This window comes from Gallinula chloropus, assembly GCF_964237585.1.
Source record: "Gallinula chloropus genome assembly, chromosome: 26".
In the NCBI taxonomy this organism is placed as follows: Eukaryota; Metazoa; Chordata; class Aves; order Gruiformes; family Rallidae; genus Gallinula; species Gallinula chloropus.
Genome location: NC_140111.1, coordinates 2925962 through 2993611, shown reverse-complemented (window position 1 = coordinate 2993611; position 67650 = coordinate 2925962). Strand labels below are relative to the sequence as shown.

Sequence of the window (67650 nt, the reverse complement as noted above, 5' to 3'; positions counted from 1 at the left end):
AGGGCACAGTGGTTCTACCCCCTGGGCACCGAGGACACCACCCCGGACCCGGGTACCGGCCCCACAGCCCCCGCCCTGGGATGGGGTGAAGGTAGGTACGGAGGGAGAGGGCACCCCCAGCTCCGGCACCCCCCCAGCAAGGAGGGGGCAGCGCCGGGGGGAGGCTGGAGGACGGGGTGCGGGACTACTGGTGGCACCGCTGCAGCGAGTGCCGGGACCTGGGAGCTCCGGGACACCGGGGCCGTGTCCGGCCCTGCCACCTCCCTCCCCCCCCCCCCCCGCCCTTTGCTCCTTCAGATGAAGACGCTGGCGGCGCGGAGCCCACACGGAAGGTGCTGCTGAGCAAACCGCCGCTGGTGACACCCCCCCGACGCCGGCAGTCCCAGGCCAGGGGGGCTGCCAAGGGCCCGGGCCATGCCCCGCTGCGCACACGAGGCCAGGTGCCTTTCCCCGAGCAGCACCAGCCCCCTGCTCCCCCGCCCCCCTCACCCCCCCAAACTCCCCAGCCACTCTCCTCTCCACGTCCTTGCTCTTATCTGTGCCTCGTCTCCCAGCGGCACCAGCCTGGGCAGGGCAGCGTGTCCCTCCTGGCCCCCTCAGAAAGGAGACGTGGCCATTCCTGGGGTCCCCCTGCATGGTGCAGCCCCTCAGCAGGGCTGGGTCTCGGCTCCCACCCTGGGTTGTGGGCCCCCACGGCAGTGGGAGGGTCTCACGTGCCCCCCAGGATCTCCTCCAGCCTCACACTGAGTTCTCCCCATCTGTCTTAGAAGCAGCGACCCACGGCCACCCCAGAGATCTTCGAGGGGAGTGCGGAGGAAGAGGAGTTCCTGCAGATCAAGGTGGGGGAGGGGGGCTGCGAGGTGCAGCCGGGATGGGCACCCAGGCGAGGGCAGGGTGGGACGGGAATGGTGCTGCGGGCAATGGGTGTGATGCCCGGGGGTCTCACACTCAGCATCACTTCTCCTCCACACAGGCCACAGCAAAGGGGCTGCCCCGGCGGGTGACCCCCGCCCTGGAGACGGACCCTGCCCCCCAGGTGAGAGATGGGTACAGGGCCCCCGTGCTGCACCCTGCAGCCAGTTCCAGGGCTCACATCTCTCTCCCTCTCCAGATGCTCAACGGCTCTGGCTGCGTCTGCCCCGTGCGCCCTGGCCCTCCTGGCCCTCCTGGTCCTCCCGGCCCTCCCGGCCCTTCCGGCCCAAAGGTGTGGTGTCCTCCCCATGGAGGGGCAGGGGGGCATGGGGACTCGTGTGGGAGTGAATCCCACAGCTCTTTTGGCCGTGCAGAACTTTCTCTCCTCGGGATTCCAACTCTTCAGGGTCTGGGTTGGGGGGGGACTCAGGTGTCTTCTGGCAGGGGAGCAGCGTGTGCCCATGGGGGGCACCAGTGGAGGAATGTGCTGGGAGCCAGACTGTTTCCCTGACAGGGAGAGAAAGGCAACCAAGGGTTCCCAGGAGAGAGAGGCCAGCCCGGATTCTCTGGGGAGAAAGGGAAGTCCGGCAACCCAGGACAGCCAGGTCACCAGGGTCCCCGGGGCCCCCCAGGTCCTCCAGGACCACCTGGGCCCCCGGGACCACCAGGCACCTGGGGAGCCAGGAGCCCACCAGCACCTGCCGCCCTTCCTGAGGGATCAGAGAATGAGGTGAGTGCCAGGGTGGGGGGCACAGGCAGGCAATGCTGGGGGGAGCTGGGCAGTGCTGGTGTTGGCTGCGGTGTCTGTCCCTGATGGGGATGGGGAGGGCTGGGGAACGTGGCCGTGGGAGTGGGCAGCCCAGGGGAGGGGGACCAGGGAACAGGATGTGATCGTTCACTGTCTCTGCTCTCTCTCTCCTCTCTCCCTCCAACTTGACAAGCAGCTGGGAGGATCCAGACTGGCAGGAAATCGGGGACCACCAGGCCCCCCCGGGCTGCCCGGACCCCCAGGCTACCCAGGCCACGAAGGCCCCCCGGGGGTCCCTGGGCGGGAGGGACAGCCAGGACCCCCGGGCCCACCGGGGGCTGTGGGACCACCCGGGTTCCCTGGGGCTGAAGGACCTCCAGGGTCTCCGGGCTCAGCTGGGCCAGATGGACCCCCAGGGGCACCAGGGCTCCCAGGGCCACAGGGCCTCCCTGGGGTGCCAGGGCACGAAGGACCCCCCGGTCCCACAGGACCTACGTCACTCCCTGGCAAACCAGGGCTCCGAGGGGAGCCAGGATTCCCTGGCCTGAAGGTAAGGGTGTCCCAACCCAGCCGGCCACGGCTCTGGGGCCAGGACAGAGCCAGTGGGGTGGGGATGGAGCATCCAGGCTCCCTGGCCCCTCACTCTGCCCCGGCAGGGCACAGCCCCCAGCACCAAGCCCATCAGGGGGCTCCAGGGCTGCCCCTGCCTTGCTGCTGTGGGGCCTGGGGTGGGAAAGGGGGTGCTGAGCCCCCACATTCACCTTCCCACCCACCATGTGCTGGCAGGGTGAGAAGGGTGAATACGGACTGCCGGGCATGCCGGGGAGCCCCGGCCGGACCGGAGACACAGGCTCCCCAGGCATGCCCGGTCCCATGGGGCCGCCGGGGCCACCAGGAGATTCCAGGGTGAGTTAGGGGTCCTGGGGCTGTGGGTGCTCAGGGGCAATCCCTGCATCCCCCCAGCATGTCCTCTCGTTCCAGTGTGACCCACGCCACGCAGGGCACCACGTATCAGCTGGGCCGCCCGGTCCCAAGGTGAGCTGGGGGAATGGGCACTGTGGGTGCTGGGGGGGCAGCAGCACCAGGACCAAGCAGCTCCAGGGCACTGGGGGCACACAGGGACCCCCAGAGCCAGGGTGCCAACGGGACCCCTCTGCTTTCTTTACAGGGAGAAAAGGGCGACCCTGGAGAAAGGGTTTGTAGCCGTGGGCACTGGTGTGGGGGGAGGTGGCACTGGGACGTGGGGGGGGTCAGGGAGGCAGCAAGCCTCACCATCCCCTGGGCACATAGGAATGCACACAGACACACCCCCATACACACTGGATTGCACAGCCACGCACACACCCACGCACACACCCACACACACACACATGCAGTCATGCACACACCCATATACAGCCCGGCACACGCCCATGCCAGCGTGCAGTGCACACACACACAGTCATGCGCACACCCATGTGCACACCCGGGCACATACGCAGCGTGAACACACGCCCGTCCCCCACCGCCCAGCACGGGTTCTCATCGTGCCTCTCTCTGGCTCACCCAGGGGTGCTGCTACGGGGAACACGGGTGCAAACCAGGCCACCTCCCCTTCCACGGCACCGACAGCCAGTCCAGATCCTGGGTGCCCATCAGCGGGTACCAAACGGTGAGTCCTCAGGGCTCATGGAGCACTGTCATGCTGAGGGGGTGCCTGGGGACCCCAGCCTGGCTGTGGGGACCCTGCTACTGGAGCCCAGTTGGCTCTATGTGCCCCCTGCCACGTCTCACCCCACTGGCAGCCCAGCCAGGAGGATGGAGAGAGGGAGGGTGGAGATCAGCCTCAACCTTCTCTCTCTTCTTCTGCAGGGTGGCAAAGACGAGGCAGAGATTTATGGAGCGATCATCCCCCATGTGAGATGCTGCCCGTCTCCTCTCCGCAGGCTGATCTGCCCCCAGGGAGACTCAGCCCCAGGATGGGAATGGAGCGGGAGGGATGGGGGACAGCAGTGGGGTGTCTTATAGCTGCCCCCCTCAAAGGCAGCACCCAAGTATCGCAGTCTGATCTCCACACTGCTCTACCACAGGGTCCTCGAGGTCCCCCTGGGAATCCTGGCCCCCCTGGTCCCCCCGGCCCCCCTGGAGCACCAGGTCTCCTCTACCTCAACGTAAGGCCCAGCACAGGCTGTGCACACTTGTGAGTGCGCACGGTGCCAGAGGCATCCCACAAACCCATCTGTCTTTGCTCCCAGAGGGTTTACCCCATCCATGGCCAGCCCCCATGCAAGCAGCCAGCAGCCACCGACTCAGGCTGGCCAGCAGGTACGGGTGTCTCTCGGGTGTTTGGGGGGCTCCAGCCTTCCCAGAAACACCTTCTGTGAAGTCTCACATCCCTTCCCAGGTGCCAGGGCTGTGCCACCCTGCACCACAGCTGGGTGACCCACCCTGCTTGTGTAACCATCTGCGGGGCAGCTCCCCTGGGAGCACCTAGCCCCTCGCCAGGGTGCCTCGTGACCCCCTCTCTGTGCTCTGCAGATGCTGATATCCCACGGACAGAGCCACCAGACACCCGCGCCGATCTCCGGGTGCGTCCTGGCTGCATCAGCGGGCAAGCACCCCCGGCTGCCCGGCTGACCCGCACGCTGCAGCGGGGCCATGAACCTCTCCATCCCCCCCAGCGCCAGACGTGGGTCTTCAGGTCCAAGGAGCTGATGCTGAAGTCAGGCAGCACCGTGCCCGAGGGGAGCCTGGTCTACGTGCGGGAAGGGAGCAGCGCGTTCCTCCGGACCCCCAGGGGCTGGAGCCGCCTCCTGGTACTGTGCACTGAGGGTGCCCCTCGGGGTCCCTCATGGGTAGGGGGGGTCCGGGCTGCAGCTCTGGCAGCCAGCACCGGGCTGGCCCTGGAGCAGCAAAGCCCAGGGAAGCAGCCAGCTCTCCCCTGACCCATCCCCTTGTGTGTTGCATTGAGCAGCTTGAGGACTCAGACTCGCTCTTTGCTGGCGATGACCCCTCCGCCTCCACCCCACAGTACCAGGTGAGGGGCGCAGGCAGTTGGGGGTCCAGCAGAGCCCTCCTTTGGTTGATGAGGGGACAGGCCCCCACTGGACTGTCCTCTCTTTTTGATCCAGGAGGTGAAGCGGGTGCAGACAAGAGGTCCCAACGTGGGGCCACCCGTGCTAGCCCCGACGGACTCGCTGGTGAGTGCCACTGCCGGGTCTGGCGCAGTGGGAGGGATGTGCCATGGGGACCAGCTGTCAGCAGGGCAGCACCAGCCTGGCACACACAGAGCCTGGGGTCATGCTGGGATTGGGGGGGACCCATGGCCCTGGGACAGATGTCCCCAAGTCACATCATTCCAGATTCAGAAGGAGGGGGGACAAGTGCAACCCCAGATCCTGCCAACCACCATCGCCCCACGGATTCCATCGGTAAGCAATACCTGGCCTGGGGGTAGGAGATGGGTGGCCCAGCTCTGGGAGAGGTGTCTGGAGGACCCCTCTGTGCTCGGCTGGCACTGCTGAACACTCACAGGGAAGGGAAGGGAAGGGAAGGGAAGGGAAGGGAAGGGAAGGGAAGGGAAGGGAAGGGAAGGGAAGGGAAGGGAAGGGAAGGGAAGGGAAGGGAAGGGAAGGGAAGGGAAGGGAAGGGAAGGGAAGGGAAGGGAAGGGGCAGACCCCTCGACACCTGGCCGTGCTCGAGCCTCCCCAGTGCCATGCCTCCCTCCCCAGCTCCGCCTGGCTGCCCTGAATGTGCCCCTTGCTGGTGATATGAGCGGGATCCGGGGCGCAGACCTGCAGTGCTACCGGCAGTCCCAGGAGGCTCAGCTCTACGGCACTTTCCGGGCGTTCCTGTCAGCCCCCACCCAGGACCTGGTCTCCATTGTCAAGAGGACGGACAGAACCCTCCCTGTTGTCAACCTGAAGGCAGGTACCCTGGTCCTCTGTGGGGGCTGCCGGTGGCAAAGCCCTGTGGTCGCCAGTGAGCCGTGGTGGTAGGAGCCTTGCCCAGTCCCACGTGAGGGCTGCTGCATCCCAGCTGTGCTCGGCTTTCGTGGTTTGGGGAGCCAGAAGGAACCCAGAGCAAGTTGTTACCCACAAGTAACTGGGACAAGGGCACTGTCCCAGCACCCAGGCCCCTGTCTCAGCACTGTCTCTTTTGCCCACAGGGTCAGCTCCTGGCCAGGTCCTGGAGCTCCCTCTTCGAGGGCCAAGCTGGTGCCACCCCGCAGGGCCCCATCTACTCTTTCAACGGGCGCGACATCCTGACAGATCCTCTCTGGTGAGTCTGGCTGCAGGGCAGGCATTGGCAGGGCATCCCACACCAAATGCACCTGCTCCAGAAACCAGAGTGTGGGTCATGTACCCCCTGCCTGCTGCTGGCACAGATGCAGGAGCTGGGGCAAAGAGCTGGAATTGCCCCGGAGGGTGTCCCCCCCAGCCCCTCTCAACCCCTGTCCCCATCCACAGGCCTCACCGGCTGGCCTGGCATGGATCCACACCACGGGGCGGCCATGCCCGCCGGCGGGACTGCCAGGGCTGGCGCAGCTCCGGCCCTGGGGAGGGTCTGGCTGCCCCCCTGGGCCACAGCAGGCTGCTGGCCGGACAGCGGCACAACTGCTCCGTGGAGCTGGTGGTACTCTGCGTGGAAGTGGCCTTTCCCTACCGGCACATGTGGTGAGCCCCAGCCACATGTCCCAGGCTGTCCCCCCATCCCGTAGGGCCCCATGGACAGCGTGGTGGGGCAGAACTGCAGCACTGGAGCTCCGGGAGGATGCTGACCCCTTGGCCTGGCTGTGCTGTGTGTGTCCCCATGCCTTTGGGGGGCAGGGGGGTACCAGGCTGTGCCTGACAACCCCCCCTGTGCTTCCAAGTGCAGCAAATGCTGCTGCTGCCCAGAAATAAAGCACCAAATGCTGGTGTTTTGGGTGGCGCTTGGTGGTCTCTTAAGGGGTGGGGTGGGCTGATGCAGGACTTTGCCTGCTGCAGCAAGGGGGTGGGAGACGTGTTGCAGCCAGCCTGGGGGGCTACGCACACCAGAGCACACACCAGGGCCTGGGGAAGAGGCAGCGCTGAGCCCCAGTGCCCCCCAGAGCCTGCCCAGTGCGTCCCAGGGTCTGCCCAGTGCATCCCAGTGCCCCCCTGGTATTTGCCCAGTGTGTCCCAGTGTCCCCGGAACCTGCCCAGTGTGTGCTACTGTCTCCCCAAGGTCTGCCCAGAACCCTCATGGCATGCCCAGGGCGTCCCAGTGTCCCCAGCACATCTCCGGGACCCACGTAGTGTGTCCCAGGACCCTCCCAGCGCCCCCCGGTGTAACTCTGGTCCAGGCCAGCGGCCCCAGGCCCGGCCGGGCGGTCCCCACCACCCCCAGCTGCTGCCCGCTCGGCCCAGCGCATCCCACCGCCACCGGGGTGGGCGCCGAGAGCGCCGGGCACCACCCCCACTCTTCTATTGGCCACTGCCGCTGTCCGTTCCGCAGCTTTGCCTTCTGAGTGGCTGATTTGAATGCGCGGAGCGCCTTGTGACTGGCGAGAGAGAGGGGCGCGCGCCGTGTCCCCGCCCTCCCGCTGCGATTGGCCCGGCGCGGGGGACCCGCGGGCGGGGATTGGTGGAGGGTTTCGGCGGGCTGAGCGGAGGTTTGAAATCCGCCGGGCGGTTGGGAGCCGCTATCGCCGCCGCTCAGCAGCAGCCGCCGCCGCAGCCGCCATGGATGTCCTGCAGTCCCCATCGCCGCTCCGAGTGCGTTCGGCGCCCCGCCGCCGCCATCGCCCGCGGTCCCTCGCCCCGCAGGGCTTCGGGTTCCCCCGCCGCGCCCCCGCGCAGCCTCCCGCGCTCCCTCGCGGCCCCTTCCCCCGGCTCCCCTGGGTCTCTCTGGGGTTTCCCTCACCCGCGGCCTCCTTCCCCTCCCGCCTCCCTCCCTCTCCCGGTACCGCGTCGGGATTTACCGCCGCCCGGGCCCGCTCCCAGCTGCCCCTACCCGATCCCCCTGGGGCCCCCAGCTCGGCGCCCGGCCCCCCCAGCCCCTCACCACCGCTCCTCTCCCCCCGGGCAGCCCTCAGACGAGAACGCCCGCCTGCCCAAGGGCGATGGCGCCAAGAAGCAGCTCTCGGTGGAGCACATCTACCAGAAGAAGACGCAGCTGGAGCACATCCTGCTCCGGCCCGACACCTACATCGGCTCCGTGGAACTGGTCACCCAGGTGCGGAGGTGGGAGGGGGGGGGGGTGGGGACCAGGGCTGGGGCTGAGCCGCGTGGGATCGTTCCCAAATACTTTATAAAGCTGCTGCTTCGCAGGCTGGCGGCACGGAAGAGGCGGCGGCCCGGCTGCCTTAACGTATCTCTTGCCTTCTTTTCAGCAAATGTGGGTTTTCGATGAGGACGTGGGCCTCAACTGCAGAGACGTGACCTTCGTGCCGGGCTTATACAAAATCTTCGATGAGATTCTGGGTAAGGGACCCGTGGCGGGAGTCAATGATTGACAAGTTGTTAACGGCTGCCAAGTGTCTTTAAGAAACTGGAACCAAACCGAAGAACTTATCAGGTGTACTTTTATCCCCTTGCGTGTTTGACCGAGTAACATCCACTGTGTAATCTGATGGACGGTGATTGTGGAGTGCCTGTTTGTTGATTGTGCTTGGAAACGCTGGATAGTAATGTCCTTCCATCAGCCCTACTTAATAGGAAGCTATTCACAGGAGGATGGCTTGCTCCATCACAGCACCAGTTTCAATAGCCCCAAATAATTCCTTTTATGTTAGTTTATAGCGCTCATCTTTATTTGTGTGCTGAAATGATGGTTAATAACCCTGTACTGGATTTTTGCATTCATTCTACTGAAGCCACTTCATAGTTAACAGTTTTGTCCAGCTTGAGAATGCCATTTTATAACAACAGTTTTTCTGTTCTAGTCAATGCTGCAGACAACAAGCAGAGGGATAAAAGCATGTCGTGCATTAAAGTTACAATTGATGTGTAAGTTCAATTCCATTTCTGCTCATTCCCTTCCCGATTTAGCTGTGTTAGATTTCCTCCCTCAGATGCTGTTCTGCTAAAGCTGGTGCAGTGTTGGTGGGCTCTGCCACGAGGCCAATCCAAGTTAGGCCAAAAGTAGTTTGCCTGTTGTGAAAGTTTCCTCCTTTGTTCAGTCCCTTGGCCTCTTACAGAGAGCTGACTGGTGAAGTGGCTGCTTTCTGGCTGTTGCTTTCCCTAGTGACCCTGTTCCTATGTTCATCTCACAACCTTTTTATTCTGTCACTGAGCACAGATAGAGGATTTTTATGGGCGGGCAAGGTCCATTTCATAGATGCTCTCTGCAGATCTGGGGTTTCTGTTGACTTGCTCTCCCTCTGCTGGCTGTTCCTGCATTTGCTGAGCAGCGACTTGCTCACGATGAAATGGTGGCTTTTCCCCAGAGCTTTTGGGCAGTGCTCATTTTGCAGCTCAGTCCTTCACAACCTTAAAAACACTTTATTTTTACTTTTTGTTTGGTTTTTTTTTGCACCCCCTCCAGAGAGAATAACACAATCAGTGTATGGAACAATGGGAAAGGTATTCCAGTTGTTGAACATAAAGTGGAGAAGGTCTATGTGCCTGCTCTTATCTTTGGACAGCTACTAACATCCAGCAACTACGATGACAATGAAAAGAAAGTCACAGGTAGGGAAGACTCAAGATGTGCTGATGCTTCTGAGCAGCCTGGTTGGTTTAAATGTGTGAACTGAAAATAAATGGGGGGGGAAAGGGGCTCCTTGGTGCAACACCAAAATGGTGTTGTGAGTCCATCAGAAAAGGCTCCATGGTCTGTTTTCTAGTAACAAACACAGAGAACAGGAAAAATCCCAATTAAATATGCATGTATAGTCGTGTACTGAGTTTGCAGGATATTGTTGCTTATTGAGGATTATACTTTGTGATGAAGTGGCTGGACTTCTGTTAACATTGTGTCCAGTTCTGGGCTCCCTGGTATAAAAAGGTCAGGGATCTCCTTGAGAGAGTCTGAAGAAGGGCTATGAAGATGATGAAGGGCCTGGAGCATCTCCCCTGTGAGGAAAGGCTGAGTGAGCTGGGACTGTTCAGCCTTGAGAAAAGAAGACTAAGGGGGGACCTAATTAATGTTTATAAATATCTGAAGGATGGGATGCAGGGGGAAATGGGCAGCCCCTTTTCAGTGTCTGTGGGGACAGGACAAGGGGCAATGGCTGCAAGTTGGAGCACAGGAAATTCCACACCAACATGGGGAAGAACTTTTACCCAGTGGGGGTGAGGAAGCCCTGGAACAGGCTGCCCAGGGGGTGTGGAGTGTCTATATCTGGAGATATTCCAGTCCCTTCTGGACATCTATCTGCAATATGAGCTGGGGAGCTGCTTTGGCAGGGGGGGTTGGACCTGATGAGCTTTCGAGGTCCCTTCCAACCCCTACAATTCTATGAACTCTGGAGTTCTTTTGGGTGGTTTTGAGCAAAGTTGATAACACAAGTCTGTGTTCCTTCTAATTCCAGGTGGGCGAAATGGTTATGGAGCCAAACTGTGCAACATATTTAGCAAAAAATTCACTGTTGAAACTGCCTGTCGTCAATACAAGAAGTTATTCAAACAGGTATGAACCCTGCTCCTTTCTCAGGGTATCCCTGAGATTTTCAAATAAGTTTTTGCTCCCAAAGTCTAGATGTAACTTACATTCAATGCACTGTGATTAGAATAAATTTGTCCCATGGTTACTGCATGGCCAAATATAATGGAAATATAGTTGAAATGAGTAATGAAATGAGCAGAATTTAGATTTTAACAAGTGTCGTTGTCTTGGTTTTGAATTTGAAAATATTTAAAACTTGTAAATGAACTTAATCCTTTCAAAACCAAAGCTAGTTACTGGTGGGTGTTAGACTTGCAACTCACAAAACTTCCTTTTCTCAGACCTGGACAGACAACATGGGAAAGGCTGGTGAAATGAAGCTGAAACACTTTGATGGAGAAGATTACACGTGTGTCACCTTCCAGCCTGATCTGTCAAAATTCAAAATGACCGTTCTTGATAAAGACATTGTAGCACTAATGTCTCGAAGAGCCTATGATATTGCTGGATCCACAAAGGATGTCAAAGTGTTCCTGAATGGACAGAGGCTGCCTGTAAGTGAGAATTTAAAGGAAACAGGAATATCTCTGTTTTTCATGCCATTTAAGTGATGAGATTTTGTTGAAGCCGTTTATGTCATTACACATAGGAAAGGGGAAATTTGCAGGAGCGATTTCTCTGCCCGTTTTTCAGGAGGATATGAAGTATTTATAGGAGCTGTTGTAAACAAGCTGTCTGCTTTCATCTGTGTGCAGGTGAAAGGATTCCGCAGTTATGTGGACCTCTACCTGAAGGACAAAGTAGATGAAACCGGTAACGCGCTGAAGGTTATCCATGAGGAAGTCAACTCCCGATGGGAAGTGTGTTTGACTTTGAGTGAAAAAGGCTTCCAGCAAGTCAGCTTTGTCAACAGCATTGCCACCACAAAGGTAACCCCTCTTCAGTTTATTTAGTCAAGATAATACCATGTTCTTCATCGTTAATATCCTTAGTTATTTTCAAAATTAGTAAGAAATACTGAGTCGCTTCATGTTGCACAGGTGGAAGTGGTAGAAGTTTCCAATGGATGGGTGTACTGGGGTTTTTAACATGGAATAACCACCAGGTCCCCTCTCCCCTTAGGGTGGCAGGCACGTTGATTATGTAGCTGACCAGATTGTGACTAAACTCATTGATGTTGTGAAAAAGAAGAACAAAAACGGCGTGGGAGTGAAGCCTTTTCAGGTACGACATCAGAATTTCCCCACTGGGAACCACAACTCAAGCATTATTGCAAATTGTAACTACAGCTTACTATGTTAATTAATAACACCTATTTCTGTTGTGCAGACAACATAGATATAAAATCACTAATTATAGAAGTCTAATATTGGCCAGTTTAAGCCCACTAACAACCTTCTCTTATTTGGCTGATGTACTTTTAATCAAAACACTAAGTCAGCGTAAATGTGCTAAGCCTCAGCTCTGATAGGTAACACTTAGCTGGGCTGAGCACTGCTGATTCCTTCACATCCCAAATCATGTGTCATTGCTGTCACAAATTATTTCAAGACCTCTTGGAAATTTCAAAACTATACAGTGATAGCCAGGGGTTTCCCTGCTGTCAGGGTGCACTGCTGGTACTGAGAAGAGCCTGTATAACGTCTGATGCTTGTTGTATTTAACCATAGGTGAAGAACCACATGTGGATTTTTGTGAATTCCTTAATTGAAAACCCAACCTTTGACTCTCAGACTAAGGAGAACATGACTTTGCAGGCAAAGAACTTTGGCTCAGTTTGTAAACTCAGCGAAAAATTTATTAAGGGTGTAAGTATTTACATACACAGATAATTCAGATGTCTGTAAAACTGCATCTTATGTTTCACATGGCAAATAGATACTTTCAAAGTATCTTGACTTAAAATTCTGTCATATTTAAGGCTTTTACCCACAGTTGTTTGGGGTTAATTTCTGTATTGCAGGCAGTTGGCTGTGGCATTGTTGAAAGTATCCTAAACTGGGTAAAATTTAAAGCTCAGAACCAGCTGAATAAGAAGTGCTCGGCTGTGAAACACACCAAGATTAAGGGTGTTCCTAAACTGGATGATGCCAATGATGCTGGTAAGTGCTTTACATCCTTTGTAACCAATTCATTCAAAAGTAGTTAAAACTTGTTCATTAAGCAAATGAAAGAATTTCTTCCTAAGGGAAAATAAAATCTGTAATTATAGTTTATCCCCATTGTATGGTTCTGTTTACTGTGCATAGTGCAACAAAACCTGTACATAGAATCATAGAACATAGAGAGTTGGAAGGATCATGGAGAAGATAGTCTGTGAATCTGCAGGTTTTGATTTCACTTCTGAAACTGACTTGGCTTTTTTTGGCTTCTTTTGGGTTTTAGGCAGCAAGAACTCTTTAGATTGTACACTCATCCTGACCGAGGGAGATTCAGCCAAAACACTGGCTGTCTCTGGCCTAGGAGTGGTTGGAAGAGACAAATATGGAGTATTTCCCCTTCGTGGGAAAATACTCAACGTCAGGGAAGCTTCTCATAAGCAGGTTAGTTGGAAAATCTTTAAAAAATCCCAGGTAACTCCTGGGAGTAGTGTCCTAAAATGCCTGAGTCCAGTCTTATCTTCAGCGTGCCTCACTGGCTAAGGGGGAATATTGATCAAGTCCTGTTATGGAGAACTTTAGGCTGCTTTGAGCTACGTTTTAAGTCTGAAAGCCAAGTTTTTATTCTGTGTGATCTTTTCCAGATTATGGAAAATGCTGAAATCAACAACATCATCAAAATAATGGGTCTGCAATACAAAAAGAACTATGAAGATCAAGAATCTTTAAAGACTCTTCGCTATGGAAAGATTATGATTATGACAGATCAGGTTGGGTTCACTAAAATTCAGAATTGGGGGGCGGGAACCCAACACTGGAGTACAGATGAAGGAGGAAAATGCTGCCTTTCTCCCAGTGCCACTGTTGTACCTAATCCTCTGTATTCATTTCTTTTTATCATTCTGTATTTTAGTGGGTCATAATGTCTTTTCAGTCACAAAACAAACCAGATAAAGTAGAGGGGGGAGCAGCACCACCAAATAGCTGAATGCCATCTTTCCAGCCAGACGATTCAAGGTCTTTCACCAGTCCTTGATGCCTTTTGATTCACCAAGAACGTGCTTTTTCTGTTTCTCTTGATTTTTCAAGAGAAGTTCAACAATGCATGGTCACTTTTTTAGAAATTAAGGTTATTAGGGACAGTCAGCTGGAATTATAGAATCATTTTCTGTTAAGCTCTAACAATCGGCACCTCCATCGTGTCCATAATTAAATATGTCTTTTTTCCTTTCTTTTAAAATCAGGATCAAGATGGATCACACATCAAAGGTTTGCTGATTAACTTCATCCATCACAACTGGCCATCTCTTCTAAAACACAACTTTTTGGAGGAATTTATTACTCCTATCATAAAGGTAAGGGCTGGGTACATGGTAAGGTGAACGAGGAAGGATCCGTTGGCCTAAATCTGCCTTTCATTTCACAGTTAAAATATTTATTCTTCGTAGGTCTCTAAAAACAAAGAAGAAATTGCCTTCTACAGCATTCCTGAATTTGAAGAATGGAAAAGCAATACACAGAACTACAATTCGTGGAAGATCAAGTACTACAAAGGTTTGTAGAAAAAGGGATACGGTGAAATTTAAAGTAACATAAGTTTTCAGTAAGCCATCGCCTTGCTGCACGTTTTTATGATGCATCACAAAGTAGATATAGCAAAACATTTCTTTGAACTATAATTTGACTAAAGGAATAAGTTTTTGGGATTCACTAGTATTGTCTCTGCAGGTTTGGGTACCAGCACATCGAAGGAGGCTAAAGAATACTTTGCAGATATGTCCAGACATCGAATTGGCTTCAAATATTCTGGTCCTGAAGATGATGCTGCGATCACCCTGGTAACTAACACTTGATTTAATTGCTGACTTACTACTTTTGGTATTTTGCTGCTTAGAGTGCTCTGTCTTTTCTCTTAAAATGCTCTTAGAGGCCTTTGAGCTTGAGACAATCTCTTTGTTACCAAGGCTACGGCTTTAGTCTAACCCATAGAAGCAAATCTGTCCACGGACCTCAGGCCAAGAGCACCCTTTTAATGATGGTTTTTAAATATAGCTCGGAACAAACTAATCGCTACAAACCAATTGACATTTTCAGACACAATAGTAAATACTCCTTTTACATTTTTCTGTGTGTTCTGCTGCAATAGTCTCCAAGTTAGACTTTCCCTTTCTCCCCTGATTTTCTTGTGAAACAGTTAACTAGTGGATTAAAACAGTCCTTGCTTCTGTGAACAACTTAACCTTCAGTAGACGTTGACCCTTGAGTCTTCTGAGCTATTAGCCAAGACCAAAAAACCCACCTTTTTCAAAAAAAAAAAAAATTAATAAGGAAATCTGATTAGTTTTCTCTTGAGTTAAAAATACATTTACACCTAACTACCATATGTCTCCTAAAGACTGATGGAAATTATAATCTTAATATATTTAGCTACAAGAACCTTTTATTACACTTTGGCTATTTAGTCAGCCTGTATAGCATGTTACTTTGCTATTTTCCTGGGTAAGCTTCCTGCATGCTCTCTTTCTCAAGTGGTGCAGTAGCTCACACCACGATGTCCTAGAACTGAGTTCCTTTTCATTGTGAAATCCACAGGCCTTTAGCAAGAAGAAGGTAGAAGAGCGAAAGGAGTGGCTGACTAATTTCATGGAGGATAGAAGACAACGGAAGCTGCATGGTCTGCCAGAGGTAAAAGGAAGGAAACCAGTTTCCTCTCTCTCCCTGGGGCTGTTCTCAGCTTCATTCTGGCTTGCTTGAACTGCACACAGCACAGTCAATCACTGGGTTATGGGACAGTTTAAAATGCTTCAGGATTTTGCAGAGCAGCTGCTTCTCTCATCAGTGTAACCTCATTGTCAATTGTCCAAAAGTTAATTCCGTTTTCAAATTACCTCATCAGTAGGGCAACGATAGCTGGAGCAGTGATAACTCACTAAATTAAGGCAATCTCACACCTGTTTTTCCTAGGAATATCTATATGGGAAAAATACTAGTTACCTGACATACAATGACTTCATCAACAAGGAGTTAGTGCTGTTCTCCAACTCAGATAATGAAAGATCAATCCCATCGCTGGTTGATGGTAAGTTATCTCAAGTCAATGATTCTGCACAGTGCATTCCCCAGCACTTGAATGGGTGTTTGTGTTGTAATATCAGACTGAGAGCAACCTGCAGAGGTTCCAGAGCCAGTGTTCTGAGGTCTGTTTTCTGCTGTCCAAGTTTTTAAATCTCTATTAAACATCTTATCCATTTTGTAGTATATTATTCCAAGTACCTTACTCCTGGTACAGATTCTTGAGGTGTGTAAGAAGGAGTGGAAGCCAAGTGAAACACATATGTTCTAATCACAAGGTCTTTCCTTTCTCACACAGGTTTGAAGCCAGGTCAAAGGAAAGTTCTTTTCACATGTTTCAAACGAAATGATAAGCGGGAGGTGAAGGTTGCTCAGCTGGCTGGTTCTGTAGCTGAGATGTCCTCATACCATCACGGTGAAGTAAGAACTGATGTGGTTGTGCAAAATGCTCTTTAAGTGAAATGCAAAAAAGCCCTCTGAGAGTTTAGATGCCTCTAAAGCAGGAGTAGAAAAGCCAAAGCAACATGGCTGTATACTGCTGCTAATACTTGTTTATTTAACGGTCTGTCTGCCTGTCCTACCTGGACTTTGTGGGAGCATATTTCATTCAAAAAGCAGAACAGGGTAGAACACGCTTTGCCTGTGAAAGACTTAGGCAGACATTGATAACCTTCTAACTTGGAAAGGAGAATTGAAGCACTAAATTAAGCTTCTCTTGGGAAATGGATAGATATTTCATTGGAGCTCTCCAAGAACAGGTAGATAGCAGTATACGGTGGTCACTGGAATGTATCTAGTGATCCAGACTAGAGGGTCTCAGGATGCGCTTTCAGTGAGAGCTTCATCCAGTATTTTATTAGCTGAGTTTATCCTCTATATCAATTATATTCTTGGTGTGAATTTTGCTTTTAACTTTGTCCATTCAGTGAAGAACTCTGCAGTTTCAGCTTTGACCCTTCCTTTATTGCAGGCATCGCTGATGATGACTATTATTAACTTGGCTCAGAACTTTGTGGGCAGTAACAACCTCAACTTGCTGCAGCCTATCGGTCAGTTTGGCACAAGGCTGCATGGAGGGAAAGACTCTGCCAGCCCTCGATACATCTTTACAATGCTCAGGTTAGCACTGAAGATTTCTTACTGTCTTAAATGCTCTTGGCATGTTACAGGAGTCAATCTGACAGCATTTCAAATGAAAAATGAATTTATTTTTTCCCTTTAAAACTCTGGACTGCTTGCATACTCGTAGCAGCAACAGTTGAAGTGAGATTTGGATCCTAGATTCAGATACGTAAACTTGGTTATCACCCAGGAGAGCAGAAAGGCATGGCAGGGAATATGGAATGGGTAGGATGACAAAAAAAAGAGCTTAAGTTGAGGGGGTGAAGTTCTGGTATCTGACAGTACAGGGCTGTAGTCTCTGTGGCCAAACAGTCAGGTTGAATCTGATCAAATCTGTCGCTTGAGCACGTGTCTGACTGCACAAAAGCAGAACAGGACCCTTCCCAAGAGTTACACGGCTACAAGAAGTGCTTAAAGTACAAGCTCAGCATCCCACAGAGCCAGGGGACCAGTAGAGACTGGGGACATTGCTCAAGATGCATCTCTTGGAGTGCTGTTCCAGAAGCCTAGTTTCTATCACAGGCACCCAGCCTGTATAGCCAAGGTTGGCAGAGGGGAATATACTCCATTCATGTGGTTTGTTTCCTGGGGGTTGTTTTTGCACAGAGGTCACTGTTCTGTGACAAGAGCTCAGTCTTAAATTCCCTTCTCCATTCTAGCCCGCTGGCACGGCTGCTCTTCCCACCAATGGACGACAATATCCTGAGGTTCCTGTACGACGACAACCAGCGTGTGGAGCCAGAGTGGTATTTGCCTATCATTCCAATGGTGCTGATAAACGGGGCAGAAGGGATTGGTACTGGCTGGTCCTGTAAGATTCCCAACTTTGATATCAGGGAAGTTGTGAATAATATCCGTCGCCTGATGGATGGAGAAGAGCCACTGCCAATGGTAAATAATGTATTTCTAAATCAGTGTCTTGCTCGTTGGTTTGCAGAAGTGCTTAGAACCAGAAGGCTCCACACAAAGCTGACTCCTGTTCTTTTCCACCCAGCTTCCTAGTTACAAGAATTTCAAAGGCACAATAGATGAGCTGGGACCTAATCAGTACGTGATAAGTGGTGAAGTGTCTATCCTTGATTCTACAACCATTGAGATCACTGAGCTGCCTGTCAGGACATGGACACAGGTAATAAACAGTGAATTTGCCCTCAGAACGTACAGTTTGTCCTGTAAAGCAAAACATGATCAGTGGCTTTTGGAGCTTCTCACCTCCGTGGAAAACACGGGTCTGACTTGGATTCTTTCCTCAGACTTACAAAGAGCAAGTTCTGGAGCCAATGTTAAACGGGACCGAGAAGACCCCCCCACTAATCACAGACTACAAAGAGTATCACACAGACACAACAGTGAAGTTCAGAGTGAAGATGGCTGAGGAAAAACTAGCAGAAGCTGAAGCAGTGGGGCTGCATAAGGTCTTCAAACTCCAGACAAGTTTAACGTGCAACTCCATGGTACGTAATAGATTTTGCTGAAGAAAATCCTTGCAGGCTGCAAAGCTGCAGTTGCCACTTGTAACGAAAACACTCTTTTTTTGCAGTAACCTATTCCCTCCCTTTTTAAACCAGCTTTCTAAATATACCTTCCAAAGGTCAAGGGACTGGCTTGGGAATGGGTGAGAGTGGTATGGTTTTGCCTGAAGGAGACAAAGTGATCTGAAATGCCCAGTTCAGAGACCTTTGTTGTGACAACAGCACTGCCATTGAATATCTGGGTGCTGACAACGTGTGAAGCTTGATGTGAGATGTTTATCCTGCAGATAGCTCCAAGATTCAAGTAACCTTAACCCTACTATGTTTTCAAGAACTCTGACATCCTAAAATTGCCTCTGCTGCCACGCTTGCAAGCTGAAGTAATTTCTAAAACGGCACTAAGGTTTTATAATCTGTTGGCTAATTATTCAGTTGTACTGTCACACCTCATTGCAGCTAATTTTCAGTGGGTTTGGAAAACAGCTTTATGATTGTGATGCTTGTGTCTCTTCATCTAGGTTCTTTTCGACCACGTTGGCTTTCTGAAGAAGTACAACTCACCCCAGGATATTCTTAAAGAGTTCTTTGAGCTCAGGCTGCGGTACTACGGTTTGAGGAAAGAATGGCTTATTGGGATGCTGGGTGCTGAGTCTGCCAAGCTGAGCAACCAGGCTCGCTTCATCCTGGAGAAAATAGATGGCAAGATCGTGATCGGTATGTGTTGTTCTGGGTTACTTGGTGGATGAAACTGGGAGAACTAGGTGCTCCCTCGAGTTCTGTCAGCACCCCCTCAGCCCTGGACTGGCTCTTAACAAACTACACCAGCTCTTATCTTTCTGTTCCAGTAGTGTACAAGAGGAAAGTGCTTCAGAGTATCCTTGGTCTGTAGAGCATTAGGCACATGTTAGCTAAAACAGGATGCTTGTACAGCTTTCCTATGCTGTGTTTGATGCTACTTTGAGACTAGAACATTTTTGTTACTAGTTTAGCAGCAACTCCTATCTATTTCTGAATCTGCAGGAATCAGAGTTAAGTACTGGTGGGGTTAGAAAAGGGTAGTGTCTTCTGTTCAAACCCTGTTTCTTAACCCGTGTCTTCCCTCTGAACCTCTGCAAACACACTCCAAATCGCTTCTCACTGGATTGGGGTTTCAAACCTTTCTGAAGATGCTCTTTAGCAGCATCTGAGAATCATGAGCTAGAAAAAGAAACAGATCTTTGTTCCCAGCATTCAGATGTTTCAATCAACTTTTCCACCTCGGTCTAAAAGGCAGTCTGTATTTCACTTGTGTTTGTGGAGGATGCAGCTAGACAAAGCGTCATAAGATGCTTTGTGGTTTGTGTCTCAAGGCAGCCCAATAATCCCAACAGCCTGTGTCTGTTTGACTCGAAGAGAAATAATTCCCTTGAACTGCATTTTCTTGGGTTTTTTGTAATGAGCAGTTCCAAGGCTGACAGAGCCTGGTTTCATTTGTATTTGTGTCTCATGGTTGATTGCTTCTGATATCTTAAAAAGGAACAAATTCCCACTGAAGCATTTCCGTTGGTCGGGGCACTTAGAGCATAAATTTCCCACGTGAAGTCTAATGAGGTGTGAGCTATCCCAGAGCCTTTGTGTGCTAGCAGGGCTGGTTTTCTTCCTTCACCTGCCTGCTTATTATTGTGAAACCTTTTTGATACCATCACACCTTTTCTTTCAAGTTCAGAAGCTGCCTATTGCAGAGGAAATGCATATATAGAAAGGAAGAAGGAAATGTTTCCAGTGCTCTGGCAGGTGTTCTCAACAGGCGTAGAAGCAGTGCTGACCTGACAAATCACCTGTACATAGGAAAGTCTGAGGGGTTATTTCAGGCTCTTCCACATGTCCCACCCTTGATGAGGAAAGGCTGTTCTACAGCCTGATAGGATGCTGAGCTGCTAGAACCACGGGACCCAGAATACCCAGCTCATCTGTCTGTCTCTCCTAGCAGTGTTAGGGGTCACTGACTGACAATCCTGAAATGTCTCTTTACAGAAAACAAGCCCAAGAAAGAGTTGATTCAAGTTCTTATCCAGAGAGGGTACGAATCTGATCCAGTGAAGGCTTGGAAGGAATCACAAACCAAGGTAATGCCTGTTACTCTCTCTGAACAGATCCACACTGGCCCCTATCTCTGTAATCCGTAGGAAGAAGCCCACATTGTTTTTCAGTCTGTACGATTCCAGAGCTTGGTATCCTGTGATAGGAAACAAGGCAAGCCAAAGTTCAGTCCCTCTTTTAGGAGGCACCTGAGACCTAGTCACTCAGGCTGAGTCTGTCAGGTCAAGTTCTCTCACCACAGCAATTTCTCTTCTACATTCAGGGCTTCCCCTTCCCCACAGGACACGGCATTATAAGGGCTGTGAGCAAGGGGACAGGTTTAAGTAGCCTGAAGAGACAACCTGGGCTATCGAGGCAGGGAGGCTGAGTAGACTAAAAGAGATTTAGAGCATTGTTTTTGCAGGTGGATTCCTCTGTGGGATGGCAGCTGAGGGTTTAAGAACCGTAACTTCATCTCTTCATTCCTGAATTGTTCTAGAAGAGTCTAGGACACCACACACATATGGAGGACCTGTGATGCAGTCCAAATTTCAGCACTAGCCCTACCTTTGTGTGTCAAGGTATTTGTTGACAATGTTTGTTTTAAATCCGTGTTCAGGAAGAAGAGGAGGAGGAGGAGGGAGAGGAAAATGAGAGAGAATCAGCTGCAGGTACCGGGCCAGACTTCAACTATCTGCTGAACATGCCCCTTTGGTATCTAACTAAAGAGAAGAAAGATGAGCTCTGTAAGCAGAGAGATACCAAAGTATGTTCCACTCCTTATAAATGCATTATCATATCAGAATTTTTAAACAGCAGATTAAAATACTAATGATCATCAACTGTGATTCCCTTTAGGAAAAGGAGCTGGAAAACCTTAAGTGCAAGAATCCCACTGATCTGTGGAAGGAAGACCTTGCTGTCTTTGTTGAAGAACTTGATGTAAGTCAGTGTTTGGTGCAGATGACCGACTCCCTTGTAGTCTTATCCACCAGCTCTTTATTTTTTGTTATAACAGAGAAACTAAAATTGTAACTCCTATGTCCTGTGCTCGCTGCAGACAGTTGGAAGCATTCTTCACCTTCCTAGCTTGGATAGGAGTAACGCTGCTCTAGGCCAGGGAGTTGTACCACCAAGGCTCCAATTATTGGTCTGAAGAGTGGCAAAGAGTTTTAGGAGGGCCTGAGAGGAACTCAGCACTGGGGTATAGTCTGAGGGGATGTAGATCAAAGGGCTTTTTGACACCAAAAAGGTGAGGGAGGACCTGGACTTTACTGAACTGTGGGCAGGAGTCTGTGTGCCACCTCCCACGTCCCTTCTCACACCTCAAGTAACCAAACTGTAGCTCTGGCTCAAACTATGGCTTGAAAATGTGGATCTGTAGCAGAGTGGAAGCTTAATTTAAGCTGTTGGCAAGAAACCTATCAGCAAGTAGAGAGCATGTTACTGCAAGGGCTGCGTTGTGAGCCTGTTCAGCAGCATGGTGCTGGGTTGGTGTTCTCAGCCTTGTTTAATCTGTGCTCTCCTCTGCAGGCAGTGGAGGCCAAGCAGGCCCAGGATGAGATGGCAGGGTTGGCTGGGAAACCTCTGAAGGTGAAAGGAGGGAAAGTGAAGGTGAAGAAGGCACCAGTGATGGAAGTAATGCCATCACCTCACGGCGTGAGAGTCGTTCCTCGGATAACTGCAGAGATGAAGGCAGAGGCAGAGAAGAAAACTAAGAAGAAAATAAAGGTAAAAAAAAAAAGACCATTCCAAACCTCTATCTGTCTTTACACCCTCTTCAGTACAGCCCTAAAGAAATGCAAGTTCTTGTTAGCTGAACTTGTCCTGATGAAGCAGATGTTCAGGGAGAGGGACAGAACCTTAGGATGTGGGAACGCTGGAAATGGATGTTTCTTAATTTAAAGGAGAACAGAATCCTTAATGTCTCAGGAGATGGCTTGGAGGGAAATCAATTGTCAAGAGTACATGTCACAACGTCAGAGGAGGGTTGGCAGCTCAGGAATGAGAAGGCAGGTGCAAGTAAGGTTGTTCTAGGTGTCTCAAGGATTTCATAAACCCTCTTGTAGGCAGGAAGCACAGCGAGTAAACTCACTTCCCCAGAACATTCTCTGCATTTGCAGTAGTGCTTTCAGCCTCTTAATGCCATTATTGTTCTCAATATCAGGGAGAGAAAGAAGATTTAAGACAGGGCCAGCTGCAGTAATGCTATCTGGCTGTTTGCAGTACAGAAAACAGTGGCCACTTGGCTGTGACCTGTAGCCAGGTTCATTGCTCCTGTCCTACAGATGGTTCTAACAGCTTTACCAAATAACTCGCTCTGTTTTTAACCCTCCCTGTCCAGTTCTGCCCCCTCAGCTCCCAGACCCATCCAGTTCTGCCCCCTCAGCACCCAGTGCTGTGCTGTCAGCACACAGGTGGTGCTGAAGGGGAAAAGTTCTGGGTTTTGAGGTTTTGTTAATGCCAGATTTTGCATTTTAAACCACATGGTCTGGGGACAGATCCTGTCTGATGGATGTGAGGGGGAATGGTTTGAATTGGAAGGGGGGATATTAGAAAGAAATTCTTCACTCTGAGGGTGGTGAGGCACTGGCACAGGGTGTTTAGGGAAGTGGTGGCTGCCCCCTTCCCTGGAGGTGTCCCAGGATGGGTTGGATGAGGCTTGGAGCAGCCTGGGCTGGGGAGAGGTGTCCCTGCCCATGACAGGGGTGGTATTGGGTGGGCTTTGAGGTCCTTTTCAGTCCAAACCAGTCTGGGATTCTGTGACGTGGCTGTGATCAGTTTTACACACAGTTTGTTTCACAAACTCAGCTTTCTTGTCTCGCTAGCTCCCATCCTTCTGAAATAAGGACCTCCTTCCATCCTGCTCTGGGTGCCTCTCCTGACATGTAAGCTGACTCACTGTCTGTCTGTATCTTCAGGTTGAGAACACTGAATTTGATGAGGATCAAGAGAGAAGCACATCAGGAGACAAGGAGTCTGCAGGCCTTAAACAGAGACTGGTGAAGAAGATCAAGGCAGAGCAAGGTAAACGCTTCTATGGGTTATCCCATCAGTGGAATGTGAGGGGAAGGGTTGTAAACGTGGTTATCTGACCTCTTCCTGAAGGTGATGAGTAAAAACAAGGATCAGTATTTTTGGAAAAAACTAGAGAGGAAAAGAGATCCTGGATAACAGCCAAGCAGGATAGATCACTGTTGCTTTTTGATGTCTAAACCAGCATCCTCTGTACTTAGTGATGTGTTTCTGCATTGAGTTTGAACCGCTGAGCCTGAAATACACATGGAAGTGTCCTTGTTCATGCCACCTCCTGGTGTGTTTCAGGTGGCAAGAAACAAACCACGCTGCCGTTTAAGCCAGTGAAGAAAACCAAGAAACGAAACCCTTGGTCTGACTCAGACTCTGATTCAGAGTCTGATTTTGAAGCGCTGCCTCCGAGGGAGAGAGTGGTTCGCAGAGCAGCAGGTGAGTGAGGCCACAAATGCGGAAGAGGAAAGAAGAAATTGAGCAGATTAATTTAGAGATCCTGGACTGTTAACGTCAGCCAGCAGTGTGCTCTTGCAGCTCAGAAGGCCAGTGGTATCCAGGACTCCATCACCAGAGGGGTGGCAGCAGGGACAGGGAGGGGATTGTCTCTTTCTGCTCTGCCCTTGTGAGGCCCCAGCTGGAGTCCTGTGGCCAGAGCTGGGGCCCAACACAAGGAAGATGTGGGACTGTTGGAGAGGGGTCAGAGGAGCCACAGAGATGATCAGAGGGCTGGAGCAGCTCCCCTGTGAAGAGAGGCTGAGAAAGCTGGGCTTGTTCAGCCTGGAGAAGGCAAGGCTGTGGGGGGAACTCATTGCAGCCTTCCAGTCCCTGAAGGGAGCAGAGAAACAGGAGGGGAATCAGCTTTTTAAAAGGGTAGATAATGACAGGACAAGGGGGAATGGATTAAAGCTAAAGGAGGGAAGGTTTAAATTGGATATTAGGAGGAAGTTTTTTACAGAGAGAGTGGTGAGGGGCTGGAACAGGCTGCCCAGAGAGTGGGTGGGTGCCCCATCCCTGGGGGTGTTCAGGGCCACGTTGGATGGGGCCCTGGGCAGCCTTGTGTAGCTTCAGGCCTGGAGGTTGGTGGCCCTGCCTGTGGCAGGGGGTTGGAACTCTGTGATCCTTGGGGTCCCTTCCAACTCATGCCATTCTATGACTCTGAAATGTCAGTCAGAAAGGCTGTTTAAAGAGCCTTATTTATTTTACTGTACAACTAAATACTTCCACTGCTTGAGCAGATCTTCACAGTGCTTTTCAAGAAAGAGCAGGAAAGGGCAGCTAGAGAAACAAGGTTGTTGGTTTTAATTACACAACTGTCTTGGCAAATTCAAGGCATGGTTGGTAAGCCAGCCCAGAATATATTTGTGATTTGGAGTCTCCTCCCTGGCAGCCTCAGTATCTGCTGGTTTTTATTCAGATCTTTATTTCTTCTTTTTTTTTTTTAATAACTGCAGCTAAAATATTGAAAACGAAACTGAGCTGTGTATTGCCAACTGTGTAAAATAACACATCTGTGTCCCTTCATCAGCCAAAGTCAAGGCCACCATCAGCTCAGGCTCGGACACAAATCTCTCCAGCTCAGATGAGGACTTTGAATTCCAGCACAACAGTGAAAGCAACAGCGAGTCGGATACAAGTCCGAAAGAAAAGCCTGCTCCCAAGCCCAGAGAGGCTCCCAAGTGAGTGTTTCTCTGCACAGGCACTGGAAATCAGTTGTGCTTCTAGTGGTAATGCCATATAGAAATGAATATATATTCTATACTCTCTTCAGTGCACCTATTGCAGTGAATTGTAAATATATCCTCTGGGTTTTGTGTTCCAGGGAAACCACCAGAGGAGAAGCAGCTAAAGCTCCCAAGCAGAAGCCAGTGCAAAGCACTATCCCTGGTGAGTATGAGAGCTTCTGAACCTTGTGGAGCTTCCTAAACCCCGGAGAGCACACCAGGCACTGGGATCAGTGCTTAACACTGACAGAGGCCAGGCAGTAGATCTTGCAAAGACACTTTGGCGCTGGGGTACAAGCTGGTTTCAGGGCACCAGCCCCTTTATCTAGCTTGAATTTCTGATTATTCCGGTTTTAATAGTTGTTCTTTTTATAAAGCTGGGTCAAAATTCTTTCCTTCTGCTCCAGTGTTTGTAGCCAGAGCAGATAATTTGACTATTTCAGACTTACCTTCTGCTTTCTTTATTCAGTTCAAACCCAAGATGTTGCTACTGAAAATGAGAGTCAAGAGCCTGCAGCTCCTCCTGTCCCTGTGCCTCGCAGTAAGGCCCTGGCTAAAAAACCTCCTGCTGCTAAGAAGGCCGGTGCCACAAAGGGTAAGGTGATGTTTAGCAAGATCCTTTTTAGATAATGATGATGATTATTCCTGTGGGAAACAAGTCCCAGGGATTTTCACCAGGCACTGAGGCCTGAACAACTCGTTTTCATTCCGGAAAAGATCTAAGGGTAGTGGCAAAGGCTGCCTGGTTGTTGTCATTTATAAAGAACTCTGGTTCCAAACATACCATGTTCTAGTTCATCTCAGACATGCTCGAAGGGAGTGAATTTTAGTTTGGGAACAGGAAAAGTGAATGCTTCCTACAGAGCTATGTAATAGTTGGCAGAAATAATCCGAGAGGAATTTGTCTTGCAGTCAATGTTCTACTTCAAGTCTTTTTGGGAAGAAAGCTGCTTGGTAGCTTGCTTCCCAGGAAGAAGAAAAGCTTCTTTGGGGTAGCATGTTCCATTTAGTGCTAGTTTGACCTCATAAATCTACAGTGTTTGACTCAGGGGGTTTTAAACTTAATTGCCCAGAGTCTTTGTCAAACTTTGAAAGCTGTTTTGCATATTCCATCTCTAGCTGGGTTGGATCCCAGCAGCAATGCAGGGCTGTTACTTTGCAGCAGAATAGCTGTTCCTTCCACTCCTAAATTGAGAAAAAGTCTGTTATGTCTCAGGAATGGGCCCCTCATTTCAGCCCTGTGTGGAGACACGCTGCAAGATCCTGCTAAAACACCTCTAAGCCATAGATAAGAGCGAACTCTGCGAGTAACTGTGTAGTAGAGACAGTAAATTCATTCCTTCCCCATGCAAAAGTTTGGGAGGTTTAAGATTGGTTACACAGCCCTGAGAGTTCAGGACTTTTCAATCCGAAACAGCCTGTCAATTGCTTTGGGTACATTTTAATTTGATCCTCTAAATGTAGTGGAACTAAGCAGATAAACAACCTCGTTTCTCATCATCCTGGTAAGGAGCAATCTTTCTAGCAAAGCCTGCGAGGCGACCCGCGCGCTGACCTCGCGGTGCCGTGCGGAGCCCTGTTTGTCTTGGAAGCCATTCCCAAACTGTGAAGGAGAGGAGAGCAAAACAAGGGGTTTAAACACCGGCTTCTCTTCCAGACAACCAGCCGTCCATCATGGATATTCTAGCCAAGACAAAGGCTGCACCCAAATCCAGGAAGGCAGCGGGGAAGGAGGGATCCCAGGATCCCCAGCCTGATGACAAGAAGCCTGGCCAGACCAAGGGGCGGAAAGTGGCCAAAAGACTGCAGAGCTCTTCGGATTCGGACTCGGATTTTGGCTCAAAACCTTCCAAAACGGTTGCTGCAAAGGTTTGTGCTCTGCCCCCTGTTTGAGCCGAGGGGGAACTGCTGAGCATGGTGTCAGTTATTCTGGCAGAGGCAGAACCTCCTCTGCGACACCCAACTGTTGCTGGGTGTGGGTGAGGAGGGGATCGGGGACACATCCTTGTCCGAGATGGTTTGGTCTCGGTCCAAACCAACCCCCTTACCCCTGACCCAGCAAGTGAGCTTCACGCTCATTGTGCTCCCTGTTCATGCTCCGTGCACCACTCACCTCCCTCTCTTTCCCTCTAGAAATCCAAGCTGGAAGATGAGGAGAGCTTTACTATTGATTTAGTAGCAGACAGCCCCGTGGCAGCCGCGCCCCGCACCAGGCCTGGGCGCCTCAGAAAGCCTGTCCAGTACTTGGAGTCCGATGAGGATGAGGATGATATGTTTTGAATCTTTCTGATGCTTTTTCACTGCTCATCCAAACTGAGCTAGAAACTAGCCTTCAGCAGAGCTCTTGACAAGCTGTCACCAAAGAACATCTCAGACTGGGACATCTTTTCACTGAATTTAAGCCAGTCGACAAGTGTTTGTCACAAGCAAATGCAGTTCTGTTTCCCCCTGGTTTTAAATAACACATTTGTTTAAACTGGATCACACCCCCCTCCCTGTAAGCAGCCTGCTGCTGAGGCACTTCCCTCCTGCCCATTAGCTAGTGGGAATCTTTTGACACTTTGTGATGGTTTTTAATATGAAAGCAGGCTGTAGAATGCATTGGATCCTTTCAGGTAGATACCTTCCTCTTCAGGTATCTTGAATAATGAGATAGGTAAGTTTTTAGCTCTGCAGCCACCAAGCTGTAACACGGGAGGTGGTGTAGGCAGTTTGTTTCCTCTGCACCCCTGTGTGTCTGAGCAGGCCCTGGTTGCTCAACCTCGGCCCTGGTGAGTTTTAGCCTTTGGTTTTTAAACTGGGGTGTAGTAACAGGGGTTGTGCAGACTTGTCTGCGCTCTGCTCGGCGTTGGCAGTTTTATCTTGTGTTCTGGCTGCCAGGAAAACCCATGTTCAGCCAGTTCAGCCCAGAGGTCAGCTCCAGGTAAGAGACACTCCTGACATGCCAGCACCTTGTGCTGGGTTTTGGGCTAAAGGGGCATTTCTGCTGTGCCAGGATGGGCTCTGGCAAGGGCAGGCGGGACAGGTCCCCATCCCAGGAGCTTTGATCTGCTGGTTGATTGGTCCAGGTACTGCTTGGCACTAGAAAAGGCTGTTTTTTGGAGTGGCTGAAGCATCTTTTGCCCCGTTGTTCCTGGGGACAGGAACTTCCCCTTGGCTCCTCTGTGCTCAGCTACGCAGCCAGTGCCGTTCCCTGTGGCATCTGGCCTTCTTGTCACCTCAGTGCCACCCAGCTCCTCAGTAGAAGCGGAGATGTGTCCCCTTCCCCTTAGAAACCTTTCACTGGAGTACTTATCTAGTCATGTTGAGCTTTTCATAGACCCATTTCTGTGGCACTAAGATTCTTGACTGTAAATATTTTCTTGTCCCGAATTTGTCTCTTTTAATGTTTATGTGTAAAAGTGGTTTTACTTGAGTTTTTCCAATAAAAGGCTGTCCTCAGCTGCCTGCTCCTCGTTTCCCTTGTTACCAGGAGCTTGCTCCATGCATGGGGAGTACTTGTGGAGCTTGTGCCAAGTCCTCTAAGCTCTGCCCTGTGTAGGGCTGGTGTAAAGGAGTTGTAGGAGCCTCAGGGTTTGTAAAGATGATCCCTTCTCCTTCCTCCTCGGGTACCTGATGCCATCAGCTGGAAATCCCTTGGATGATCACCCTGAGCTGCCAAGCGCAGTGAAACCCCCCCAGGTGTCCTGAATCCTGGCAGAGGAAATGCCTGCAGCCAGCTCAAGTGCTGCCAGGACTTGTTTCCCCGCCGGTTTCTCAGTGCTGAGCCTGGGGCTTTGGTAGAACCGCTGGTTGGACTCGCTCACCCCTGTTCCTCAGCCCACGTTTCCAAATTCCTGCGAAAGGTCCCTGTGGTACCTGGTGTCTGTCTCAGGTTCTGCTTCTGCAGCTGGAGGGGTGACCGCAGGTGAGCGGTGGCTGCGATCTCGGCCATGCTCAGCACTCCCAGGCTGGAGTGTTTCCCTCCCCAGTGAGGGTTTGGTGCTAAACCACTGCTCCGAGCAGGAGCCACATCCCTGGCTCTGCTCCTGCCAGAAACCGGGTCAGTGTGTGGGGTCCCCACACTGGGAGGGATCAGGTTTACTACTGAAGCCCTGTGCTGTCCTACATCCCCTGAGGTGTGTGCTCAGCCCCCCCAACACCCCCAGAGCATCATGCCCATGGCTGAGCGATGAGGCAGGGTTGGTGCAGTTCTGCAGGGAGCCGGCACTCCTGGGCTGCCAGGACCCACCCGTGTTCCCAGCCTTCCCCAGCGATTCCCAGCACAGCACGGGCTGGCAAAGCCTGGGGCCCCCAAGCTCCCCACCCCCAGCCGTGGCATGGCAGTTGGGCACGGGCGCTATCGGTGCCACCGAGGTGCTTTTGCTGGAACCCAGTCAAGTGTGGAGAGCGCTGTCAGATTTTCCACTGCCGGGCTCTGGAGAGCGTCCCTCGCGCGTCCCCGCCGAAGGGCCGAGCTATTTACGGCTCCCGCTGCGAGCGCGCCCGGAGAAGCAGTTGTCATGACTCACACAGCAAAGGGTGAGGCCACGGAGTGAGGCTGCTGGGGGCTGGCTGGGGAGGGGGTCCTGTCACCCCCCATGTCACCCCCATATACTGGTTGAGCCGGGTGTGCATGCGCGCACACAATGCGCCGCGGTGGCTGTAGCCGGATTTTCCCCGTCAGTAAATGCCCCTGGCCATGGGGCATCACAGCCAACTGACCATGGGCATCATAGGGCCCCTGAGGGGTGAGGAGGACCCCAGGGTTCCCCCCAGGGCTGGGGCCCTGTACCCCTCACCACAAAGGTGCCAGCCAGCAGCATTTACCAGGGGCTGGTTGGAGCCCTGGTCATGCCATGGAGGGTTTCTTGTGGAGCAGCGGGGGGCTTTGAAAAGCGTGACAAAGGTGAGGGCAGCCTGGGACAGTCTGTAGGACTCCCCATGGCCCCCACAGCTTGGTGGGGCTGGTGCCAGTCCCAAGCATCCCCTGCACACAACCCCACAGGGCAGAGCCCGGCCCCAGTAGGGACTGTGGGGCAGGAGCCGTGAGGCCATGGTCAAAGGCAGCCGATGTGCCTGGGCAATGCCAGGTGATAACAGCACTAGGGGAGCTTATGGAGGGGCTGAGTGCTGTAATTTGGCACCCCTGGGCCTGGGGGTTTGGGGAGGAGGCCAGGGATGGGGGTATTTCTCCATGGGGGGCTGCCATTGGCGCTGGGGCAGGGGTAGCGTTTGTCCTTGAGCCCCCTCAAGCAGAGCAGACCCCTCCCTTCCTGGCACCCCTCTGGCTGCTCTGTCCCTTTAAAAGGCCTCCAGGCGTGGCTGTGGGACACTCGTCCCGTCCCAACCGGACAACAGACCGGACAGTCCAGCACAGCCCTGGGCAGTCGCCACCAGCCACACTGGCACGCCGGGGACCACAGCCTCCGCAGGTACCGGGGAGACTTGGGCAGGGGGGCTTGGGACATCTGGTGGGGGCCAAAGAATGGGGAATGTGCCCCAGGTGATGCTCTGCACCCATCTCCAGGGGAGCAAGTCCCAGGGCATGGCAGCGGCACGGGAACACTCGTGAAAGGGGTGACTGGGCTGGCATTGCTGGGTACCCTCCTGTAACAGGGTGATGCGATGCATTTGGGGCTGGGGGTGAGCCATGGTGGGGTCCATCCTTGTGGGCACAGCATGTCCCCCCCTCCCAGCACTGACCCCACTCCCACAGCGTGGCCATGGGCGAGTGGGGCTTCCTGAGCTCGCTGCTGGACGCGGTGCAGGAGCACTCGCCCATGGTGGGGCGGTTCTGGCTGGTGGTGATGCTGCTGTTCCGCATCCTGGTCCTGGCCACGGTGGGCAGCGACGTCTTCGAGGACGAGCAGGAGGAGTTTGTCTGCAACACGCAGCAGCCGGGCTGCAAACCCGTGTGCTACGACGCTGCCTTCCCCATCTCCCACTACCGCTTCCTCGTCTTCCACATCGTCGTGCTCTCGGCTCCCGCCGCCCTCTTCGTCATCTTCGCCGTGCACCAGGCAGCCAAGCCAGGGCCTGGGGGTGCCCCCGGCCAGCGTGCCCGCCGGCTCCAGCCCTTCTACGTGGGCAGCGTGGTGGCACGCATCGCGGCCGAGCTGGGCTTCCTGCTGGGGCAGGCGCTGCTCTACGGCTTCAGGGTGCAGCCGCTCTTCATCTGCCGCCGCCGGCCCTGCCCGCACCGCGTTGACTGCTTCGTCTCCCGCCCCACCGAGAAAACCGTCTTCATCCACTTCTACTTCGTGGTGGGGCTGGTCTCGGCGTTGCTCAGCCTGGCCGAGCTCACCCACCTCCTGCGCAAGGGGCCCCCACCCCGGGGTGGGTGCTGCCACCGGCCGCAGGAGCGGGGACCAGCGCCCGGCCAGCCGGCGGGGGCCGTGGAGGAGCCGTGTCACCCCCACGCCGCCCCCCTGCGCGGGGACCTGACGGTGTAGCCGGGCCCCATCAATGGAACGAGCTGTGGCCGTTCTCAGCCCAGCCGGTGTGCAGCGGGTGGCTGCGGCTCTCCTGACCCCCAGCCCCTGCCGTGCCGGGAAGCCGTCCTGTGGTCCCCCACCCCCGCCACCCCCGGTGCCCCCGGTTCCTGTTGTGGGCGGTGGACAGGCCTCACCCGGCAGCTGCTGGAAAAAAACATGGACAAAAGGAAAACAAACAGGTCCCATCCCTGCACGGCAGCAGGGACGCCCTGAGCCCACCCCCTCCCTCCCCACTCACCCAGTGCTGGAGTGTCACGAGTGCATTGGGGCTCTGCAGGCCAGGGCTGCCCCTGCACAGGGGAACGCAGCTGCAGCATCCAGGCTGGGAAAGGGCAGAGCTTTGGGGGGGTGCTGGGGAGAGGGGAACACCCCAAAGGGCTGTGCCCCAGCCTTTGGGGACACCAGAGCAGGGAGGGCAGCTTGGGGGGCAGTCTGAGGGGGTTCCCTGCAGCAAATAACACCCCTGCTCTGTGCACAACTCCCCCACCCAACCCCCTCCCCTGGTGCCCCCGCCGCAAGAACAAGCCAGGCACTAGAATAAATAAACTTTATTCTGGAGCCAGCCCCCCCACCCCATCCCTGCCCCCCCATCCCCACCCCATCCTCCCCGTGCCGGCAGGGCCAGGCCCCCCCCGCTCCCCGCGAGGCCAGAGCTGGCACCGCCACACGCCCCCCCCAACAGCCCCCACCCCATCTTGGGGGTGGGGAGGGTGGGGGGGGAGGGGAGGGGGCCGGGACAGGGCCCGCCCGGTGCTCCCCCCCCCACCCCCCCCCGACTCTAAAACCACTAAAATCTCAACAACAACAAAAAAAAATTTAATAATAATAAATCGTGTGCCCCAACCCCCCACCCCCAACCCCCCCCACCCCCCGGCAGCACCCGCTGTGCCCCCTCCACCTGCACAGGCCTAAAAACCCCTCCAAACTTTTACAAAGGTTTTAAAACGTATTTATAGATATTTATAGATATTTATATATATATACTTTGCTTTCTTTCTCTTTTAAATGACTCTGCTTCCTCGGCGTGCGGGGTCTGGCCGGGTCCTCCCCAACGGATGGCTGGGCCGGGCCGGGGTGGGGGGGGTGGGGTGGCTCGGTGGTCGCGCTCCCGTGTGTGCTGGTGCTGGTGGGGCCGGGGGGGGGGTCCCCGGGGATGCGGCCGAGGTTCCCCGCGCCCTTGAAATGTGACTCAACCAACGCGCTTCGCCCAGGGCTGGGGGGATGAGGGGGGGGCTGTGGGGCTCCCCGTGGGGTCCGCTCTGGCGGGGATGGGAGGGGCTGTGCCAGCTCGGGGGGGGGGAGCTGCTGAGGAGTCCGCCCCTGGGGGGGTGAGGGGGGCTGCAGCCAGGGCCGAGGCGCAGGGTGGTCCCCCCCACTGCTCCGTGTGCTGGGCTCTGTCCTGGTGCCGGGCTCTGTCCTGGTGCGCGCCAGGCGCGGGTCACGGCGAGTGCGTGGCTGGGCTGCTGCGGTTGGAGCTGGGCGAGAGGCTGGGGCTGCAGCTGCCCGCGCGGGGCCCACCCGGCTGCCCCCCCAATGTGTCCATGCCCTCCGAGTTCTCCAGCATCTCCTGGATGAGGGGCGGCATCGACCCCGGGATCTCCATCTTCAGCGTGATCACCCGCTCGGCGCCTGCGGGAAGGGTGGGAGTTGTCAGTGGGGCTGGGCACACCCTCAAATCAGCACCCCCAAACCGGCACCCCGAGCTCTGCTCGTCAAGGGACACAGCCCTGTCTCCTCCCCAGCAGCCCCTGAAGCCACAGTGCTGTGGGAACCCCCCTCAGAGAACACTGCGCTCTGGGGAAGGATGAATGACCCCCTGCCCCTCCCCAACACTACCCAGCCCAAGGGATGCCCCCTCTGTTCCCCCAACCCCCTCCCCGGGACCCGCAGGAGGGCGGCTGCCCCCTCCCAAGCACTCACCCTTGGCGCTGATGCTGCGGAGATCCGTGATCTTCATGAGCATCTTGGGGAACATGTGGGGCTTGTTGGGCCTCCTCTTCCTCACATAGATCTTCAGCGCCTCCAGCAGCGGCTCCTGCAGCTTGTCCACTTTGTCTGGCTGCTCCAGGTCCTGGCGGTCTTTAGGTGGGGACACAACAGTGCTTAGAGACAGGCAGAGCGTGTCCTGCCCCTCCCAATCCCCCCCATGGGTGTGGATACAGCCCAGCTCCCCATCCCAGGTCCCAGGGAGTCACTGGGGTGGCCGTGCCTTGGCAAAGGGCAGAATTTGGGGGGGTGGGCAGCCCCAGGACCCACCTCCACAGATGAGGCAGATGGCGCTGAGCAGCCCGGTCTCAGCATCGTCCATCTCCAGCGGCAACAGCTGGTTGGCGAAGGCGAAGACCAGGTCTGTGAGGGGCCCAAACCCTGCGTTGTGCATCTGCGTCCGGTTCAGCGTCAGCCCGTCCGAGAACGTCATCGTGTCCTGCTCCGGCGTGTAGCGCGTGCAGATCCGCAGGATCTGGGGGGGTGGGATGAGGGGCTCAGCCTGGCATCCCCTCCCCACCCCATCCCCATTCCCTCTCCATTGCATCCCCATCGCATCCCTATCCCCTTCCCATCCGCATCCCCTCCCCATCCCATCCCCATCCCCATCCCCATCCCCATCCCCATTCCCTCCACACCCCATCCCCATCCCCATTCCCTCTCCATCGCATCCCCTTCCCATCCCCATCCCCTCCACACCCCATCCCCATTCCCTCTCCATCGCATCCCCATTGCATCCCTATCCCCTCCCCATCCCCTCCCCATCCCATCCCCATCCCCATCCCCGTCCCCATCCCCATCCCCTCCCTCACCAAGATGTCGAGGCAGGCGGCTTTGAGGAGGGTGATCTGGTCGGCGATGGTGAGCGTGGTGAAGCCGGGGAGCTGCTTGGCGAACTCCACCGTCTTGATGATGCACTTGGTGGACAACTCACTGAACTTGTCCCACAGGTCGATGTCCAGGGAGACCCGCTGCTCCGAGCTGTTGTTCTGTGGTGGGATGTAGGGGAGGGCAGGGGGGGGGGTGTGAGGATGCTGCAGGGCAGGGGGGGAAGTGACCACACTCCCTCCCAGCCCCCTGGGACCCCTCGGCACTCACCGTAGTGTATTTGCCGAGCTGGCAGAGGGCGGGGAAGGTCTCCTGGTGGGCTTTGCGCACCTTCTCGATGAGCTCCTCCACCTCGGGCGTGATGATGTAGCTCTCCGAGCACTCCGGCTTGGGCACGTCCTTCTTCTTCTTGTTCCGGTCATTGCGGACGGCTGCGGGGGCGGCAGGGTCAGCATCACCCAGCCCCCTGGCTGGGGGGGCTCAGCCCCACTGTGCTCTGTCCCCCCAGGGCAGGATGCTGACCCCACCACAGTATCAGTCGGTCAATAACCACCACCCCCCCCCCCCGAGACATGAGGAGGGAATTAGGGGGTTACACTGCACTGGTTGTTGGGGGCACCCCAGGCATGGGGATGGTGCTCAGCGCTGCAAAGCTGCTACGGCTGGAACAGCAGGGAGAGAAAACAGCAGCTGAGCCATCATGTGGGGGGGTGAGGGGCGGTCCCCACAGGCATCAACCTCGGTGGGACCCCTCTGGGGTGGGGGTGGGCTGCAGCTCCTGGGGTGCCAAACACCCAGCAGCCACCACCCCCCCAAAGCGGGGGTGTCACAGGCCCCTCCACCGTGGGCAGGCAGATGGGGGCAGGAGTGGGGAGGCAGCTGCGCCCCAACTGCCATCGCCCCGGCACCACCCACCCCCAGCAATGCGCGGGGGTACAGCCAGGCACCATGACAACTGGCACGCAGAGCCGGGAGGCCTCGTCAGCGTCATTTATCTCTGACATCATCAATCACGCGTTGCCTGGGCAACGGCCAGGCTGTGACACAAACCCAGGGGGGGGGGGTTCCCCCCTCCCCCCTCAAGGGCCTCACTGATGGGGGCTACTGAGATGTCCCACTGCGCCCAGACCCCCTGGCTGCATCCTGTCCCCAGCCCATCCCCATCACCTCCCCATCCTGATCCCATCCCATCCTGATCCCATCCCCAATCCCACCCCGTCCCATCCCCACTCACACTCCTTGGACATGCCAACTTCGAAGCACTTCTGGAGGCGGCAGTACTGGCACCGGTTGCGCGTCACCTTGTTGATGATGCAGTTCTTGTCCCGGTGACACGTGTACACCATGTTCTTCTGGATGCTGCGCCGGAAGAAGCCCTGGGAACCCCCACACCCCCCCATCAGCACCCAGCCCAGGGACCCCCGGGAGGTGCAGGGGCTGCATCCAGGGCACAGGACTGGGTTGGGGGTGGGGGTGGGTCTCACCTTGCAGCCCTCGCAGGCGCTCACCCCGTAGTGGTACCCTGAGGACTTGTCCTGGCAGACGAAGCAGGGCTTGTAGATCCGGGGCAGGGGTGGGGGCGAGGGGGGGCTGGGCACGATCTCCTCCGAGCTGGTGCTCTGCGTCTCGACCGCTGCAGGGAAGGCGGCAGCGCTCAGGGTATGGAGACCCCCACGCAGGGCTGGCCCCGTGGGGACCCCCCCTCCCTGTACCCTCCCAATAGCGCCCGGGGCTGCTGGTTGCCCCGTGGCCCCCCCAGCCCTGCACGGGGCCAGGGTGCAGGGGGCCGGGGGGGAGGGATGAGGGGGGGCGGATGCGCGCTGGGAAGATGTGGTTTGACATTTCCAGGCCATGGAGCCGGCGCGGAATCCAGGCAGACAAAAAGAGGGAACAGAAGGGAAGAGACAAGAGTCCCCGGAGCCCCCGGAGCCCCCCGTGCGGGCGGCGCTGATGGCGGCTGCGGCGCAGTCCCAGTGCAGGGTTTGGGGGTGCAGGGGAGTGGGGGGAGTTACCACCACACATTCTCTCACACACTTCTCTGGGGAGCACCCACTGCACCCACAGCCCCCAGGAGGGGACGTGCATGGCCACACACAGCCAGCACCCGGGGGTGCTACCTACCCCCACGACCCCCAAAATCCTGTGGGATGTGCCACCTCCCTCCTGCCCCCCCCACCGCCACCCCTGTCCCTCACAGCCCCCCAGGACCACCCGGGGGGTGTCTGAGCCCCCTGCCTCGGAGGGGCAGCGCGGTGCGGTGGGGGGGATGCGGGGTGCAGGCAGGGGGGGCACGGGGTGCAGCCAGGCAGGGGTTAAGCGCTCCCCAGCTCCTCCGGGATGTTTGCGAATGTTTTTCTGCAGCGGAGCCAAGCGAACCAGTCAAACAGGATATTAAAGGCCTGGCCCGGCGGGGGAGCCCGGCCCCCCTGCCCTGCCAGCCCCCACGCCCCAAAAAAGGCCCCTGAAAAGGGCCCCATCATCACCCACCCACCCCCGGGCCGGAGGAGGGGGGGGCTGCGGGGAGAGACCCTGGCCAGGGCACCCACCCCACCACCACCCTGGAGATGAGATGAGGAGGGATGGGGTGGCCGGGGGCAGGGGGTGTGGATGAGGGGTGGGGGGGGGTGTCCCCCAGCCTGGCTGCGCGGGGGTGATGGGCACGGCCGGGGGGGGGGGGGTGGGAGCGGGGGATGGCGGCGGCAAAACCACCCACGATGCTCGTCCCCGGGATGATGGGGACGGGGAAAGGGGGGGGTGGGGTGCGGAGGGGAACGTGCGGGGCGTGAGATCAGCGTGCGGGGGGGGCGGGCGGCACGGCGTAACTCCCGCAGCCGCGGAGGTGCCGGCGCGGCCGGAATTTATCGCCCCTTTTATATAATTTAAGAACTTCCTGGCGAGCGCCGCGCTCCCCAACGCGGCTCTGACAGGATCGGGATGTGCTGGGTGCGGGGAGGGGGGGGGGGGGAGTGGAGGGGAGGTGGGGGAGGGGACCCGGGTTCCCCCGCGCCGGCGCACGCGGGTGTTGTGTCGTGTCGTGTGTCCCCCCCCCACCCCCTCCAGCTCCGGGCAGGCTGCGGGGATCCCCCCGGCTCCGCAGCCACGGGCGAAGGGAGGGGGCGGCGGGCACGGCCGCCTGCCCAGCCTGCTCCCCCAGGAGCCCCTCGCCGTGGCATCAGGCCCGGGCGCCCCTCAGGCCCCCCGCGGGGCGAGGGAAAGGCCCGGAGCAGCCGCAAAAGGTGCTGAGCCAGCAGGATGAGCGCAAACCTCCTCCCCACCCCCCCCCCCCCCCGCCCCGCTCCCACGGGGCTGAGCGCGGGAGGGGCTGGCTGGGGACACCAGGAGGACACCCACCCCCCACCCCCCCTCTCCCGCCAGCCCCATCTCCCGCTGGGGGGGCCCGGGCGCTGCCCCCCCCCCCCCCGCCCCGTCCGCCGGCAGCGCAGCCCAGCTGCAGACCAGATGCTGCGGCTCCACCAGCATCCCCGGGCGAACGCGCCGCCCCCGCCCGCGGCCCCGCCGGCCGCTTCCTGCCCACACCAAGGGTCCCCGGGGCACCCCGACACCCGGCACCCCCGCCCCGGCGTGGGAAAGCGCCTGCGGGGGGGGCCACGCCGTGTGCCCCGAATTCCCGCACCTCTGCGGCAGTGAGGGAGGATCGGGGAGCGATGGGCCTGACCCCCTGAGTTGTGGGGTGCCTCAGGGGGTGCCTGGTCCTGCCCCTGTGCTGCCGAGCACCATCACCCCCCAGTTACCCCCCCGGGACATCCTGCCCCCCTGCCAGCACCAGGGCCTGGGGTCCCCAGCACCCCAATTGCCACATCTGCTGCAGCACTGTGCTGGTGCCGGCCAGCCCAGGGTGATGGAGTACGGCTCAGGCCACCAGGGCCATCCTGTGTCTGGGGGGGGGGGTCTCCACCCCCTGTGCCCCCCATGAAATCCCCACAGCACCCAAGCCCCCTTGCAGTGCCTGACCCCACGCTGGCACAGGATACCCACAGCCGCGGTAGGTGCCTGCAGGCCCCTCTATGGCCCTCGGGAACCTTGTGCCTCAGTTTCCCCAGCTGTGGCACAGCGGCAGCCCCAGGCCCTGCTGCAGTGGCAGGGAGGCACCTTGTGCCCCAGGAAGCAGCTCTTCCCCCCCATCCCCAGCAGCGAGATGGCATCCCACCAGGCAGGGCAGGGCCAGTGCTGGGCCAGCAGCCAGCACTGTTGGGCCAGCCCTGCCGCAGGCACAGCTCTGTCTGGGGAAACTGAGGCACGGCACAGCCACCCTGACAGTAGGGAGCCGTGCCGTGGGCTGGCACCCCCGGGCTGGGGAGACACGGCACTTCGGTGTGACGTAGGGAGCGGGGCACCCTGCCAGGGATCCGAGCCAGCACCCGCTGCCCACACACCACCCGCCAGGTCACAGTCACCGTGACCAGAGCCCAGAGGTGCCCTGGCTGGGGCAGAGCTGCCTGTCTGCCCACCCGCCTGCAGCCCACGGGGCGGGGGCTCCGGCCAGGCAGCCCCTCAGGCACAGGGTGGGATGATGGTCCCCAGCCACCCCACTCAGGCCAGCACAGCCCAGGACTGGGGGATGCTGGAGCCTGGCACACATGGCCCCTGCCCGCTCCGAGGCTCTGAAGGCAGCACCCCCGGCAGAGGTGGCAGAGCCCCCAGCAGCCCCCGCAGCAGCCCCCACGCCATCCCAGCGGCAGACAAAGGCCCCTCGCGCCGTGCTCGCCCCATGCCCGCGGAAAGGTCGAGAGTCCCGAGACAATGGGGGGAGCGAGACCGTGGAGGTCGTGCCCGCAGCCCCCCCCCCCTTCCTGCAGCACCGGCCAGGGGCACCACACCGGGCACGGTGGCAGGGAGGGGACCCGCCGGACACCCCCACCTCCCGGGGACGAGGCTGCCCCGGCCCTGCGGGAGGGCCCCGCAGCCCGTATCGGGGTGAAAGTCCTCCGGCGCCGGGCAGGACTTTCCCCGGCCGCTGCCCGTGGCCCCTGGGCGCCCGGCCAGGCCGGCCGACTGCTCTCTGGGAGAGACGCTGAGGGACCCCCGGCCCGGGCCCCGCTCGCCCCCCGCACGCCGGGGACAAAGCAGAGCGGGAGCCGCGTCCTACGCAGCGCGGGGGGGAGCGGGCAGCCCCCGGGCCGGCCGGCAGCGCGGGGTGGGGGCTCCCCGCACCCTGCCCGAGCCTGCCCGTCCCGGCGGAGGTCCGGCTTGGGGACCCCGGGCTGTGACCCCCCCCCACAGCCCCCGAGAACCAGAGCACGATCCAAGAGCGGGACCGACCGGGCCCCGCCACGGCACCAAGGCGGCCCGTCCCGGGGGGGGACACCGACCCCGGGGGGGGGGCACATGCTGGCGCTCCCCCCGGCCCCCTCCCCCCCCACCCCGCAGCAGCCGGCGCAGCGGCTCCGTCGTTAATTGGATTTTGCAGGAGCCCTTATCAGGAGGGAGCGAAATTCCCGGCGGCGGAGCTGGCGCGGCGCGGCCCCGCTCCCGGGAGGGGGTTGCGAGGGGTCCCCGCCGCCCCCCGGCCCGGCCCTCGCCGAAATAGGACAAGGGTTGTTTATGGCCGCGCCGGCGGCATCTGCGCAGAGCCCGGCCCGGCGATGGGGGCGCGGGGCCGGGGGTGCTCAGCCCGGCGGCCCCCGGGGGTCAGCACCCAGCACCCCCTGCCCGGCGCCCCCTCCACGAGCCCCCAGCACCCGTCGCTCTGCGGCCGGCCCCGCACCCAGCGCCCACCCCCGGCACCCAGCGCTCCGCACCCAGCGCCCACCCCCGCGGACCCCCTTCCCCCCCCCCCCACCCAACCAAGCCCGGGCTTGAGGCCGCTCCTCCCGGCCGAGCGAGCTCCAGCACCGGCCCGAAGCCGCGATGAGGGGCCCGGCCACCCCCGGGGCGCAGGTACCTACAGCGGCCGGAGCTGCTCCAGGGCGGGGGGCGGCGGGGGGCCCCGCGGGGCGCGGGGGGGCCGCGCTCGGGCAGCAGGCAGCCCCGGCCCGGCCCGTAGAAATCCATCCGGAGGAAGGGGCCGGGGGGCAGCCCCGCCACCGCCGCGCCCTCGTACATGGCCCGGGGCCGCGGGGGCGGCTCCCCCGGTCTGGCGGCGGGGGCGGCCCCGGGCGGTCAGCGCCCCCCCCTGCGGGAGCCGGGCCCCCGGGGCGCCCCGCGCCGCGCTGCCATGGCCCCGCCGCGGCTCAGCCCAGCCGGGGAGCGGGGCCCCGCCGCTCCGCTCCGCGCCCGGGCAGGCGGCGGCGGGCGGAGGAGGAGGAGGAGGTGGAGGGTGGGGGGGGAGGGGAGGGGAGGAAGGCGCAGCCCCGCCGGCTCTGCGGCTCCGGCAGCCCCGGTCCCTCCCGACACCAGCCGCCTCCCCACAACCTTAACCCGCTCCGCGCCGCGGGGCCGCCCCCGGCCTCCCCCGCCGCCCCTCCCCGGGACGGCCGGCACCGGGCACGGCAGGGCGGCCACGCGGGAGCGGCCCGGGGGGAGCACGGCGCGCCCGGGGGGGGCCGCACGGTGGGGCCGGGGAGAGGCGGGGCCGGGGGGGGTGGGGGCTCGTACGGCGGGGCCGGGGGCTGCCCGGGCCGCGGCTCATTTGCCTAATGGGATGCGGGTGAACTGCGGGTGAACCCGGTGGGGAAGGGCTCACCTCGCCCTGACCCCCGGCCGCCCCCCCCCCGGGGTGCGGGTGGCACGGCGGGGGCGGGGGTAGAGGCCGGGGGGACATGCGACGTGTGTGCATACACACGTGTGTTCACACGTGTTCCTGCTGCAGAGGGGCCGAGGAGCCTTCCCACAGCACCACAGTGTGTGTGTGGGGTGCATGTGCACCGCCCCTCGGTGTGGGGGGAGCCTGGGGGCACACACAGGCACACACGCCTTCTGCACACATGAACATCCATGACACTGCCCCCCCACAAAGCACCGGAGCAGCTGAGCACATGCACACGTGTGTGTTCACATGTCCCCACTGCATCTGTGTGTGCACAGACCCCCACTGCACACATGTGACCAGATCCCCATGGGGGGTGACACCCCAAACCTGGGGCCACCCATGCGGTGACAGCGCTGCCCACGCAGACCAACATTGCACCGGCTCAGCCCCCAGGGCAGGATGGACCCTGGCACTGCTTCACCCACCCACCCACCCTGAAACACAGCACCACTGGCACTGCCATGCCATGGGCACTGCCATGCCACGGGCACACCCTGGGCACAGCCATGGCACGGGGCCCAACCCCAGCCTGTTCCCCAGCAGGCACATGGGCTCTGCCCCAGCCCTTCGCTGCTCACTGCAGAGTATGACTGCAGGGTGGTGGGGGGCCCACGTGAACCCCGACCCATGTCCAGCCAGGGGAAGGGGCAGGAGCAGCCCAGGCGTGTGCACAGCCCGACACAGCACGGAAGATGGGGGTGCTGCTGCACGCCAGCCCTGCACGGTCACACACAGCAAGCAGGGATCATGTATGACCAGATGTGTGTGCACACACATGTCAGGATGCACACACACAAAGCAGTGCACACACCCGCAGCCCACAGCCACCAACACCCTCCCACAGGCACGGCCACACACCACCCCCAAAGGGAGCAGCCAGGACCGCCCCACTTTATTCCCAGCTCCCCCTGCCAAGGGACAGGGAGAAAGGAGGAGAGAAAACCAACCAACCGCCACAGAAACAGAGGAAGCAAAAGGTCGGGAGGTGTGTGCACATGTGTGCATGTGCGTGTACCCATATGTGTGTACATACATGTGTATACATACATGTGTGCACATGTGTGTACATACATGTGTGTACATACATGTGGGCACATACATGTGGGCATATGTGTACATACATGTGGGCACGTGTGGGCACATACATGTGGGCACATACATGTGGGCACGTGTGTGTACATACACGTGGGCACGTGTGTGTGCATACATGTGGGCACGTGTGTGTGCATACATGTGTGTACATACATGTGGGCACGTGTGTGTACATACATGTGTGTACATACATGTGGGCACATGTGTGTACATACATGTGTACATGAGTGTGCTGTGTGTGCATGCGTGTGTACATGTGTGCATGTGTGTGTGCGTGTGTGCATGCATGTGTACATGCGTGTGTACGTGTGTGTATGCATGTGTACATGTGTCTACGTGCGTACATACATGTGTACATGCGTGTGTACGTGTGTACATGCATGTGTACATGTGTGTACATGTGTACATACATGTGTACATGCATGTGTACGTGTGTGCACGCGTGTGTGTGCGCCGAGCGGCGCGGCAGCGCCTGTTTAAATAATAATAGAAAGTCAGAGGCTTTGCTTAGCCAGCAGGTTTCTGAACAAAAGCCCAGCGCTCCTCCAACTTCCTGCGGCGAACATGACAAATGTCTGCTCCGACTCATTTACCAGCGCTGGAAAGAATGCGGCTGCGACGGAGGGGACACGGGCCGGTGGCACCGCGCGGTTCGGCCGGGGCCCAGCCGTGCCATGCACGCACGCCGGCAGCCGTGTCCCGCCGGGCAGCGCTTCCCGGCCCGCGCCGGCGGCAACGGGAAGAAGCAGAGATTAAAAAAACATAAGAGCAAAACCCAAACCACTCCCCCCCCCCCCCCTCCCCAAAAGCCCGGCCTAACACGGGTGCCAAGAGGAACTGGGTGAGGGGAGCATCCCACACGCAGCCCCGTGGCGCAAGGGGGGGATGCCCAACATGGATCCTGTCCTGCTGCCCCACCAGCAGTGCTGGGAGATGCCGGAGTGGGTCCCCCTCCAGCCCCCTTTGCCTGGACAGAAGCCCCCAGTCCCACCCCTCGGGATGCTGATGCTCCGGGGATGCTCCTATGAGCCACCCAAAAACCCACTGGGGACCCCACGCTGCTGCACCCAGAGCTTTGGGAATGGGGGGCCACAGCCCCCAGCCCAGGGAGGCAGCGGGACATGGGCAGGACCCCCCAGAATCCCCCCGCTAACCCACCGATGCCAACCTGGGGTACCCAGTCCCTTCCCCCTATCCCCACGCCAGCACCTCAGGGCCCCGCAGCCCTCCCCCCCCAGCCGCCCGCCCACTTCAAAAGACCCCATTTATCCCCTTCAGCGGCTTTTGAGCGCGGCAAATTCCCGGCCGGCGCAGGCGGCTCCCCCCGGCCCCCCGTGACAGTGATAGAAAACCTCCGCCGTAATGGGCTTTCCCAGGCGCGGGGCCCAGCGCGGCCTCATCAATCTTCCCCGGGCGGGATGGGGGGGCCGGGGGTCCCCAGCACCACGGCTCCCCGGCCCCGAGCAGGGCCCCCCAGCCCCGCAGCCCCGCAGCCCCCCACCCGCGGCCCCCGGCCTGCAGGGAGCAGGTTTTGCTCATTAATTTTTAAAAATTAATTAATTACGGGGCGCTGCGGGGGAGCGGCTGCGGCGCAGAGGAAACTGGAGCCAGCGGGTAGGGTGACAGGCTGGGCCCGGCCCCCCGTCCCGGCATCCAAGAGCAGGACTGGGGGGGGGGGGGGGGGTTGTGGGAGGGCTGGGGGCAGGGGGCCACCCTAGGGTCCCATTTCCCGAAGCTGGGTCAGGGAACCAGGGCAGAGGGTGGGAGCCACAGCCCAGGGCCCACAGTACAGAGCAGTGGGAGGGAATCCCTGGGGGTGCCCACCACCCCGAGACCCCTACAGGCCCAGGACCCCCAGGGACAGGCAGAGACCACTGCCGAGCTCCTGAAGATGGGGGTAACGGCACGGGCACAGCCTGGGACCTCCACACGCATTGACACGCGTGCACACACCTGGCCGGGGGATACAGGTGACACACAGGTGTGCCAGCACGGGCGGCAAGGCGCTGAGCACACACATGTGTGCACACACACACACACACCCTCCAACCCCCCCACACACACCCACTGCATGGATGGACACCCCCACGTCACACCACCAGCCACACACTCGGGTGTGCGCACACACACACACACACACACACACACACACACACACACACACAGGCTCAGCAGGCGACGCACACGCGTGGCGTCACAGCCACGCACATGCTGCCAGCTCCGTGCACACACGGGTACACACCCACCGTGCGAGCACAGGAGGCCCCACGCCCACCCTGGGGTACCCCACTTTGGGGCTCAGTGGGGGGCTCCCGCCCCCCCACCCCACGGGGGAAGCCGCAGGCCTCGTGCCGGGGGGGCCGTGCCTGGTCGCTCCCTTTACTTCCCCTTTGCCGGGTGCTGTCGGCACGAAGGGCCCCACACATGGGTCCAGCCCTGGCCAGGGCGGTGGCTCTCCGGGACGCCCATTGTGGGTCCAGGGTGCAACAGGGCCCCCTCCAGCATCCGCACACGGGGAGGGGGTGAGTGGGGTGGCCCCCAGCACCAGGCAAAGTGTGTGGTACCCCAGAGCTGGCACCGGCTGCCCCCCCTGCAGCCCCACAGCCACCAGACCCCTGTCCCAACACCCACGGCCCTGGTGGGGCGTCTGGCCAAACCCCGGGGGGCACCTGCCCCCCTAGCAGGGCCCAGCCGGACTGGCCCCACAGACGTGCAGCTGCAGCACATCTGGTGAGGGCGGGCCAGCGGCAGGGCCGGACGTGCATGAGGAGGGGTGGGGGGGGGGCTGCATCAGGTCCCCCCACAATCCCCAACCCTGGTTGTCTCCCAGCTGGGACAAGGGTCCTGCCAGCCCCACTGCCAGGAGTGAGGGGGAATCCCATCGAATACTGTGGCACCTACACAAACAGGGACCAGGCTGGGGTGGGGGGCAGACAGAGTGCCCCCAGCCCCTGCATCCCCCAGGATCCCTGGGCATCCCGCAGTGATGGTCAAGGGGAAACTGAGGCACGGTTCACCAGGCCACCATCAACGCCAGAGCACCCTCCAGCCCTGGCTGTGGCCCCCATCCCCAGTGTCGGAGGGGGGGGGGGGACGGGGGGACGGGACAGGACAGACACCCCCCCTCCCTTTCCTCCACCCGTTCCCACAACCCCGCGCGAAGGAATGGCCCCAGAGCCAGCGCGGGGGAGGGGCCCCACCCACCGCCACCCAGTCGCTGAACTGGTCCCACTGGGTCCCACCGCCGCCGCCGCTGGGGCGGCTCCGGCTGGGGACAGCGCCCGGGGCCGGCCCTGCCCGGGCCTGCACCGTCCCCCGGGGCCAGGGCCGGGCCGAGGGGGCCCTGGCACACCCCGACCCACGGGTCCTCCTCGACGGCGGGCGCCGCGGGGCACCCATGGCGGCACGGTGCGGGAAGAGGAGAGGGCGGCTGTCCACAAAGGTGCTGGGGATGGGAAAGGGTCTGGCAGCCGCCCCACGGCACCCAGGGAAACTGAGGCACGCCGAAGGCTGGGGTCATGGTGCAGAGGACCCCCGGCCAGGAGCCCACCTCCCGTGGCTCCCAGCTGCCGGCGCGGCAGGGCGGTGATTACCGGGGCTGTGATGGACGACCCTGTCACGGGGAAATTGAATCAGGAGCAGACGCGATGATTGCCTTCATCGCCTCCCCCACGGGCGGCCCCCGCGCCGACGGCGAACAAAGAGCCGCCGCGGGGATGCAGCACGGCACCGGCCTCCCCGGCCCCTTGTGACCGCTGCTGCTACGGCCTCGTCTCCCATCCTGGCCACGGTGGGCACCAGGGATGGTGACAGCCAGCAGCCCCTGACCAAGGCCAGCTGGGCTGTTAACAGCCGGGTATGAACAGAGCCGTTAACGAAGCCGGCCACACAGCAGTAATTAACGGACACACGCCACCGGGTGCCATGGCCCGCTCTGTGCCTCAGTTTCCCCAGTGGCAGAACTAGGATATAGGGAGGAGTGCTTGGCACTCACCTCCTGCCTCGCAGGAAGCTGCCGTCCCCCCCCCAAACGTAGCTCCCCACAGGCGGGTGACGTGGTCGGTGGCTGGGATCAGGGAGACCCCCTCTCACCCATCCCACTGCCCTGGGGCAGATTACAGCCCAGTACAGGAGGAGCAGCCTGGAATTCGCACCCGCATCCCATGTGGAGGATGGACCCCAGCATGGATGGGGCCCCCACATCCCCCTGCCATCCATCACCAGGGGTCCCCCCCAGCCTCCCTCCCTCCACGGGGCCGCGGTACTCACTGGCAGGCGAGGGCGTGCTGTATCCACTGACGGGCAGCTGGTGCTGGATGCCAGCCAGCGTGCTGGGGGGTGAGAGCCCCCCCAGCATGTGGGGGAAGAAGAAGGCGTAGGGGGACACAGGGTAGCCATTGAGGTGCCCCCCTCCAGGCGTGGGGCAGGAGCTGCTGTTGCTGGCCATGGCGGGGGTCTCCGGTGTGGGAAGGGGCTCTCAGGCGTGGGGTGCGGGGGCCGAGCAGAGCATGGGGCCCACGGGCAACCCGCTGCCCGGCACCTGTCCTCACTGGCGGCGCTCGCTCCTGCAACGCTGCGGGGGAAACAGAGGGCATTAGTAAAGGGGCTGGGGTGTCACACCTACTGCCCGTGCCTCAGTTTCCCCAGACCCACAGAGGGGCCACATCCCCTCCCGGCCCCAGGAGGGCGCAGTGGGTCGGTCCCAGCGCTCCACCCCCCACCCCTCGCCCGTCATCCCCCCGAGATTAACGACAATCCCCCAGATTAGCGACACTGCGACCGGCGGGGCCCGGCAGGCGCGGGTCACTAATCCCGGTTTAGCGGGCGAGGGGGCAGGGGATGGCGTGGGGACACTGTGCCCCCCCCCCCCCGGGCACCCTGTGAGGCCAGGGGCCACACAACAAACAGCCCCGGACCCGCTGCCCTGGGCCTGGCCTCAGGACAGGGGCACATGGGTGGTCCGAGGAGGGCAGCACCCCACATCCCAGTCCTGGGGGCTGTGAGACAATTGGGCTGAGGGTGGGGGGGAGTGGGGGGTGGAGGCCAGGCGCGCTGGGGTCCCTTGAGGACAGCAGCTCCAGCTCCAGCTCTGCCGTCACAGCCACGTGCCCACACCAGCCCCGCTCCCCCCCACACCTGCACTGAGTGCGAGGGGTCTCAGCCACCCGGCCTCGGGGTAGGAGGGGGCTCACACCCAACCCCCCGAAACCCACGGGAGCAGCAGTGGGGGGGCTCAGCCTGGCTGCCCACCGCAGGGGCTCAGCCCCCACGCTGTGCCGCGTGCCGTGCCGGCAAGCTCCCACGCCAAGCTGGCGGGGCACGGACCCCACGGGCCAGGCCAGGCCGGGGGGCGGCGGTGGGAAGGGGGGCACGGGGCTTTCACAATCCCGGGCCGGCTGTTTATTTAAGCGCTGGCGCGGGGCCCGGCGGGGGCTGTTTATTTGCCGAGAGAGCTGGCTCCCGGCCCCGCGGAGGCGGAAAAGGATCCAGAGGAACAAGGCTGGGCCGCCCGGTGAGGCACTGGGGAGGGGCTGGGACGGGCACAGCCCTGCTCGCCCCCCCCCACCCCCCCCCCCCCCACCTCAGCACCCAGCTGGCAGCACCCACTGAAGATGGGACCCCCACCCACCCGCAACCCCAGCGCTGCCACCTCACTCGTGGGCTCCCACAAGGAGACCCACCGGCCCGTGGGAACCAGGCGGGGGGGTGGTGATAACATCCCCCCCACCCCCCCCAGTCCCCTGGCACAGGGCGCTCCGCCGGGCACCACAGCGCGTGGCGGATTCCCACGGGCCCCACCAGGGCACGGTGCCCGTGTCAGCAGCTGCCCAGGCGTAGGGGCCACAGCCCAGCACCAGCACCAGACCTTGCACGGGCACCCCAGCCCCTCCCTGGTGCGGGGGGGGTGCCCACGGTCCCTCCATCCAGGCCACAGCCCCCGAGCCATGGGGGGAGCAGGGGGAGGGAGGCGCGGGAAGAACTGTTTATGTTTGCCGGTGCCAAGTGCTCACCGGGCACCGCGCCAGCCGCGCCGAGGCCCAATTACTCAACCCGGCCCCACTCCCCCCCGCCGCCAGCCCGGGACCCGGTGAGGCAGCACCGCCAGCCCAGCCACCGGGCACCCTGAGCCAGGCAGACACCCCCCAGCCCCCTCCCAACACGGGCAGGAGGGTCTGGGGTGGCCGGCACCCCTCTCCCAGGGGTCCCTGGGCAGCAGGAGCCACAGCCCCGCGTGTGGGGCCACGTGCCAGCACCAACTCCGGCACATGGCCACTGGCTGACCAGGAGGCACCAGGCATCCCAGCCCAGCCCCACTCCAGGAGCACCCCAAGCCCGCAGCACAGGCCGGGGGCCCCACTCGCGCTCCGGAGTGCCTTTTCCTCCAGTCCCAGCAGGAGCTGGACGGGGCCTGGAGCTTCCTGGAATCCAGAGCCTTGTTCCAGCCCCACAGAAAACACGGCCACGCAGCCCGGGCCAAATCCCAGCCACGAGGAACCTCCCGCCTGGGCCAGGGCGGCCCTGGGGAGCAGACAGACACATGGACATACACACCAGAGCCATTCCCAAGGCCGGTGGCAACACAGCGGGGGGGGGGACAGTTGCTGCCCAAACCACCCGTGACCTCAATCTGTGGCACAAACCCACCCCACGCACCCAGACACGCTGGGCAGCACCAGCACAACTTGCCCAAGTGACCCTCTCCAAAAGCACAGCCCCCAGCTGCAACCCCAGGCTGGATTCACTGCCCCCGCCTCAGGCTGGGCCGCATTCTGCTCCCCTGTGGCTGGCATCGCCGGCACAGCCAGCCAAGGAGCAGCTGGGATTGCACCGGGACAGGGGCACCACGACACCCACCTCCACAGTCACCACTTCCAGCCCTGCGCACCACGTGGGCCAGACAGCAGCCCCCCCCCCATCTTACCCCACCCCACCCCTTGGGCTCCCTGGCACAGGTGGCACCCCCAGCCTCGGTGCCCATGTCACACCACCAAACCCAGCCGCGCTTCCTGCCAGGGCACACAGCGATGGCAGCCCCAGCGCCCGGATGTGACACACGGGTGAGCGGGGGCACCGCCCTGGGCCCCCCCCCATCCCCCTGCGCCTCGGTACCATGGGGGCAAACGGGGCCAGGGCTGCACTGGGTGGCCTGGCGTGGCGGCGGGCAGCAACCGAGCCCTTCCTGTCATGCCTGCGGGCACCGCGCTCCCAACCGCAGCTTCCCCTTGCCCCTCTCGATTCCTGGGCGGACAGGTTTCGGTTCAGCCCAGCCACGACACCATGGCCCCCCACCACCCCAGACCCTGTCACTCCACTTCCCCACCACCCCCCGCTCGCCCTCCACCCCAGCCCCGTGCCAGCCCACTCTGCTCCCCAAAAATCTGGCAGGGGCCTCTGTCCGCATCCCCCATCCTCACCCGGACGGGTCACTGCAACACCCCAGTGCCAGGGCACCCCCGCAGCACACATACAGAAGGAGGGGGTGCCGTGCCCCCCGGCCGGGGGGAGCAGCCTCCGGGCAGGGCAGGAAGCGCCCGCGGAGCCGCTGTGCGGTCGCAGCCTGCGGTTTCCTCGCTGCTGTCAGCGCCTGGCCCGGGGCAGCCTCACACGCGAGGCCAAGGGCCCGGATGCCCCCTGCTACTGTGGCTCCCCCCGGCTCGGGCAGGGGGTGCACAGCCCTCCCCGTCTGGACGGGCGAGCGAGACCCCTTCCTGTATCCCTGGAGCATCTCGGCCGTGAGTCACCGTCACGTTTCTCACGTCCCCAGGCAGGCGTGAATCACACCCCAGCCCAGCCGCTCGGCCAGAGCCCGTGGTGTTTGCCCGGCACAGGCAGCATGTGCCAGAGCCAGGGCTGCTCACGGCCCCCACTCAAGGGGCTCTGGAGATGCTGGGACCGGTGGAGACCCCAGGACCTGCAAGCTGCTGCCAAGAGCCCACAACACACCCAGAGGTGTCTCAGCCCCACCGCAGATCCCTGGGCCGCAACAGGCACCCCAAACCCCAGCACCCTGCAGTGACCCACGCTGCAGCACCCCAGCTTCCACCAGCATGGACATGGGGCCAAGGACCCTGCGCATGCCAGCATCCTTCCTGGCAGGGCTGATGTCCTCCCCTGCCCCACAGGGACACACGGGCACCCCAGAACGGACACCAGCCCCAGGCCCTCACCCCTGGCACCCCCAGGTCCACATCCTGCTGCAGGGTGGGAGCCACAAACTGAAATTCCACCTGTCGCGGCCGGGCCAGCTCCGGTTACGTGGGGAACGCGCCGCTCCGGTTACAGCTCCCGCACACGCCACCAGACGCGCCATTCATCTGCGGGAACAGGTGCCACAGCCCCCACTACGGCCCCCCGGACAGACACGGCTGCGCCACGCCACCGCCAGCACCGCCCCAGCCTGGCCACCCTGTGGGTGCCAACACCCCAGATCCTGGAAGGAGCCAGCCCAGCTCAGCCCCAAAGACCCAGCGGTGCACACACCGCAGGGCAGCCCCACAGCACCCTGGGGACCCCCTCGCCCACACCCCAGAAAGGATACCACGACGCCCTCTCCAGCCCACAGCCACAACCCTTGGGACAACCCAAGGAACCACAGGTCCTGTGGCCCAGAAGGGGTGCGGGGGCAGTCCCGGAGGACCCCATTCCCAGTGCCCCACAGGCCCCCTGGGAAGCAGCGGGATTGCACCACGGCAGACGCACGCAGCAGCCCCTGGTTGTTTTTAGCCCTGGATGCGGCACGCAGCCGGCGCCCTGGGAACGGCGTGCCGGGAACAGCGCAGCCCCAGACAGCCCTTTCTGGCTCAGCGACAGCCGGCAGACAAGTGCAGCTGGCTGCGCCGCCGGCCCGCGGCACGGGGCCGCTCGGGACACGGTGCCCGCGGCTAGCGTAGGTGGACTCAGCGGCCAGGCAGCAGCGCGACACCCCCAGACACCGAGATTTGGTGGCACCGCGCCCTGGCCTGAGCAGGATGCCAGGGACTGGGATCAGGCCAAACTGGGCTGGGACCTGGCGTACCTGGGATGGAGAGCGGGGGGGGTGCATGGGGGGTTGTGCAGCAAACCACCACAGGCACTGCGACCCACCACGCCACAGCCGGACTGGCTGCAGGAGGGCACACAGCTGCCATGTCCCTTGTCACAGCCTGGCAGCCACGGCTGGGCCATTGGGGACGCTGGAGGCCGAGGCGGGTGCACGAGGCCCCTCGCCGGCCCTGCCACGAGCCACCCCCCGCTAAGCCGCCTCCAGCCGCAGGGAGATTAACCCATTTTCCGTAATCAGCACATGTGTCACCGCAGATATGATCGCAGCCCCCCCCACACACCCCCCCTTCCCCGTGCCTGCCAGCACCACAGCCCTTCCCCCCCCCCCCGAGCCCAGGGACAACGCTACCACAGGGAGGGTCCCGGGGCACAGGGGCACTCATGGGTACCAGGGGGCTCCAGGCACCTGCTGCGAGGGCCCCACAGCTCTGCCAACCGAGGGCTCCCCTGAGGCGCTGTGGGAGCACCCAAAAAAAAATCTCAGGGATCCCAGAACCCAGCCAGACACTCAGTGGTAGCGCTGGCGTGAGCCGAGCCCAGGACATGCTCTACCCGCGGCCGGCACGGCTGAGCGTGGCACACTGACATGCCAGAGCCTCCTGGTTATAAATAGAGCCGGAGCCGCGGAGCTGGTGAATCCCAGCGCCGCAGGGCAGGCGTCGGCACGGGCCCTCCCCAGCCTTGGCGGCTGCGACACCACTCCCGGCGTGGGGACACGGCGGGCGTGCAAGGACAGCCGGGCAAAGCTGGGTGACCTGGCTGGGACACGGTGCCCGTGGGCACTGGGCAGAGTGGGATGGAGTCCTGGCCTCCTCCCTGCCACCCCAGTGCCCGCTGGTACTGGCCATGTCACCAGGGTGGGAGGAAGCTGGGGTGGGGGTTGGGGGGGGGAAGGTCCACGACCACAGCAGCAGTTGAGCAGCACCAGGCACCCACCAGCATCCCGGGAAGCCCCGTCGCAACCCCCCGTGGGTCCCCACGCCACAGCAAGGTCACCCCCAAGGGCAGGGCGTGGGGCCCACGGGTGACATATGGCCCCGGAGCGGCAGCGGGGCCGCTAAGCCACCCAGCCGTCACCCGCTAATCCCGGCGCGGTGGCCGGGGTGCCGCACCCAGCGCTGCCGGACGCTGCCTGCCCGGCACCTCGCAGCGGGACATCGCTCCGGGCCCGCGGCCGTCTGTCCGTCCGTCACCCCCCCGCCCCCTCCCAGCACCCACGAAGCAGTGGGACGGCCCCCACCGCCCATCGAGGTCAAAGGTCGGAGGCACAGATTTGGGGGGGACAAGCCGGCTCCGGTGGGCAGGGGGACACGGACACGGACACACACACACCCCCCCCCGGGGGTGCTGCTGCCCGGCACCGGGGGGGCTCCCTCCATACACACACCATCGCGGCCCGGGGAAGCGCCCGGCGGGGCAGCACCGCCCCCCCCCCCTCTCCCAGCCCCGGGGGCTCCGCCGCCCCCCCAGCCCGGTCCCCGTCATCTGCCGCGGCGGGGGAGGCGGCGGCTGGCGCCCCCCGCCCGGCCCCCCCGGCCCCGCCGCCGCGCCAGCGCCCTGTCAGCCGCGGAGAGCGATGGCTTCCTCCGCCCGCCGGCCAGGAAACGGCGCAGACGCCGCTCCCGCCCCCCGGACCCCGGCCCCGGCCCCCGCCGCCCCCCGCGCTCCCGGCCCCGCTCACCCGCCGGGCCCCGCCGTCTGTGCCCCGGCCCCCCCCCGCACCCCCAAAAGGGGAAGCGGCCCCGGCCCACCCTCCCACCCCCCCCCCCCCCCGCGCCCGCCCCCGGCGGGGCGGGGGGGAACGTGGCTGCGTGCACCGGAGGCCCAGGGGGGGGCCCGGTTCTCCCGAGGAGGGGGGGCGGGAGGTCCCCCAGTGCCGCGCCCCGTGGCGCTGCCCCGACCCCCCCCCCACGCACCCCTCCCGGGCGGGGGGGATCCGCGGCCCCCGCGGGAGGGTGCCCCGAGTCCTCACCGGGGTTGGGGAAGGGGGCGGGGGGGGGGGGGGGGGGGCAGCGGCTCCGCGCGGAGCGCCGATCGCAGCTGGTCCCGGGAGGGGCAACTCCAGCACCGGTACCGGGGGGATCCGGCCCAGGGGCAAAGCCACGACCTGGAAGAGGGGTGTGGGGGTGTGTGGGGGGGTAGCGCTGCCCCTCGGGGGCTCACAGCAAGCTCAGTCGGGCGGGGGCCACCCCCCCCTCTCTTCTCCACCGAGACCCCCAGCGCCAAGCCGGGACGAGGGAGATCCCCAGGATTCCCCCGTTACCGGAGGGGGATCCCCAGCGCCGCCACCCGGGAAAGGGGGGGGATGCGGGGTGCGCGGGGAGAGAAGAAGAGAGGAAGGGGAGGAGGGGGGGGGTCACCCACCTTCCTGGGACCCCCAAGACACCCCTACCAGAGCTCCTCTCTCCAGCAGCCCCTCCCGGGGCGGGGACACCCCACGGCCGCGACCTACCGGGTGGGACGGCGCACACGCCCCCCCCACCCCCCAACCCCCCCAAAAACCGGCACGACGGCCCCCCCACCCCCCCCCCAACCGGGGGGGGCGGTCCGAGAACGGGAGTCCCCCCCCTTCCCTTCCCTCTCCCCCTCCAGCCCCGAACGGCCACGGTGTCCCGCTCATTACCTGCTGACGGAACCTTCACACCGAGCCCCTCAGCACCGGGAAGCTCCCGGTAGTGGTTCGCATGGCGGCGGTACGGGGCGGCCCGGCCTTAGGGATGGGATGGATGGAGGAGGAGGAGGAGGAGGAAGGGGAGGGAGGAAGGGGAAAGGTTGGGGGGGGGGGGGGGGGGGGGGGGGGAAAGGGAGGTGGGATGTGAGGAGAAAGGGACCGGGGAAAGAAGGGGAGGTTGGGGGGGTTGTAAGGGAAAGGGGTGGGGGGGGTAACGCTTAACGAGCGGCGGCCGCGGCCATTGCGAGTCATGTGCTCGCGGGGAAACTTTACCCGGGGCTGGGCCGGGCGGGGCGGCGGCGGCGGCAGCGGGCGGAGGATGGGAGGGGGTGAGGCCACGCCCCCCCTTTCGCTCCGGCCACGCCCACGCCCCGCCCCGCCAGCCAATGGGGCGCCGCCTCTAGCGGCGCCCCATTGGCTGGCGGGGCGGGGCGTGGGCGTGGCCGGAGCCTTTGAAGTCTCCAGAAGGCGGAAGGGGTGAAAGTGTGTGCGCGCGCGGGAGGGAGGGGAGGGGGGGAGCTGCTCTTAAAGGGGCCGCGCTGCTTTAATCTCGGTACCCTGGTTTATGCACTGGGGAGGTTGGGGCTCCCCCCTCCTCGGTTCAGGGGGTCATGCAAGGCCCGGGAGAGTATTTTGGGGGGGGTAACACACATACGCCCGCCCCCCTTTCCACTCCAGGGTGTCCTCATCCCTTTATCTGAATGGGGGGGGCACGGAAAGGGGGGGCACTGGGGAGGTCGGGTGCCCCCCCTCCTCGGTTCAGGGGGTCACGCAAGACCCGCGAGAGTATTTTGGGGGGGGGTAACACACACACCTGCCCCCCTTTCCACTCCAGGGAGTCCTCTTCTCCTTGTCTGAATAGGGGAGGGGGGCCTGAGTTGCCCTCCAGGAGCCGAGGTGGGGATGCCCGAGCGGTCCCCCACGCTGCCCACCTGAGGGGCACAGAGGGGTTAAAGCAGCTTGGCTGGAAAAAGGGAAGAAGTGCAGCCCTGGCAGAGCAGGACCCCCGGGGCTGAGGTGGGCATGGCAGGGTCCTGACCGCTTACAGCAAAGCCCCCAGGCCCGCACAGAGCCAGGGTGGGCACAGGCTGAGCAGACCTTCAGCTTTGTTGTTCCTCAATGGTTGCTGGGGGAAACTGAGGCAGGAGGAACCAGGCCCTGGTGTCCCCTGCAAAGGGGAAGTCCCAGAAGCAGCAGCCAGGGAGCCACACACCTGCTGGTGGAGCCCAGCACCACAGCACAGGGGCTGGAGGAGCAGCAGGGTCAGAACTGCCCTGGGAAGACACATGTGTGAGGAGCCTGGGCAGCCTCAGCATGTGTCCCATGGGGGCTCCGCTGCTGCCCAGCACTGGTCCGGGTCCCCTTGGGCACCAGTCAGGCCGCACGGTGATGCACAAAGAGTGCTGGGTGCCCACCACCCTGCCTCAGTTTCCCCAGCGCTCAGCAGAACGAGGGCAGGACACCCAGGGCAGGCACAGGGCAGCTAGGCCTGGGCACCCCACGGCACAGCATGGCCGCCGGTCCCCCTCCCCGACACGCCGGGGCTGCCGGCTGCGGCGAGGCCCAGCCGCCGGCATGTGCTCAGCCCAGAGGAATGTGCCAAATCACTCCCAGATGTGCGCGGGGCCAGCCCCCCACCCCCGCCATGGCCCACCGGGGCGGCCGCTGGGCACCGGGGACACCGCGCCACGCTGCCGCGGGGCCAAGCCCGCCGCCATCTGCATCCCGCCCGGCTGCGAGGCCCGGCGCGTCCCGCGGCGTCGCGGTGCCGAGGCGCAGCGCGGGCAGGACAGTGGGGGTCCCAGGGCACAGACAGGGGGTGCCAGCAGGACAGGGGCGCATCCCTGGCATCCCCAACCTGCCGAGGCCCCCACCCAAGCCCTCACCCCGCACAGGGCCCGGTGCCGGCGCAGCGGGGTCGCGCGGGGTCCTGCCCCGCACCCCGGTGCCCGGCAGGGAGGCAGCGGAGCGGAAAGGGGCTGTCAGATGGAATCTGGGTGCCGGCCGTGACGCGCGGCGGGAGGGGGCCGTGCCCGCCACGTGGCCGCTTATGTAAGGAGAGGGCACAGGAGGACAGGGAGACGGGCGACGGGGACACCGCCGAGGGGACACCGGGCCCCCACCGCACAGGCGGGCGCGCGGCTGGACACGCACACCCGACGGCTGGCGGTCGTGGCGCGGCCGGGCGCCACCCGGCCCCGTGGGCACAGCACGTGTGTGGCCGGCGCGAGGGGACGTGGGCACACGCGTGTGCCGGCACAGGGTGGGGGGGGGCCCAGCCACACCAGCACCTCGGCCTCCAGCACCGCTGCTACCCCCAGATGCCAACTGCAGTGCCAGGCCGGGGCATCGCGGGGTGTCATGGGGTGTTCCAGGGTGTCCGCAGCCGGCGCGGTGTCCTGGAGCCACCGTCATGCCGCCGCTGGCCCCTCACGGCCGGTGATGAACGGCTCCGGCGGGAGCTCCGGCACCCGCGCGCCTGAATCCGGCTGCGCCATCGATTTTTCATCCACTGCGGCAGAGCGGAGCCGGGGCCGGTGCAGCCACAGGCCCCCCGCGGGCTGGCACAGCCAGGGGAGCCCCGTTGCCACACCGCAACCCCCCAACCGCCTCGCTGTCCCCCTGCCCACCAGTATGGCCACTCCATGGAGCCCCAGCCTCGCTGGGACGCTGCCCCCCACCCTGCCCACAGCATGGGGGACATGGGGGGGTGGTCAGGGGCTGGAGTAGCCGGGACTGGGTGGGGGAGGAAGGTGGGGGCCCCCACACTGCAATGGGGAGCAGGGCCACCACCACAGAGCCCGCCCGCGTCACCGCCGCGTCACTGCGGTCACACACGCTGCCAGGCGCTGCCAGACTCTTCCTTCCGCCCCCCGTCACCGTGTGGCGTGGGGCTGCGTCACGCCGTGGGGCTGGCACGGGGCAGGATGCGCGGGGGGAGAGCGGGGAGCCCCGTGCCCAGGGGAGGATGCCGGGCCCTGCTCAGCCCCATGATGAGCAGCAGGGCCATGGGTACCCACTCAACCCCGTGGTGGGACGTGGGGCAGGGACAGGAGCCCCCCCCCCAGCCTGGCGTGGGGTCAGGGTGTGCAGCAGAGCAGGCACAGCCCGGCCTGAACCTGCCACCCCCCCCCTCCACGGCCACACATGTGGGAGACATGGCAGCGCTGGCTATAAATATCCCGGTGGCAGCGGCCAGCTGAGCCACACTGGGGGCTGGTGGGGGCCAATGCCCATCCCCAGGGTCCCCATGGTAGGTGGGGGAGGGGAGATGGGGGCACATCAGGATACCCAATGTGAGGACACACCCCTGTCCTGCACCCCACAGGGAGCCTGCAAGCCGTGGGGCTGGGAGAAACTGAGGCACAGCAGGGCCCCAGCTGGGAGGTGCTATGGGGGCAGTTGGGGGTCCTGGGGTGGGAGGGAAGGCCTTTGACAGCCGGACACAAGGCACCCCAAGCCCCACCCCCTCCCTCCAGGGGCCCCCCAACCCCCCGCCCGGGGAAGCTGCAGAATTGGGTCAAAGCTTCTATTATTTAACAGAAGCAGAGGAGCGGGGCCAGGAGCTGGGGGGGGAGCTGGTGGTGGGGCTGCAGCCCAGGAGAAGAGCTGGGGGGGACAGGGCCAGGCCCCCTGTGCCCTGGAGCAGGGAGGGAAGAGGAGGGTGGAGGCAGAAGCCAGCGCTGAACCACAACTTTATTAATGCCAGGAGATAAAGGGGCCAGTGGTGTGTGTGTCATTCCCCCCCAGCCCCTCACTCTGGCCAGGCAGGGCCTGGGGCTCAGCACACTAGGACCCCGCACACTGGGACCCCCCTTCCTGCAGCGGGGGCTGGATGAAGGGGACTGGGGGGGGGTCTATGAACAGTGGGGTAAAACTCATCAGTGGCTCAGAGCAGAAGCAGCACTGGGACCCCTGGGATCCCCCATGCTGGGGGGAGCAGGGCCAGGGGCACCCACCATCAGTGTTACAAAGGGGCTTTGGCAGGTGCCAGCCCCCCTACCCTTGCCTCCACCCCCCTCCCCCCTCCCCAATAAAATAAAACAGCATAAAACACATCAAACCACAAAAGGCACCGCAGAGCCAGGACCCAGCACAGCCCTGGAACAGCAGCCGAGGCGCTTCCCGGCTCCGGCCAAACCCCGCGCACCCCAAAATCCCATTCAGGACAAGAGCTGCCTGACCCGGACCGAGGGGCCCTGGGGAGGGGCCCTGGGGAGGGGTTAACGCAGCCCCTGTGCCAGGATGCTGCCCACCAGTGCCATGTCCTGCAGCGCCCGCTCCGCCGCTGCCACCTCCATCTTCAGGGAGACCTGAGGGGGAGAGGAGAGCGGCTCAGCACCGCTCAGCACCACCCTGCCCAACGCTGCCCGCCAGCCCCGCACCCCCAGCCCCGCGGTACCTTGGCCAGCCGGGCCTCCTTGGCCTTCTTCAGCTCCAGGATGCCCTGGGAGTCCAGGAGGGTGATGAGGGACAAACACTCAGCCTGATCCACGGCTGGGAGCTGCTGCTGCCGGCAGACCTGGCTGTAGGTGTCGTGGAGCTGGGGGAGGGCAGGGTGGGGATTACACACAGCACGGTGCCTGAGGGGCACCCTGGGGACACCCACCCACTCCCCTTGCTCCAGCCCCGAGGGTCCCAACCGCCACTCACCTTCCCCAGCGTCACTTCCTGGGTGCGCAGGCGCCGGGTGAGCAGCAGCAGGGAGCAGAGCAGCACCTTCTGCTGCAGCGGGAAGGTGTCCAGGGACCCCCGGCCCCCCGCTGCCAGCCGGTCCCCAAACACCTCCGAGATGACACGGGAGATGTGCAGGAGCCCCACACGTTTGGGGACAGGGGATGCTGGGGAGTCACCTGTGGGACAGACAGACAGGGCTGCAGGGGACCTCAGGAAGGGGGCCTGGACCCCCCAGCAAGGTCAGCCTAGATGTGTCCCCCTTGCCCCCCAACCCATTTTGGCTTTAGCCTGACAGCAGCAGCGACTCACCACCGGGCAGTGGCTTGAGCAGCGTCTGGCTCCGCACCTCCAGCTCCACCACCTCCACGGCACGCCTGGGGAGAGACAGCCCTGAGACCCCTGGCACGGGGCAGCCGCGTGGGGCTGGTGGGGGCCACGCTGGCCCCAGCACCGCTGTGGTTTGGGGCAGGCGCTGACCTGCAGATGTCCAGGGCCTTGCGAGCATCACCGGAGACCGCAGAGACCTTTCGGGCACAGAACTGGAGCGCAGCAGCATCCAGGATGGGGTCACCAGCCACCTGCCAAGGCACCACACACCGTCAGCGCTGCTGCCCACACAGGTGGGACACCCCACCACCACCACGGGGATATGTGTGTGTGTGTCTCCCCTGTGTCCCCACCTGCCCCAGCCGCTCCCGCAGGATGGTGCTGAGCTGATCCCTGGTGTAGGGCGCGAAGTGCAGCAGGTGGGGGCCGCTGTCTGAGCGGGTGCTGAGCCGGGGCAGGCTGCGGTCTGTCAGGTCCAGAGCGTTGGCCAAGCCTGTAGCACAGAGGGGTGAATGGGGGAGGGATGAGGCCGTGCTCAAGGAGGGAGCAGTGGGGGGGATGCCAAGTCCAAACCCTCATCTGACCCCTCCCCAGCACACAGGGAGGGCCCAGGGTGGGCAGTGCCATGCTGCCACACACTCACCCACGAGGACGAGCCTGGAGCCGGGCAGCCGCGGCCACTCGAAGAGGGTGTAGAGCACATCCTGCCCTTTGCTCTCCAGCTGGTCCAGCTCATCCAGCACCAGCAGCCTGCAGTGGGGGGGAGCCCAGGTCAGCCCCGGGGATGTGGGGGGACTTGCCCCATGCCACCCCCCACAGCCTATTCACGGCATCAGAGCAGGACCAGCCACTGCTGGGGCCACATCTCCGGGCTGGATACACTCAGGGTGTCAACAGATGATCCTGTGTCCCTCCCTTCCCCCCTCCCAGAAGGAAACTCACACCATGGGCCCCTTGGCTGTCAGCTGCTTCTCCAGCCTCCGCACATCCTCCCGGCCAGTGGTTTCGGGGAGGCCCAGCTGCTGTGCCAGGGCAGGGAAGACGCGCTGGGGGCTGCGCAGCGACATGCAGTTCAGGAGGATGGTTTTGCTCCCAGAGAGTTCATCCTGCCGGGGATGGGACCATTACACTGCTGAACACCCACTGCCTCCCCCCAGCCTGCTGCCCTCCTGGTCCTCTCGCCAGCACATCCCCCTCCTCCTTCCCAATCCGCCCCGGCAGTGCTGAGGCCAGACCCCCCCACACACCTCACAGTCGTGCAGGACGCGGCTCAGACAGGCTGTTTTCCCTGTCCCAGGGGGTCCGGAGATGTAGAGGCTGCCGGGCTGGCGCCTGCAGACGTGGTCCCGCAGGAACTGCTGGATGATGCCCATCTCCCTCTCCCTGCCGTGGAGCCGGTCGGGCATGGCCACGTGCAGCACCCGCTTCGCCTGCTGGTAGCAGGAACCTGCAGCGGGGTGGGGGGGGACACACAGGGCTCAGGGCGGGGGCTGCACAACCCACAAGACCCCATCCCCATCCCACTCCCCATCCCCACTCACCTTCCTGCCGGAAGAGCCGGGTGCGAGGGGGCTGCCCTGAGCTCCGGGGGGTCTCCTGCCCCCGGCGCCGCGGGGCCGGCCCTGGGCTGCCGGGCTTCTCAGGGCTGCCGGGCTTCTCGGGGGAGGCCTGGGGGTCCTCGAAGAGCAGCCGCCGGCCTTGGTTCTCCTTGCTGCGCTTGGCTGGGGAGCAGGGCAGGGCGCGGGGGACGTTGCAGAGGTTGTCGTCGCCTGCGGGATAGGAGCGTCAGTGTGCGGGCCTGAGCCCGGGGTGCGGGAGCCCCTCACCGTGTGCGGGAGGGAGAGGCGGCTCCTAACGCGGCGTGGCCCTGCCTGGGGGGGGGCTTCGCGGCCCTGCCCCCCCGCCCCAGCTCCCCGCAGCTGTTTGAGAACGAGAACTCCCCCAACACCTTTCCCGGGGAGCGGTAGGGGGGGGGAAGCGGCTCACCCAGGCGCTTACGGGGGCTCAAGGGCTGCACTTCGGCCGAGGCTGAGCGTGTTGTAGGGGCCGCGGGGCCCGAGACCCTGGGGAGGGGGGAGAGCCGCAGGGCCGTGGGGTCGGCGGGGGTCTTGGCCGGGGGGGCGGCGAGGCGGCGGGCGCTCCTCCGGCGGGGGAAGTCGATGGTGGGCTGGCGCTGCGGGCTGCTGCTGCTGGCCATGGCGGGGGGCGGCCGGTCTAGGGGGAGGGGGGAACAGCGGTCAGTGGGGGGACCCCCCCAGCCCCGCACCTTCCGCGCGCCCCGGCCCCCCCAAAGCGCTCTCCCCCTGCCTCCCCCCCCCCCAGCCCGGTTCCCGCTGCCCCTCTCCCTACAAGCCACCCCCCAACCCTAACCCCGCCACCCCCCTGTAGCCCCCCACGACCCCCCCAAACCCCCCAGCCCCGCCCCCCACCCCCCGCGCGCTGCCGCACCGACCTTCTCGCGCCAACTCAGCCCCAGCCCCGCACTTCCCGCCACCAGGCCGGCCAGGCCCCGCCCCCGCCGCACCATTGGCTGCGCTTTCCTCCCTCTCCGCCAATGGCGAGATCCCGCGCCAAGCCCCGCAACGGGAGGAGGGGCCACCTGCCCGACAGCCAATAGGCGGGGGGCGCGCGCGGGCTGCTGGGAGGGGGGGCGCCACAAGAGGCGGAAGCCCAGAGGGTCCCGGCCCCGCCCCCAGCGCCCCAAACTGCCCCTCCCCCCCCAACCCCTGCACCCCAGTCCTACCCCAAACACCCCACAACTCCACCCCCGAGCACCGCAGCCGGTTCCCCCAGTACCCAGCGCCCCAAACTACCCCCAGCAGCCCCATGCCACCCCCAACACCCCAAATCCCACCCCCCCAGCACCCCCATCCCACCCCTCGGCACCCAAATCCCATCCCTCAGCACCCCAAATCCCCCCCCATTCCTCCCATTACCAACCTCAGGGCAGGGAGAGCCCTGCGGCCCTCAGCCCCTGGAGCCATCACCTCCCTCAGAGAGGGGAGGGGGCCCTGAGGGTGGGGCAGGGAGCCCCCCCCCAGCATCCCTCCCCTCCCCCCCCTCAAAGTGCCCTCACAGCGACACATCACTTAATGACTTTATTTAAATGCGTTTCAAGCTCCGGGGCTGGACCCGGCGCCCCACAGAGCCCCTCACCCGGGGAGGGGCAGCCAGCGCCGGGCAGAACCTTTAGATACCGGTATCTGAACCGAACAGCAGTGCTGGGGCAGGAGGGAGGGGGCACAATCCTCCAGAGACCCCCCCCCACCATCTACAGCCTTCACCCCACACCCTGTCCCTCCAGCCTACACCAGGAAAGTTCCCATCATAAAAAAAAACCCAAAAGACCCCCAAAACCCCCAAACCGAATCCCAAACCAGCCCCCACCCGGGTAAGAGTGGGTGTGGGAGGGGGATGCCCACCATGAGCCCCCCATCCTTGGGCAGTACAAGCTTGTACAGAGCGGTAGCTACAGTTCACATCCAGCCCACGCCGGTACCCAGTTGGACAGGGGAGTGCATAAGGCAAAACATCAGGGGGTGCCACAGCCTCCCCGCCCCGTACCCCCCACCCCGTTAGGAACAGAAATGACCCCCCCAGGCTAACGGCACCCCCAGCTCTGCCCATGGAGAATTAGTGTTTTCTGGTTAAAATGCTCTAGTTTGGTGATTTAGCGTTAAAACCCGGGCTGCCTCCGCGCCCCACCAAAACCCAGCGGAGAGGGAGGGCCCCCCCCCACTGCCAGGGTCCCCCTGTATGGTCCCCACTCTCCCCCCCCCCGCCCCTGGCTGCTCCTCCACTGCCTCCTGTGCAAAAAAGCAATCAGCCACACTGGGGTAACGAGGCGCTGCCGGCCTGGCCCTGTCCCCCACCACTTCCAGCCCTGGTGCAGCCAGAATGGCGTATCTGGCCCCTGCCCCCCCACCCAGCTCCTCTCCGAACCCCCCCCCTCAGCCCCTGCCCCAGGGAATTGGGCGCTGGGTGTCCCCTGGTCCCACCAACCGCACGCCCGTGGCTTGGTGCCCACCCCAAGTCCTCCCAGGTTGCGGCTGGACACGCGGTTCCCAGCCCGAGATCCACACGGAGCGAGGAGGAAAGGCGCCAGGGGGGTGTGTGGGGGGGGTGCCTGCACAGGCACCGCACCCCCGGGGAGCTGCATAGATGAGGGTGGGCTGGCAGAGAGCCGGGCTGGGGGGTCTGCTCATCCTGGTGCAGCCGTGGAAGCTGAAGACGTGGGGAGATTCTCATGCAGGATCTGGGGGGGCTGGAAGGCGGGGGGGTCGGTCTGAGGAAGGGGAAGGTCCGTGTGTCTGCTCAGGAACCATCCGCCTGCGCAACCCGCTTTCACCTGGGGATGGGGGGCAGAGGGGGGGCCCCACGAGTAGCTGCAAGACAAGGAAGCCCAATGAGGCCAGAACCTGGAGGGAGACAGACACTGCAGCGTGCCCAGTGCCACCAGCACACAGCAGATGGGTTCCTTTCCAGCCCCCAGCACCAGGGCAGGATTGGTGTCACCGCACTCCGCAGAGCGGGACCCTGCACCTCAGCTCTCCCTCCTCTGCGCCCCCACACCAGCTCCCCCCCCCCCCCTTTTCCCACCCCGCCACATCCCCGCAGAGATGGGGAGCCTGGGATTTGCGACTCCGGCACGGAAAGCTCCGGGCTTCTCAAACCCACATTAAACATTCATCGCTCTAAAAATAACCCAGCGTCCCGAGCTCCCCGGAGTCTCCTCCAGCAGCCGCAGGGCTGAGGCGCAGCAGCGGTGCAGCAAGGGCACTTTGCGCTGTGCCAGCAGCACCGGGGCCCAGTGCTGCCGCTCGGGGCCCCATGATTTAGCCAACCCCTGGGCTCCTTCACCCCCCTAGCTCACCCCAGGTCTCCTTCACCCCCCAAGCCCCTGCCCACGGGCAGTTCGTGCCATGGGGCTGGCTGCTGGGGCCCTTCCGTGATGGCTCTGTGCCCGCAGCCAGGCAGAACCAGCCCTGCGGCGACTGTCAGCAGGCAGAGTGAGAGGGGGCAGGAGGGGACACCCAAATGGCCCAGATCCTCAGGCTGGAGCCCTCAGGCACGCCAGGGAGCATGGGCAGGCCCCAGGCGATGCCACTGCCCCAGGGAGGACAAGGGTCAGAGCCTGGAGCAGCTCCAGAGCTGCCCCGCTGTCACCTCCCGCCACCCTCGAGAGCGCGGGGGGGCAGCTGGGCCACAGGACCCCTCCTCTTCTTCCTCCTCCCCCTCCTCCTCCTCTCTTACCTCTGTTTGTTTTGCTGGGGTAGATTCTCTGGAAGTATTTATATTCCTCCGGAGCTGGAAAGTCTTCGATGGGATGAAAGGAATACTTGGATTCAAAGTCATCTGCAGAGAAGGGGGAAAGCAGGCGGGTGAGGCAGCGCAGCTTGGGGGGAGGGAGAGCACGGCTCAAGCCCGAGGGCTCCCCCAGCCCCAGCCTCACCCAGGAACGCTCTGACGGTGGAGATGGAGTCCCGGTGCCCGTTCCGCACCGGCGGGGGTGGCGGCGGAGGCCCGGCCGGCGTCCTGGTGGGCGGCGGCGGCGGCTTCCCTCGGCTCGGGGGCTCGGCAGAGCCGTGCAGTCTGTAGGGAGGGGGAGGTGGGGGGGCATCACGCCCCCCATTTCGCAGCATGGGCGGAGGCGGCGGTGGAGCTGCAAGGAGAGCTGGGTCAGCACCGGCGTGGTCCAGAGCAGCCTGCCAAGGAGCGGCATCCCCAGGGCAAACCCTCCCTCCGGCACCGGCGCCAAGGACGGCCTCTGAGGTAGCGTTCCAAGCCGGCCGCCCGGCCAGCCCACGCCAGCGGCCAGCTCGGCTGGCCCGGGGATGCTCCTACGAGCCCAGAGGGATTTCCTGCTCACTCCCAACATCTGCCTTCCTCTGGCCAGCCCATTCCCTGCTCCATGGGTCGGTGGGGCTGCTCTGGCCTCCCCCAAGTCACTCTGCAAATGAGGGGATGCGAGGAGCAGCTGCGAACCCGCACACACAAAGGTTTGAGGGGGGTAAAGATGCTGCCCAAAGCCACAGTGGTGGCAGGGGGACATACAGCCCCTCCGACCCACTTCATGCCTGCCCAGCTCCCACTGGTGTGCAGTGGCAGTTCGTGCTCCTCATTAGGCTAATTACACACAGACTCAGAGAGCGGATCGCCAGCCGTAACTCCGAGGAGGGATCCTGGCAGGGCCGGAAGGACAGAGTGGCTTGGCCAGGGACCAGGTGGGAGCTGCGGTTTGGACGCGGAGCCCAGGAGCACACGTGGGGGCAGGAGGGGGGGAGCGGCACTGGAACGAAGCCGTCACCGCTCCCAGCAGCAGGGACACGCTTGCGTGTCCAGCTGCAGCGCCGAGGGAAAGGCTTCTCCCTGCTCTGCCACAGCTTTCTGTCACCACCCCGGTGACATTTGGGAGCAGCTGCAGCGTGTGCCCAGGTCCCGCTCGGCCCTGCGCTCGCCTCCCAACCCAGGAGGACACACCAAGCTCCAGGGCAGGAGCCACAACCCAGCGCTAACATCAGGCGTGAGAGGAGCTGGACCGAGAGGCCCCGGGATGTGTATGGGATGTGACAGTCCAGCCACTGCTCCCGGCTCAACCTCTGCTGACCGCCACACGGAGAAGCATCACTGCGCCCCGGTGCCGGCTGTTCCCAGCCCCCACACCCCCACGGGCAGCAGGCTGCAGCCCAGGCCCGGTGGAGCAAATGGTTCTTACCTGCTCCCCGGCTCGGGGGGTCTCTGGCCGGCGGAGGGGGACGACTGCTCTGGAGAGATGGGGAGGCTGAAGCAGGCGGCGGCGGCGCCAGACCCCGCAAGGGACCCGGCGTCTTCCTGTGCAAGGAGTTGTGTCTCTGAGGCAGCTCCGGGGCAGACTCATTGATGGGGCTGGAAGGGCCGTTGGGGACACCGGGGGGTTGCCGGTAAGGGGGCGGCGGGGGGGCGAGGGACTGGCCCTGCGCCCCTGACCCTGTTCGGATACTGACTGGGGAGGGAGGGGGCTTGATGGGGGGCGGGGCAGGGGGTCCATCCCTGTTCACGGGCAGTCGCTGTCCTGGGGTGGGCGGCAGGGGCTTCTCCCGGTTGTAGGAAGACACCTTGGCACCGTGCGCCGGAGGGGGGGCGGGAGGCGCGGCCGTACGGCGTCCCGGCGGCGGGGGTGGCGGGGCAGACGAGCTGTGCTTCATGCCGGTGCTGCCGGCGGTGTTGGGCCGGGACAGGTCTGGCAGGGACGGCCTCTGCGTGCGCGGCAGCTCGGGGGGTGATGCCCGGCTGTTGTCAGCATCGTCTTGGGGGCGGCTGTTGCTGGCTGGCACTGGGGGCCTGGGGGCGGCTGCTCTGGAGCCGGGGACTTGCAGCGTTTGCTTACTGGAGCTGTCTGTGGGAGGGAAACCGGGGTGAGTGGCCAGGCATGGCCTGAGCTGGGAGTCGGTGTGAGTGGCCAGGCACAGCCCAGGCTGGGAGGCAGAGAGCGGCGTGCGGCACGGCTCAACCCCGCGCTGAGCGCAGGGCAGGCTGCCCGCTCGGCTGTGGAGGGCCAGACCGCGGGGAACGCTGTCTGGCACCGGCAGGGAGCTGGCACCGCGCTCAGCCACACGCGGCTCCACTCTCACTGCCGCTGTTCCCCCCACAGAAAGCAGCAGGAAGAAGCGTTCAGCACCGCACTGAGCACCAGGCCCTGTGAGGAGGGCGTGCGATGCTGCGGCACAGAGAGAACGCGGCCCAACTGCGGCCACACACAGGGTGCTGATTTGGGGTGCCCTCTGCTTCTAACCAGCTGAAAAGCCCGGGGAAACAAAGCAAGATCCCCAGCCCCCAGGGACCCCTCCTGCAAACTGCAGTCAGCCAGCCGTTACCTGAGCTGTCCTTGGCTCCCACGGGCCGGAGCTTGGGCACACCACCTGGGAAGAGGCCGCCCTTCGGCTGGAGCGCGGCTGAGCTGGAGCCGTAGCTGCCGCCACCACCGCCTTTGGGCTCTGGAAGGAGAGAGGCAGAGAGGTTAAGCCTGGTATCACCCGCTCCTCCAACGAGGAGCCACTGAAAACCAGACAGGTGAGAGCCCAGGAGCCACCCTGAAGGGCACAGGAGCACTCGGGGCAGGACAGAGGGTCAGGCGGGTACTCACTCTCCAGGATGGGTGCGCTCCGGTCATTGATTTGGGTGACCTTCTTGAGCTTGGTCCCCTTGCAGATGTCCTGCAGAAGGGCCCCACGGCCCCGCTGCTCCTCCCGGCTCAGTTTCGGCGGCTCCGTATTCGCCTGCAGACAAGCAGCAGGTTGGCAGGAGCATGTGCCCCCCCCACCCAGTTCCCAGAGCAGACAGAGCTCAATGCCACCCTCAAGCCCAAAGGCACCCCCACCTAAGACAAACAGCCTTCTCCCCTTCAGAGGGAACCGAGGGGCTGCCCCAGGTTACGCTGCTGATATACAGGGTGATGTCGAGACCCTGTCTTACCTTGACCCAAGCTGCAGCTCAGCTGCAGCCTCACACAAGACCCCCTGCATCCCATCCCCCCCCTCTGAGCCATTGTGGAGCAGAAGGCACAGGACGAGCAGCCATGTGCAGCCCTTTCCATGTACAGACTCTGCAGTGAGGGAAACTGAGGCACAGCCCACAGCTCACCTGAGGTTCTTATGGGTCCCACAACATCACAGGGTCCCTGGCAAGTAGTACCACGTGGAGACAGCCCACCCTCACCCCCACAGCCAGCCACCCCCCCGGCAGCGAGAACACCCCTACCTGACTGAAGGTGGGAGGGGGCGGGGGGCCCGGTGGTGGCGGCGGGGGAGGAGGGATCGGCATCCTGGCCTGGTTCCCGGAGGCTCCGACGGCTCAGTGCTGGGGGCAAACCTGGTCACTCATGCCTGTGGGGAGGGAGGAAGCGGTCAGGGACTGGAGGGGAAAGCCAGGAGAAACAGGGCCCTGGGGCAGCATGCTAGTGCCCTGTGCCCCGGGATAGTTGTGCTAGTGCCCCAGCACGGGCTGGGGCCGTTCTCTCACAGCTGACTCAAAAGGGTTGCTGGGTTCTCCCAACCACGTGGGGCAACCAACACGACCCCTC

The 67650-nt window shown here is 61.5% G+C and overlaps 5 protein-coding genes across 7 annotated transcripts; 2 read left to right on the top strand and 3 right to left on the bottom strand.

Moving 5' to 3' along the window:
• Positions 1-7344: 7344 nt before the first annotated feature.
• TOP2A (DNA topoisomerase II alpha) lies at positions 7345-27064 on the top strand (the record flags this gene model as incomplete). Its single annotated transcript, XM_084275741.1, has 35 exons — positions 7345-7377; positions 7691-7837; positions 7995-8085; positions 8547-8610; positions 9149-9294; positions 10137-10234; positions 10552-10764; positions 10966-11139; positions 11333-11434; positions 11881-12018; positions 12174-12316; positions 12600-12753; positions 12954-13079; positions 13554-13664; positions 13758-13863; positions 14038-14147; positions 14902-14994; positions 15274-15388; positions 15680-15801; positions 16352-16500; positions 17163-17394; positions 17498-17632; positions 17757-17957; positions 18494-18689; positions 19989-20080; positions 20653-20799; positions 20892-20975; positions 21567-21764; positions 22955-23060; positions 23358-23498; positions 24589-24739; positions 24883-24947; positions 25254-25379; positions 26442-26653; positions 26918-27064. The coding sequence occupies 35 exons, from the start codon at positions 7345-7347 to the stop codon at positions 27062-27064; spliced, it is 4668 nt and encodes a 1555-aa protein (XP_084131867.1).
• Positions 27065-30489: 3425 nt separating this feature from the next.
• On the top strand, positions 30490-31218 carry GJD3 (gap junction protein delta 3; the record flags this gene model as incomplete). Its single annotated transcript, XM_084275486.1, has 1 exon — positions 30490-31218. The coding sequence occupies one exon, from the start codon at positions 30490-30492 to the stop codon at positions 31216-31218; it is 729 nt and encodes a 242-aa protein (XP_084131612.1).
• A 1041-nt stretch (positions 31219-32259) lies between these two features.
• Positions 32260-53675, bottom strand: RARA (retinoic acid receptor alpha). Of its 3 annotated transcripts, none has more exons than XM_084275618.1 (9): positions 53541-53675; positions 46145-46448; positions 35559-35707; positions 35309-35450; positions 34345-34505; positions 34059-34235; positions 33517-33721; positions 33181-33339; positions 32260-32889 (listed from the first exon to the last, which is right to left on the bottom strand). In XM_084275618.1, exons 2-9 carry the CDS (start codon positions 46320-46322, stop codon positions 32699-32701), a joined length of 1362 nt encoding a protein of 453 aa, XP_084131744.1. In that variant the 5' UTR covers positions 46323-46448; positions 53541-53675; the 3' UTR covers positions 32260-32698. The 3 variants fall into 3 exon arrangements, with proteins under 3 accessions (XP_084131744.1, XP_084131746.1, XP_084131745.1); XM_084275620.1 differs by having other exon boundaries at positions 34405-34505; XM_084275619.1 differs by lacking the exons at positions 46145-46448; positions 53541-53675 and adding an exon at positions 39981-40214.
• A 4136-nt stretch (positions 53676-57811) lies between these two features.
• CDC6 (cell division cycle 6) lies at positions 57812-60789 on the bottom strand (the record flags this gene model as incomplete). The annotated part of the gene is made up of 11 exons (XM_084275366.1): positions 57812-57901; positions 57991-58131; positions 58242-58462; positions 58575-58639; positions 58743-58843; positions 58946-59085; positions 59236-59342; positions 59535-59698; positions 59840-60039; positions 60134-60361; positions 60579-60789. The coding sequence occupies 11 exons, from the start codon at positions 60787-60789 to the stop codon at positions 57812-57814; spliced, it is 1668 nt and encodes a 555-aa protein (XP_084131492.1).
• A 1823-nt stretch (positions 60790-62612) lies between these two features.
• Positions 62613-67391, bottom strand: WIPF2 (WAS/WASL interacting protein family member 2; the record flags this gene model as incomplete). The annotated part of the gene is made up of 7 exons (XM_084275582.1): positions 62613-62977; positions 63846-63947; positions 64045-64254; positions 65308-65967; positions 66446-66565; positions 66715-66847; positions 67329-67391. 7 exons carry the CDS (start codon positions 67389-67391, stop codon positions 62937-62939), a joined length of 1329 nt encoding a protein of 442 aa, XP_084131708.1. The 3' UTR covers positions 62613-62936.
• Positions 67392-67650: the final 259 nt, after the last annotated feature.

Bases quoted from the DNA above. Each gene is read 5' to 3' on its own strand.
- RARA (XM_084275618.1), bottom strand. From the start codon at position 46,322: ATGGCCAGCAACAGCAGCTCCTGCCCCACGCCTGGAGGGGGGCACCTC. The intron at 35,451-35,558 runs GTGAGACCCACC...GGGGGTTCCCAG, and splicing joins GCGCCTGCGAGGGCTGCAAG to GGCTTCTTCCGGCGCAGCAT. The intron at 34,236-34,344 runs GTGAGTGCCGAG...ATCCCACCACAG, and splicing joins AGCTCGGCAAATACACTACG to AACAACAGCTCGGAGCAGCG.